Genomic DNA, 72,089 nt, shown 5'->3' with positions numbered 1-72,089 from the left:
CTTGAGCACCTACATATGCATTGAGACTTTGGGATCATACTCCGATCTTTATGGACATGCATTGATGTACTCTTGGTTCACAGGATGCTTATGAGCTGAGTCTCATATTTGGATCTTTCTCTTTGAGCAGACACCTATTTGTGTCAGGTTTTGGCAGTTACAGGAACACTTTGCCTAGAGTGTCTGGGGGTGTGCCTTTCACTAGCAGATGTTATTTTGACATGCTTCGGTGTTGAGCTCATGTTCTTTTCACTGTCATTGGCCTTGCTTATGTCCGTTTCATGCCGGCTTTGGACCTAGCATTGTTTGCTTGACATTGGATCCTATTTTGGGACAGTTTGCTCTCTAGACTGCATACCTACAATTTATTACAGCAAGCAGTTATTGGTGGACTGAGGTGTACTTTTCATGCTAAAATATCCTGATTTGGTGTACCGCACCTAGTACTAAGTGGGCAGCAACTTTTGGCACACTTTGCTTGCCCTTTGGACCCCGTTTTGGTCATTTTTGGGCAGTTTTTGCAGTAAAACAGCAAGCAGTTTTGGACTGTTTGGGCATTTCCAGTCTGCATAATGGCGTCATCTTCGCATGATAGTGCCATCTTTAACATTAAAAAGTTGGATGGTACCAACTACTCTTATTGGAAGAGTCAAATTTGGCAGGTCTTGGTGCAGAAATCTCAGATTAAGCCACTTCGGTTGAGTGGGGAGCAGCCTGAAACTATGGACAATGACGACTGGCTTGAACTTGATGAGCTATGCAAGTCCACGATTGTATTGTCTCTCACTGAACAGGTACATTATAATGTATTTGAGGAAGCACAGAGTGCATGGGATCTATGGAATAAGATCAAGAATCTTTATGATAAGAAAAGTCCGGCGAGTCAGATGTACTGGTTGAAGCAACTTATGGATCTGCGCATGAAGGATAATGCGACTATGTCTGCTCACTTGAGCCAGTTCCATGCTATACTGAAGAATCTGACTTCGCAGGATATCACCTTTGGAGAGGAAGTAACTCCTCTTTTCTTGCTTGGGACTCTGAATGAGTCATGGGATGTATTCCGCACTGCTCTTTGTGCCTCTAGTGCTACTCTAAAATTGGCAGATGTTGAGAGTGCTCTTCTTCAAGAAGAGGTGAATCGCAAAAACTTGGATGCCTCTCGTGGTAGTCATGCTTTGACAGTTAGAGGCAGGAATGATAGGAATGATCGTGGTAATAACCGTGGTCGTGACTCGCAGAAGGGTCAGTCTAAATCTCGTGGCAAGTCGCGTAGTAAGTCGCGTGGGTGCAATGCAAATGTCACTTGTCATCATTGTGGGAAAAAGGGCCATATTAGACCACAGTGTCATGAGTTGCGCAATGAGAAGCGCAAGGATAAGGGGAAAGATAAAGTGCAGGAGAAGTCCTTTGATCGCAGCATAGTACCTGCGAAGTCCAGCGTCAAGATTGAGGAAATTAATGTCACGCAGACTGAGGAGTCCGATGGTGGTGATGAGTTTATACTTGCAGCTAGTTCTTCTGATGCTTCACACTTGACTGAGACATCTAGTATGTATGCACAGTGCTGGTTATTGGATTCCGGAGCATCCTTCCATGTGACGCCTTACCGTGAGTGGTTCCACTCTTACCACACTATATCTGGTTCAGTCAGACTTGGAGACGACAGGTCTCTTGACATTGTGGGCATGGGTGATATTCAGTTGCAGTTTTCCACTGGCAGTTCATTTTTGCTTAGGGATGTACGTCATGTACCTGCGCTTATGCGCAGTCTTATGTCTGCAGGACAGCTGGATGATGCAGGATTTCATGTATGTTTTGGGGATTCTGCCTGGAAGATTACTCGTGGCAGACTTGTGCTTGCTAGAGGCGCCAAGGCTGGCAACCTCTATCCTCTTGTTGTATCTGGGTCCTCAGTTGACCATGTTTTGGCAGTGGGTTCTATCCCACATGTATCACTTTGGCATGCTCGGTTAGGGCACATGTCTTTGAAGGGAATGAAAATGTTATCTGGTTTGCAATATCTTCCGCCTTTGGATTATGCATGTTTTGACTCGTGTGATCATTGTCTTTATGGTAAGCAGAATAGGTCTACGCATAAGAAATCGGGTAGGCCATGCATGAGTGAGCCCTTGGCATTGGTGCATTCCGATGTTTGTGGGCCTATGCCTTGCATGTCTATGGGTGGCGCGAAGTACTTTGTTACCTTCATTGATGATTTTTCTAGGAAAGTGTGGGCTTATCCCATAAAGCAAAAGTTCGATGTCTTGGCAGTCTTTCAGCGTTGGCTTGCTCTTGTTGAGAACCAAACTGGGTATAATGCCTTAGGACTGACAATGGGGGAGAATATGTCTCGCATGCTTTTGAGCAGTTTTGTGATGACAGGGGTATTAAGCGTCAGTTGACCGCCCCTTACATCCCACCCCAGAATGGTTTGGCTGAGCGCATGAACAGGACTATTCAGGAGCATGTGCGCTCTACGCTTAGCCATGCAGGTCTACCCCAGAGTTTTTGGGCTGAGGCTGTTAGTACGGCAATGCATGTCATAAACCGATCGCCTTCCAGTGGATTGGATTTCCAGGTTGCAAAGGAAGTTTGGGCTGGTAAGCCACCCTCTTATGCGCATCTCTGTGTGTTTGGATGTGAGGCATTCTGCCATGTGCCCAAGGACAAGAGGAGTAAATTGGATCCAAAGAGCATTAAATGCATATTCCTTGGCTATGGTGAGTCAGGAGAGATGGGCTATCGCCGATGGGATCCGCAGGCGCGAAAAATAGTACGCAGCCATGATGTCGTCTTCCATGAAGACAAGATGCACAAGCAGCCTGAGAAGGTGGTTGAGATCCGCAGAGTGATCTTTCAGGAGGAGCCTAGAGCTCCAGCACAGCCAGTAGTACAGCCTGCAGCAGTTCCTCCACAGGGCCAGGGTGTTGGACAGGCAGTTAGACAGGCAGCAGAGCCTGCGGTGAGACGGTCTGCTAGAGACAGACGTCCACCTGACAGATTTCAGCCCTCTATGCATTATGTTTTGGTTACAGATGCAGGAGAGCCTTTCACTTATGATGAGGCTATGCGCAGGGGTGACAGTCACTCCTGGGAGAGGGCTATGCAGTCTGAGATAGACTCCCTGCATAAGAATGAGACTTGGGATTTGGTTGCCTTGCTTAAGGGCAAGAAGGCTTTGCCATGCAAGTGGGTGTACAAGCTGAAAAGTACCCCTAGACACCCCAAGCCGGCATACAAGGCTAGATTGGTAGCAAAGGGTTTTAAGCAGGAACATGGTGTGGACTTTGATGAGGTCTTCTCTCCTGTGGTTAAGATGACCACCCTGCGCTTAGTCTTGGCTTTGGTTGCACAGCTTGACTTAGATCTATATCAGATGGATGTCAAGACGGCTTTTCTACATGGGGACTTGCATGATGAGATCTATATGGATCAGCCTAAGGGCTTTGCAGAACCTGGCAGGGAGCACCTAGTGTGCAAGTTGAAGAAGAGCTTGTATGGCTTGAAGCAGGCACCTAGGGAATGGTATCATAAGTTTGATGCCTTTATGCAGTCACAGGGCTACAGCAGGAGTGCTATGGATCAGTGTCTTTACACGAAGAAAGCCCGTGATGGCAGTTTGCTTATCTTGGTACTCTATGTTGATGATATGCTTATAGCAGGGGAAGCTCATGATGAGCTAGATGCTCTTATATCTCAGCTGAAGAAGAGCTTTGAGATGAAGGATTTGGGATAGGCCTCACATATACTTGGGATGCGCATTAAGCGCGATAGGCATCAGGGGCTTTTGTATCTCTCACAGTGGGAGTACATTCATAAAGTCCTTGAGCGCTTCCACATGCAGGACGTAAAGCCTATTGGCTGTCCATTACCTTCTTATGTGAAGGTATCACAGGCCGATTGTCCGCAGACAGATGAGCAGAGGGCCGAGATGGCCAAGATCCCTTATGCTTCAGCCGTGGGCAGTTTGATGTATGCCATGATAGCCACTCGTCCAGATATTGCGCATGCAGTTGGTGTTGTGGCACGCTATATGGCTACACCTGGCAGCAGACATTGGGATGCCGTGAAGGGTATCATGAGGTACCTGAAGGGCACAGCAGATATGTGTATTTGCTATGGCAGCCAGGATACAGGGGTCGTGGGGTACACTGACTCCGATTATGCAGGACATGCGGATAGTAGGAAGTCCACTTCTGGCTATGTATTCACCTATGCTGGAGGGGCTGTCTCTTGGATGTCCAGGGTTCAAAAGTGTACGGCTTTGTCTACCACTGAGGCCGAGTATGTTGCAGCCACTGAGGCTTGCAAGGAGGCCATATGGCTAGGCCGTCTAGTTGCTGACCTTGGGATTGATGTTATACCTACACTGCATTCGGATTCTATGAGTGCCATTCAGTTGGCTAAGAATCTGGTCTTCCATGCGAAGACAAAACACATTGAGGTGAGGTATCACTTCATACGTGGTGTTGTGGAGGACAAGTCTGTTGACCTTGTCAAGATCTCCACTGACGAGAATCCTGCAGATCTGCTCACGAAAAGCCTCACTACTGAGCGCTTTGCCTTCCTTAGGAGATTGATGGGCATAGGATGAGATGTTGCCTTTCCTCATCCCTTGTACCTATGTACATTTGTACTGTCTTTTCTTTTTTCTTTTCTCTCTCACTAGGACAGATTCGCCTTTAAGTGGGAGGTTGTTGGGGGTAAAGGCGCCTCTGCCGTGCCGCCCCGTGTATTACTACACTGACAGTACACGCCACTGCACTCTGCAGGTGGCGGGCGCCCATCACGTCACTTTATTCTTTATTCTTTTAGTGACAGTTTGAATAAAGGAAGGCCCGGTCACACATTGTGACTGTTGGAGTTCCCATTTCTTGTCTCTCTCTTTCTTGCTCTTGCTCTCCCGCCATAGCTCGCGTGCAAGCTTCGATCCTTCTCACATTTCATAAGGCAGCTATTAAAACAGAAAAAAGATTAAAAGTGAAGTGCTTGAGATTAGATGGAGGGGGAGAGTACCTCTCTAATGAGTTTATTGGCTTCTTGAGGACTCATGGGATAAAGAGGAAATTTACTTGCAAGTATATCCCACATCAAAATGGGGTTGCAGAAAGAAAAAATAGGCATATTGCAGAAGTCACATAGGCATTAATGGTTGAAAAGAATATGCCCAAACATTTTTGGCCTGAGGCTATCCATACTGATGTCTACATTATGAACAGAACTCCCACACAGCTGCAGTTCATGGGATGACTCCTAAAGAGTGCTTTACTGGCAAGAAGCACGATATATCGCACTTGAAGTTATTTGGATGTGTTGCATATGTTCATGTGCCAAATGAGCTACGAAAGAAGCTTGATCCAAAGGCTGAAAAATGTATTTTTATTGGATACTCTTTAGAGCAGAAAGGATATCGATGTTATAACCCTATCATAGGTGAGTTCAAAGTGAGCATGGATGTTATCTTCAATGAGATGGGTAGCTGGTATGCACTTGCTGGTGATGTATTAGATGATGATAATGATCATGACAGTTATATGCAGAAAGAAAAACAAGAATCACAGAGTCTTAGTGGCCTAGAAACATCATGTGGTACTATACCTACAATGAGCCCTTGGTCTGGGAGACTAAGGAGTAGCCCCACATCTTCAGGTGGATCTATAAGTATTGCAGGGAAGGACAAAGAAAAGAAGACAGTGCTAGATGGTAATGATGCATCTACCAATCATTTGGGATTTGACGGAGATTTCAATGGTTCAGAGAGTTTGGATGATGAGCTTGGTATTCCTTCAGTCAGGACACCAGGTGTACAGAGAGCTCATAGTAATGTAAAGGCTCCATTAAGTGATCCGATGGTACACAGATCTATCAGGGTCAGATACCCTATTAAAAGATTTAGTTTTGAAGGTTATGCATCTCACCATTATGATTATATGGTGAAACTAGTTGAGGATGTTGAGCCCACTTGTTTTTAGGATGCTATTGGTCATGCTCTTTGGGATGCAACAATGGATGAGGAGATGGCTGTATTAGAAGCCAATACGACTTGGGATTTGGTACCCTTACCTAAGGGTAAAAAAGATATCGGTTGTAAGTGGGTTTACAAAGTCAAGAATAATGCAGATGGGTCAGTTAGTAGGTATAACGTTAGGCTGGTTGCAAAAGGCTATGCTCAAACATATGGCATAGATTATGAAGAGACATTCAATCCAGTTGCTAGGATGGCATTTGTTAGGTGTGTGATTGCCTTGGCAGCAGCCAAAGGTTGGAGTTTGCAGCAAATGGATGTTAAGAATTCCTTCTTGCATGGTGAATTGCAAGAAGAAGTGTATATGGAGCAGCGAGCATGTTATGAGGATTTAGAGCATCCCACATATGTGTGCAAGTTAAAGAATGTGCTCTATGGGTTGAAGCAAGCACCTAGAGCATGGTCTGACAAGATTCGCGAGTATCTTGTCAATATTGGATTTTGTATTTCCAATGCTCATCACTCACTTTATGTGAGAAAGGGAGACGCAGGTTTGGTCATCATAGTCATCTATGTGGACGACTTGATTATTGCAGGTGACAGTGACAATGGGATTGCTGAAGTTAAGGACTTCTTGAAGAACAAGTTTGAGATGAAAGACTTGGGTGAGCTGAGATAATTTCTTGGTATTGAGGTGATCAGATGTGATGATGGTATATGGCTATCCCAAAGGCAATATGGCTTGGATATGTTATCCAAGTATGGTATGACACCATGTAAGCCTCTTTCAATACCATTGGAGCAAAATGTGAAGTTGAGTGCTGATGTTGTGGATGAGATAGAAGACCCTACTATGTTTAGGAGGATAGTAGGGAGTTTGATTTACATGACTATCACAAGGCCAGACTTGAGCTATGTTGTTGGCCTTGTTAGTCAGTTTATGCAGATGCCTAGAAAGCCTCATTTGGATACAGTTAGACGTATATTGAGCTATGTGAAGTCCACTTTACATTATGGACCTTTTTATGAGGCAGGTAAGGATGTATAGGTATTTGGATACACAAATGCAAATTGGGTTGACAGAAGATCTACAAGTGGATTCATGTTTTCCCTTGGTAGTGCAGTAGTTACATGGAGTAGAAAAAAGCAATCTATAGTTGCTTTATCAAGTACAGAGGCTGAGTATAGAGATATTGCTATGGCAGCATGTGAGGTGGTATGGCTGCAAAAGTTATTAGGTGATTTGGACGTGTAGGAAGATGGTCCAGTTGTCATTCATTGTGACAACATGAGTAGCATACAACTAGCTAGGAATCCAGTGTTCCATGCTAGGACAAAACACATTGAGGTGCCCTACCACTTTGTGAGAGAGAAGGTACTTGTAGGAGATATTGACTTGGTATATGTCAGCACACAGGATCAAATAGCTGATATTTTCACAAAGGCATTGGGTGCTGAGAAGCTTCGAAAGTTCCAAAGCTTACTTGGAGTTGCAGAGATAGAATTGAGCTTGAGGGGAAGTGTTGAGATGGCAAGCTCAACACGTGCGGACATTGATGATGGACCACCTAGCTAGATGAGTCCGCACCGCACGTCTACACTTAGCATGTTGGTGGTCATTATGATACTCACATGGCCACTGACTTATCACTTATTATATTTGGTTTGTTACACCTACCTATAGCTGGCAAAGATATAATGCCAGTCAATTAGTGTAGTCGGTTATGCACTGTTTGACTTAGAAGGCCACTTTCCTTCATGTTGTATCTTATCTATACTTTGTGTACATTGTATAGTGTGTGGAAGAAGAAGAAAAAACCAGCAAGTAAATGTTTTGGCCTCCATCTATCTTCTTGTGTTCTTGAGTGAGCTTCCTCTTGTGTATACAGTGTGTGTTTGGCGCAACAGCTCAAGCAAATCCCCCCATCACACGATTCTTGACAAATGCAAGACAAAGTACCTAGATGGTATAGAACTATTTATTATGCAAGTTGGAGATTGAGTGTTGCTGAAAAGAATTATTTAGTAACTGAAAGAGAAGCACTCGGTATGCTGTATTTAGTTCAAAAATTCAGACATTATTTGCTTCGAAATCAAGTCATATTTCATGTGGACCATCAAGCACTCTTGTTCCTGATAAAAAAACCTCCGTTAGAAAGATTGGCTAGATGGATGTTTCTATTGCAAGAATTTGATTTCAAAGTTATTCATACTCTTGGGAAAGAGCATGCTATAGCTGATTACATAATCATGTCTTGCTATATGTATGTATTGACCATTGTTGTCACAATATTTTCTTCCACAAAATTATCATCATTGGTGATCATAGATGACTATGCCATCTTAACATTATTTTACCTTTCTCTATTCTCTAAGTCCCATGGGCTATTAATCTTGTAGGTGGCTCCATGGGCACTTTTCCATAGTGACCCAAACTCAAGAATGGTATTACATATGGGACAAAGGATGAAATACTTTGCCACATTACTAGCCAAAGATCCTAACCTAAACCATTGAAGATTGATAGATTATCTTTTGGATTATGGGGATTCATTAGACTAACTATCATGCTAATGATACATATACTTTAATTATTCCTAATTTAAAATCCATCACTTTAAGGTGGCTCCCAAGTAGAAAGTTAAAAAGACCATGTCCCTTATAGTCAAGGTGAAAACAAACGAGAGGGAAGAGAGGTAAAGCACTCAAGAGCATGCATAGAAAAAAGAAATGGAGGCTTGAGAACACAAAGAGATAGGGCTAAAATCTCATTCTTCTTCTTTCTTCTTCTTCCACACAAAAGGAACTAAGTCTAGAACATTGTCGGAGCATTTGGGGTTGAAGGTCTACCGCAAGGGTAAGACATAGTAAGGTGAAGGGATATTCAAGGCAAGGAGTAGACAGAAGAGAAGTGTTGAGATGACAAGCTCAACACATGCGGACATTGATGAGCGGACCACCTGGTTAGATGGGTCCACACGTCTACACTTAGCACATCGGTGGTCATTATGAGTCTCACATGGCCACTCACTCATTACTTATTATATTCAGGTTGTTACACATATTTACAGCTGGCATAGTTATAGCGTCAGTCGACTAGTGTAGTCGGTTATGCATTTTTTGACTTAGTAGGCCACTTTCCTTTATGTTGTATCTTATCTATACTTTGTGTACATTGTAAAGTGTGTGGAAGAAGAAGAAGAAATCAGTAAGAAAACGTTTTGGCCTCCATCTCTCTTCTTGTCTCTTGAGTGAGCTTCTCCTTGTGCATTCTGTGTGTGTTCGGCGCAGCATCTTGAGCAACTCCTCCCACCACGCGATTCTTGACATGGTATCAGAGCCACACCACTGAGAGAGGCTGATTTCGAAGGCTGAAGCAAAGGAGAAGAAGCAAGGTTCGAGCAAGCAAGCCACGGGTAAGAAGCTCTCCCATCCTTCCACTCTTTCTCTTGGATAGTGCATGTGGAGGCACCAGAAGCAGGGCAAAGCAAAAATCTCAGATCGCAGTGAGATTTGGTGTGCGCGAAGAGCACTGTGTATTCTGCAGATAAGCCCTTTAGGCCTTTCCCGCAGTTATTTTGGGCATTTGAGGCCATTTCAGGGCCCGTTTTAGAGCCGCAAGGTTGCGGACAACGGTTTCAGGGTACACTGTGACTTCGACTGTATTGACCGAAAGTGGGTGGGTAGGTTACAGATTTCAAATCTGTAAGTTCAAAGGTATTTATCAGTGAGTAAACACAAGGTTTATCTACAAACAGGTTGCAGATTGCATGTATTGTTGAGCAGACAATGAAAAAGGCTATCTGGTGTATTGATGTGCACTACAGGTCGAGGGTTGCAGAAGATTTGCTTGCTGTTGGTATTAATTTTGTGATGATGGCAAAGAACAATGGAAGCCCCATCATTGAGAAGCTCAACAAGAACAACTACCCTTCATGGAAGTTCTGTGTCACGAACTTCCTTATTGGAAAAGGCCTCTACGAGTTTGTTTCAGGTGAAGAAAAGGAGCCGGAGGTGAATGATCCTCCAACGGCAGAAGAGACAAAGGCACGGAAGGAATGGAATGCAAAAGACAAGAAGGTCATGTATTGGCTGTCAGCAATAATTGACAATAATAAGCTGGGACATATCAGAAGTGCAGAGAATTCATATGGAGCTTGGACCATACTTGAAAGTATGTTTTCTATAAATACAAAGGCACGAAAGATTCAACTCAAGCAAGAGTTGAATACATTAAAGAAAGGGAAGATGTCTATCGATGAGTATTCACTAAAGGTAAGAAGTATTGCAGATGCATTGGCAACGATTGATGCAATGCCCGATGATGATGATTTTGTGTCATCTACGTTGGGTGGACTTAACAATGAAAAGGCTTGGAAGTCTTTTGTAACTTCCGTATATGTCAGAAAGCCATTTCCAGATTTCGATGAGTTGGTCTCCCTTATGATCACTGAAGAGATCAACATGCAGAGTGAGACATCTAAAAGAAGTGGTGAACATGTCCAAGCTTTCTACTCGAGTTCAGGAAGGGGACGTGGCAGGTTCTCTTCAAGAGGCCATGGTACAGGCCGTGGTAGTGACAATTAGCAAAACAGATTGAATCAGCAATTTGGCGATATGTAGGTTTCAGGAGGTCGTGGTAACTTTAGAGGCAGGGGGAGCTTTAGAGGAAGAGGTGGATGGCAGAACAGAGGTTCTAACAACTCTGGTATTGTGTGTCACTACTGTGGCAAAACATGTCATATTGGAGCCCAATGTTATGCTAAGAAAGATGATATTCGAAGTGGTAAGTTGCAGCAAGGAAACTATGCATCGTCTTCACGACAGAATGAAGACAAAAATGAACGTTTGTTTGTTATGCAGCATATGCTGAATGCTGTTACAGGAAAGGGAACATAAAAGATGTTTGGTATGTTGATTCAGGTGCATCCAATCGTATGACCAGCCATGTAGAATGGTTTGGAGAGATGCAGGATTTGAAGAATGCAGGTTATGTGCAAACGGATGATGATTCATGCCACCCAACTTCACACATTGGAAAAGTTCCCTTGTCCTTGCATGATGGTAAGACAAAGAGTCTTTCAGAAGTATTACATGTGCCATCTATTACAAATAACTTGGTGTCAGTTGGTCAAATGGTAGAGCAAGGACTGCAAGTCAGATTTAATGCAAAGGGTTGCTTTGTAGAAGACTTCAATGACAAGTGCAGGTTGGTAACAAAGGGAAGTAGAGTTGGACGTATGTTTACTCTGGATGCTGGAATTCCTTCTATGAATGCTGCTATGTATGCTAAAGGAAAAGGTGTTGTTGCAAATATTGAAATTTGGCACAAACGCATTGGACATGCAAATGTACAAAGGCTGAAATTAATGCAGTCTAAAGGGTTGGTTACAGGGTTGCCTATATTTAGAGTTGCAAAATTTCATAAGGTATGCGAAGCATGTCAGTTTGGTAAGCAGGCAAGACAACCCTTTTCACATGATAGAGATGTAAGCAAAAATATCCTTGATGTTGTGCATACAGACATTTGGGGGCCTACACAAAATGTATCTCTTGGAGGCAGTTCATACTTTGTCACATTCATTGATGATTGTTCTAGAAAGCGGTATATTTTATGAAGGAAAAGAGTGAAGCGTTTGAGCACTTTAGAACTTTCAAGGCTGCAGTTGAAAGAGAAACAGGCTTGAAAGTAAAGTGCTTGAGGTCAGATGGAGGGGGAGAGTATCTCTCAAATGAGTTCAGTGATTTTTTGGGGTCTCATGGGATAAAGAGACTGTTCACATGTAGGTATACCCCACAGCAAAATAGGGTTGCAGAAAGGAAAAACAGGCATATTGCAGAAGTTGCACGTGCCTTGGCTGAAAAGAATATGCCTAAGCGTTTTTGGTCTGAGGCTGTTCATAGTGCTCTTTATATTATGAACAGAACTCCCACAGCTGCAGTTCATGGTATGACACCCGAAGAATGTTTTACAGGTAAGAAGCCTGATGTTTCACACTTGAAAGTGTTTAGTTGCATTGCGTATGTTCATGTGCCAGATGAGTTGCGAAAGAAATTGGATCCAAAGGCTGCAAAGTGTGTCTTTATTGGATACTCTTTAGAGCAGAAAGGGTATCGCTGTTATAACCCTGTCACATGTAAGTTCAGAGTGAGCAGGGATGTCATCTTTGATGAAATGAGCAGTTGGTATGCATCTAGTGGTGATGCATTGGATGATGATGATGATCATGACACTCATGTGCAAGCTGAAAAGCAAGAATCACAGACTCTTAGTAGACTAGAGACATCATCTGGTAGTCCTTGGTCTGGGAGACTAAGGAGTAGCCCTACATCTTCAGGTGCATCTAGTAGCACTATAGGTAAAGACAAATGAAAAAGTAAAGTGTCAGAAGGCATTGATGCAGTTCTTGATGGAGACTTCAGTGGCTCAGAGAGCCTGGATGATGAGCTTGGCATTCCTTCAGTGAGGACTCTAGGTATGCAGAGAGCACGTGTTAATGCAAAGACTTCATTGAGTGATCCAGTGGTACGCAGGTCTAGCAGGGTGAGATGCCCTGTTAAAAGATTTGGTTTTGAAGGTTATGCAGCTCACCATTATGCATATATGGTGAAACTAGTTGAGGATATTGAGCCCACATGTTTTGAGGAGGCTGCTGGTCATGCTCATTGGGATGAAGCAATGGATGAGGAGATGGCTGCATTAGAGGCCAATAAGACTTGGGATCTAGTATCATTGCCGAAGGGTAAGAAAGCCATTGGATGTAAGTGGGTTTACAAGATTAAGCACAATGCATATGGTTCTATTAGTAGGTACAAAGCTAGGCTGGTTGCAAAAGGCTATGCCCAGACATATGGCATAGATTATGATGAAACCTTCAGTCCAGTTGCTAGGATGGCAACTGTCAGACGTGTGATTGCTTTGGTAGCAGCTAAAGGTTGGAGGTTGCAGAAAATGGATGTGAAGAATGCCTTCTTGCATGGTGATTTGCAGGAAGAAGTGTATATGGACCAACAGGTTATGAACATTTAGAGCATCCCACGTATGTGTGCAGGTTGAAGAAGGCGCTCTATGGGCTCAAGCAAGCACCTAGAGCATGGTCTGACAAGATCAGAGAGTATCTTGTCAATATTGGCTTTTATGTTTCTGATGCTAATCACTCACTTTATGTGAGAAAGGGAGATGCAGGTTTGGTCATCATAGTCGTCTATGTGGATGACTTGATTATTACAGGTGATAGTGATAGTGGGATTGCTGAAGTCAAGGATTCTTTGAAGAAGAAGTTTGAGATGAAGGATTTAGGTGAGCTAAGATACTTCCTTGGCATTGATGTGATCAGATGTGATGTTGGTATATGGCTGTCCCAAAGACAGTATGGCTTGGATATGTTGTCCAAGTATGGTATGACAACATGCAAACCACTTTCAGTTCCGTTGGAACAGAATGTAAAGTTGAGTGCTGATGTTGGGGATGAGATAGAAGACCTTACTATGTTCAGGAGGATAGTGGGGAGTTTGATCTACATGACCATTACAAGGCCAAACTTGAGCTATGTTGTTGGTCTTGTGCGTCAGTTTATGCAAGTACCTAGAAAGCCACACTTGGATGCAGTCAGACGCATATTGAGATATGTGAAGTCCACATTACATTATGGACTTTTCTATGAGGCAAGTACAGATGTACAGGTGTTTGGATACACAGATGCAGATTGGGCTGGTAGTATGTTTGATAGAAGATCTACCAGCGAATACATGTTCTCTCTTGGTAGTGCAGCAGTTGCTTGGAGCAGCAAAAAGCAATCTACAGTTGCTTTGTCGAGTATAGAGGCTGAGTATATAGGTGCTGTTGTTGCAGCATGTGAGGTAGTATGGCTGCAAAAGTTATTGGCTGATTTGGATGTGCAGGTGGAAGGTCCAGTTGTCATTTATTGTGACAACATGAGCACTATACAGTTGGCTAGGAACCCTGTGTTCCATGCCAGGACAAAACATATTGAGGTACACTACCACTTTGTGAGAGAGAAGGTACTAGCAGGTGAGATTGACTTGGTGTATGTCAGCACATAGGATCAGATAGCTGACATCTTCACGAAGGCATTGGGTACAGAGAAGCTTCAAAAGTTTCGAAGCTTACTTGGAGTTATAGAGATGCAGTTGAGCTTGTGGGGGAGTGTTGAGATGACAAGCTCAACACATGCGGACATTGATGACGGACCGCCTGGTTAGATGGGTCCACACGTCTACACTTAGCACGTCGGTGGTCATTATGAGTCTCACATGGCCACTCACTCATTACTTATTATATTCAAGTTGTTACACCTATTTACAGCTGGCATAGTTATAGCACCAGTCGACTAGTGTAGTCAGTTATGCATTGTTTGACTTAGTAGGCCACTTTCCTTTTATGTTGTATCTTATCTATACTTTGTGTACATTGAAATGTGTGTGGAAGAAGAAGAAGAAAGCAGTAAGAAAACGTTTTGGCCTCCATCTCTCTTCTTGTCTCTTGAGTGAGCTTCTCCTTGTGCATTCTGTGTATGTTCGGCGCAGCATCTTGAGCAACTCCCCCCACCACGCGATTCTTGACAAGAAGGAGTTCAAAGAAATAGAAGATGTAGAAGAATACTCACACATGTGAAGCCTCTCAACTTATTTCTACATTATGAGAAGATAAATCTCTTGTAGACAAAAATGTGCATAAAACAATACCTTCCTCTATGCTACTTAGACCACCAATCTGATGCTTCCCTTGGCTTTGAAAGGGGGGTAAAGTACCGAGACACCTATCCAGAATTCTGCCTGATCACTCCTTCTTCATCTCCCAATTCAGAGTGTTGTTCACTGCTTGAAAACTGCGATTGCGCATCGCATGATTTTACCAATCCTTTTTTTTACATAGAATCTGGCTTCCAAAATGGCTGAAAGCTACATGCTTTCTTTTACATGTCATCCTATTTGTAACGTGCCCGCTCCTCAAATTGCAGGACACGTCTTAGCAATCCATCGAGAGATATATCTAGAAGATGTCTCCTGGCACTCCCAAGGAATGACATGGGGTTTGCCAACTAGGGTCTCTCAAGTCTGGCCCACAACAGAACTAATCCGGCCATTCCCACTAGGATCGACCTCAAGTCCGGGCTCCTAGTAAACATTGTCTAAGGTCATGGACCGACTTTTTCTTAACATTTCCTGTTAACATCTCCTTTGAGGAAAGCTCTCTGCTAACCGAGACCACTCTTCCAAAGGATAGACCCATTGGTCACATCCACCACGCTTCCCTCGAGGGTTGTTTTAGTTATCTAATTACCTACCACGTTATGCTTGACACATAAAAGCAGCTTCCTTAATTAACCCATTAGTCACAGGTTCCTTTACGTAATTTAGGCCACAGACATGAAGATAGGTAACAAGATCAAACACTTCCTTAACTTATCTTCGAATTAATGTGTGTCTCCTACCCATAGAGGAGAATTAAGTGCTCCTTTCTGCCTCTGCAAAAAAATCATTCCGTCTTTCGACAATTAAACCTGAAGGTTTATCCTTCCAAGATTTCGCCTTGTAACTAGTATCAAGGCCTCAAGATCCCATCTGAGTCACGTAGAACACTTGTGTAAGGCCCGAAGGCATTGGGATTTACGGCCAGAGCCCCCACCGGTACCCAAGCGTCCTCCTACGCCAAGTAATTTCCACGAAGAGACCTCTCACGGTGGGTTCGGTCCACATTCCTGGCGCGGATTCACAACCCCCTCGGTTAGGGTTTGGTAGTTCGTGGGGGGTAGCTAGCGCCATCCTTCCTTAATTATTCCTTTAGGAAATCAATCACAGCTGAGGCACCCAGCTTCAAACAATTACTAGGGAAAACATTCATTTTGTTTCCATGGCAATTAGTCATCTCAGACCCGGCCATGCAATCATCAAACACACCCCATTTGGGTTAACATTCAAAACCACATTAACAAACAGTTAAATGCACAACCTCTTGCTTCAAGGCATTGCAATCCCATTCCATGCACAGTCAGAATTTTGACCGGATGTATCAAACAATTGCTTACGGGATTCACAATCTTTACAAACCACCAAGCATAACTTGGGTCAACAATCCATTTAGGGTTATGTCACCAGCTTCAACTACGCTAGGAGCATATTCATTTGCGATAATCCACAGCAAGATCGATAAAACAATTCGCAGGCAATTATACTTATTCCTAATGCACTGGATCTCATGAAGGTCTAGGTTTCTATCCATCGGAGTCTATCATTTCATGTGTTTCTTTTAGTCATGATCACAAAGCATGATTTCTAAATGACTATTCATGCACTGAATTGGTTTAAAAGCTATTATTTTATGCGAAATAATGCGAAAACCTTTTCATTTTATGTGTGTAAAAGCTATCATTTCATGCCTAAAATCTTGTGCAAATTCCAAACTCTACCGTTTCGCACATGCAACTTAGCTCTTAGAGTAAACAAAACCCTATGCACGACATCAATCCTTTCATCCCTTCCCTGAGAAATAATTCCTAAATTAATTTTTAATGCTTAGAACCTAGGCTTGATTCGTGTGTGCTGCGTTGGTCATTCTGCTCACCCCTGCAGCATTAACGATGGCTTGGGCGCCTACGTTTCCCGTGACTTTCTTCTTGGGAGCCATTCACCTTGCGGTGGGCAGTCCGGACCTTGATGGTTTCGAGTTGACAGGTTTGGTTGGGAAAGACCACTGGACGGGATCCGTTGCTGAGAGAATGGTTTGGCTGACTGGTGGCGGTTACTCTCTCTTCTTCTTCTTCTTTTTCTCCTCTCCTCCTTTCTTTCTCCCTCTCGACTTCTTCTACTCTCCTACTCTCTTCTTCTTCTTTCTTACTCTCCTACTCTCTTTCCCTCTCCTTCTCTTCTTCTCCTTTCCTCTACTTTCTCTCTCTCCTTCTCCCTCTTTTCCTTCTCTCTTATTTCTCTACTCTCTCTCCTTCTCCCTCTTTTCCTTCTCTCTTATCTCTCTACTTTCTCTCTCTTCTCCTCTCTTCTTCTTCCTTCTCTCTCCCTCTTCTTCTCCTTCTACTTCTCTTCTCTCTCCCTCTTCCCCTTCTTCTTCTCCTTCTCTTATCCTTCTCTCCCTTCTCCTCTCTTCTCCCTCCTCACTTCTTCTCTCTTCTCTCCTTCTCTCTCTCTCCCTCTTCTTCTCCTTCTCCACCTTCTCTCACTCCCTCTTCTTCTCCTTCTACTTCTCTTCTCTCTCCCTCTTCCCCTCCTTCTTCTCCTTCTCTTCTCCTTCTCCTCTCTTCTCCCTCCTCACTTCTTCTCTCTTCTCTCCTTCTCTCTCTCCCTCTTCCTCTCCTTCTTCACCCTCTCTCACTCCCTCTTCTTCTCCTTCTACTTCTCTTCTCTCTCACTCTTCCCATCCTTCTTCTTCTCCTTCTCTTCTCCTTATCTTCCTTCTCCTCTCTTCTCCCTCCTCACTTCTTCTCTCTTCTCTCCTTCTCTCTCTCCCTCTTCTTCTCCTTCTACTTCTCTTCTCTCTCTCTCTTCCCCTTCTTCTTCTCCTTCTCTTCTCCCTCTCTCCCTTCTCCTCTTTTCTCCCTCCTCACCTTCCTTCTCGCTGAAAAGGGGCTACTTGATCGAATTAAAAAAGGGGGTGTAATTCGCCAACAGGGGGGGTTTCAACGACGGCCACAGGGGGGTGTTTCCCTGCCGAGGCTCCGGTGGGCGTAGCCACTACTGTCGCCAGTGGGGGTGTTCTATAGTAGGGGGGAGAGCTCGTACGTCAGCGGGGGGGGGGGGGGGGGGGGGGGAGTCTAGTACGTTAGCAGGGGGTTTTTCTCTGACGAGGAGGAGGGTGGGCTTTTAAAGGGGGTGGGGGCGCATCTGAACACCGCCACACGTGGGCGGCATGCCCCTCCCCTTCTTCCACATCACTCCTCTCCCTCTCTCCCCGACATACTATCAGGGGGGAGGGAAATGAAAATTTTTTTTTAAAAAAAGAAAAAAGGGGGGTGAGTTCCCATGGAGAGGGCACGGGGTCACGGGGGGGAGGGAGGGGGGAGAAGAAATGTTACATCCTCTCCCTCTTAGAGGAATCAAGATGTCCTCATCTTGAGAGAAACTGGGGGAGACAAGCACAATTGGGGCTTATAGCCTGTGGGTTAAGGCCCACCACACTTCCACTACACTACTTTGATTACTCAAATTCTTAAAATGACAACTTGTCACAACTCATAGAATGCAATAGGATTTATTCCAAGTACAAGACTTATTACCTCAAGTATATCTTCCTAGGATATCAAGTCATCCTCAAAGGTTACAATAGGCTCCAGGCCTTCATCATCATGTGATTCATAATATGAGCCAAAAGCAGAGTTTAGACAGCTTCGTTTGATCTCACGTTCCTGATTCTCAGGGTCCAACTAAGGACAATCTACTTGGATGTGTCCTAGTTCATTGCAGTGGAAACATCGGCGGTTGGGGCATCTCTTACGGATGTGTCCTATCTCTCCGCACTTGTGGCACCCCTTGTCTTGATCCGGTGAGTCATCTTCATCATAGTTGCCTGATTTAAGTTCTTGGACGATTGGATTCGCTCGGAGTAATGCGTCTTGCAAGTCCGTTGGGCGCATTGATTCCAATCGAGTGTTTATGTGAAATGATACTTTGCCACATCCAAGAAAATACAAGAAAACTAACAAGAAATGCTTCCAAGAAATGCTAGAAACAAACCATAGCTTGCCATTCATATTCAATGAGAAGGAGAAGTACAAATTTTGAAGCCATGGCTGCTTGTTGAGAATACTATGATGATAGCTGCTGCAAGGTACACACCCTTTGCAATGGTGGGAAGGAAGAAACCTTCTAGCTCCAAGAAGTGGAGTTTCAAGAAATGAATTGAAAAAGATATGTTACATTGGCACTCTCTTGTCTTTTATACTCTAGCCTAAAATAGACTAATTGGCCTAATTAAAGTAGCATGAAATTTGCTTTATTACAATCAAAAGGTCCCCACATTTGGCCATACTCCACTATTTATAGCTAACCCTAATTAATGTGTCTAGCTTCTAAGCCTAGGTTAAATTTGCTTTATTACAAGCCATACCGGCCTAAAGAAGCTTTGTCCTCAAAGATTGAGAAAATGGGAAAGAATACAATGGATGAAATAGTAGATCAAAGCATATGTGGCTGAAAAGATCCCATGATCGATGAAGCTCCACAAGAAATCTATAATGAATTTCGTGCATGCTGGCATAACGGGGCTGCCATAGTAAAATAGGCATAACTTTTGATAGACACATCCAAATTGGACAAATGATATGTCATATCGAAGTATATGATGTAGGCTACCCTCTCCAAGAAAAAATCCATGATTTTGACAAAGATAAATCATTTAATTCCATGACAGGAATTTAATACAGCAAGCTGTATTCTGCAGGAAAATCCATCTTCTTCAGCCTTTCTCCCATATAAACCATGAAGAAACCATGAGAACAAAGTATCATTAAGTTTTCTATGGAGGATGCCTTGCTGCAAATGACTTTCTCTTAGTATAAGACCACCCGGGTCATATGGAATACCGAGATAATAACCATCAAGAGAAGTAGGATTGTCATGAACCATAAATGTCAAACCACACGGGTCAAAAGGAAAGAGAGAATCATCTCCATCATGACTACCCAGATCATAGGGAAAAGATACCTCATCATCATCATAAGGCATGTCTTCATTGATACTCTCATCAAAAGTATATGCATCCCAAACATTCTTCTCATGTACATCTCCATATGCATTCCAATCAACATCTTCTTCTATTGGCTATAGCATACCAAAGTTGTCAATGGGCTGATAGAACCCATCATGTGTTTCCTCAATATCTTCATGTGATGCCTCAATATCTTCATGACATATATGATCAACATAATCCTCTTCAACATCATCATGAAATATATGTAAACCTTGAGTTTGCTCTTCTTGTTGTACACTAATGTACTCTTGATCAACTTTGTCATGTGTATCCTCTTGCTCTTCATCTTCATCTTCATCTTCATCTCTTCATCTTCATCTTCAGCTTTGTCTTCAGCTTCATCTTCATCTTCATTTTCATTTTGATCTTTGTCTTTATCTTCAGCTTTATTTTCAACTTTGTCTTCATCTTCAACTCCATAAAACTCTTGTTGTTGAACTTGGTAATCCCCTTCTTCATATTCACTTGAATCCTCCAAAACAATGGCTGTAGCAAAATGTTTGTTTCTGCAGTAGTTGTCATGACTAGGAGTCCATCGTTCTTTACATTTATAGCATATGAATTGCCGACACATTTCCTTCAACTCTTGGTGAGGTATAAGCCTTTGTTGAATGCCATAGGGAGTAGGAAATTCTAGGATAGCCGATACTTTAACATGCTTTGCCCTGCATACCTTTATGTGACCACAAATATCCTTCTCACCACATTTATAACAAAACCCTTTTGAAGTGATATCCTCAAACATGTGACTTGACACATAGGTGCCATGTACATTGTTGAATGAGAAAGGATGGATGGGTTCTTCTTCTTCAAAATGATTATCCATAATGTATGCTGGCTGACCTTGTACTTTGCATAGTGTATTCCATAGGCATCATTTGCTCCCATATTTTCCTCATTTGCATAAGGTTGATGCTGCCCATTAGTCTCACGAAAATAACCATGAATATGATCATATGAATGCTGCCCCATATGGTAATTCCCTGCATACTCTTGCTGACCATAAGGAGAATACCTATGAGATCTATCATCATAAGAACAATGCCCTTCATGCACTTGATGTCTATAGGAATGTTGATGATTAGGTTGTTGCCTTTGATTGAGCATAGGTCTCACACTTACATGTCTGTACCCCCTGTTATACATGATGTCCATAGTGACTCTGATACCAATTGAAATGATACTTTCAAATGGTGAGTCAAATACAACTCGCTAAGCACTTAGTTGCATTTGAAGTTGTTGATGGACAGTTGATGCCTTTGCAGACATCTCCACTGCCTTCCTATACAAAACATTATTAGGTTCCACATCAAAAACCTGTTGAAAACATTCTTCTGCCCTTGTGAAGTGCTCTTTGGCCTTTCGTGTCTTTGTTAATAGAAATCCCTATGAGGTATAGGCATTCCATAGAAACCAAAGTGTTGTTGAAGGTTCTTGGATTAATGCTCTAGGCCTCCTCAAGTTTAGAGATAGCATCTTCCACTAGCTTGATGGATTCTAAACAATGCAGGATGCATTCACAAAGAATCTTAAAGGAAGAAATTCAAAGAAGGATTGAGTTGGAGGTTGAGAATGCTGTCTCGCAACAATCCTTGGCAACGTTGCCACTCTTGTAGTAGAATCATAGAGATCTGGTGGATTTGAAGGAGAGAATACAGAAAGGCAAGCTCTCCTTAGGTAATGCAAGGGAAGTGGGCAGGTATAATGGGGTTGAGTTCAGTGATGATGGGGATACAGATGATGATGCTTCCATTATGCCTTCTGATGTTACAAATGAGAGCTATGAGCATCCAAGGACTAGGCTGCCATCTCCCAAGCCTTTGTCAAGAGGCTTTAGCTTATGGAGTGTTCTTCAAAGGAAATTGGATGCACAACAAATAGCAGGTGCTATCATCTTCATATGCGAGTGTGTTCCAGAAAGTTCTCCACAGTCAAAACTAGATGCACCAAGTCTTGGAGTAGATGATAGGATTCTGCACATTCTTATTCCTAACTAGATCCTTAATTTGGTCGCAGTTCTTATTGCAAACATGGTTGTTGCTTGTAGACTTGCACTGGCTTCCTCTACTGCTCTTTCATGAGCCTCTATGTGCGAATCTTTCCCTGGCTTTTGCTTCTCTTTTGCAAGCCTCTGTTATAGCTCTTTCAATAGCATCTCTCTCTCGTGCCTCTGCAGCTACTCATTCTTGTGCTTCGGCTGTGATTCTCTCAACAGCTGCCAGTGGATCTTTCCCTAGCTTCTGCTGCTCTTTCACAAGCCTCTACTATAGCTTCTGCCCTAATAACTTCGTCTTCGGCCAGTCAGGCACCGGTAACAACTGGGCCAAGGGTCATTACACGGAAGGAGCGGAGCTCATCGACTCCGTTCTTGATGTTGTGAATAGGGAGGTTGAGAACTGTGACTGGCTTCAAGGTTTCGGGGTTTGCCATTCTCTGGGAGGGGGCACTGGCTCAGGTATGGGTACTCTCCTTATCTCTAAGATTAGGGAGGAGTATCCACACAGGATGATGATGACCTTCTTGATCTTCCCCTCTTCTAAGGTTTCAGACACAGTTTTCGATCCATACAACCCCACATTATCTGTGCATCAGCTCGTAGAGAATGCCGACGAGTGTATGGTTCTTGACAACAAAGCTCTATATGACATATGCTTTAGAACTTTGAAACTAGTGACGCCTACCTTCGGTGACCTGAATCATCTCATATCAGCTGCTATGAGTGGTGTGACTTGTTGTTTGCGCTTCCCTGGTTAGCTTAACTCTGATCTGCAAAAGCTTGCTGTGAATCTGATTCCATTTCCATGCTTGCACTTCTTCATGGTCGGATTTGCTCCCTTGACCTCTCCTACTTCACCAAACATGGTCCATTTGAACAATAGAGCTCATCTATGAACAAGGATATGGCACATCTTAGAAGAGGCACATTTCATGCTGCTATCCTGAACGTGATGAAGAGAGTAATAGGAAGGCTAATAGAGCCAAATCTCTATTCTATAGGTTGCTCAAGAGGTCAAGAACCAAGTGATGGAGTCCATTGTCGTTGGAAGAGCCATGGTTGGGAGATTTAAGCAAGATATTGTGGTTCATATTCTTTGCCATGGACAGGCAAATTGAGATCAGGAGAATCTCCTCAAAACAATGCAGATCGTGGTATGCAGGTTTCACGAAAAGGAAAAGAGAAGGTAGATCAGCCCATGTTTGATGTGAATGGAGGTCACTCTTATGTGGATGGTGAATCCAGTGGCTCAGAACAGAGCATTGATGATGAGTTGGGTATTTCTTCTATTGTTACACCTGGAGTAAGGAAGACCAAGGATGTTTTGAGAGCACCTGGGAGTGAACCTACTTTGTGCAGGTCTACCAGAGCTAGGTATCCTGTGGATAGGCTGAAATATGATGGATTTACAGCCATTCACTATGCATATATGGTCAAAGTGATACAGGAACCAGAACCCACTTCTTTTGAGCAAGCCATGGGAAAAGAAAAATGGGAGAAAGCCATGGATGAAGAAATGGATGCCTTGGAAGCAAATGCTACATGGGAGTTGGTATCTTTGCCTAAAGGTAAAAATGCAATTGGCTGTAAGTGGGTTTATAGGGTGAAGCACAATGCAGATGGTTCTGTGAACAGATACAAGGCAAGATTAGTTCAGTTTGTCAGCCAAAGCAGGTCTAGTTATTGAGGAGGGTGAAAATGGGCCTACAGATAAGCCCTCAGACTTGGCAAATGCCGATTTGTTCACAGAAGATGTTGCACCTACAAAGAAGAAGATGACGAGGGGAGAATCAACATCCTTCCCTTCTATGTCAGGCCTTGCAGCTTTGGCTTTTGAGCTTCCTCATAAGCTGAATTGAAAATTTGCACATTTTCAACACTCCCAAATTTAATACAAAAGAGCTCCTCTTTTAGCTCCCTGTTTGCAAAATCTGATGCATGCTAGATCCATGTTTTATCGCTGCCTTGATGCTCCTAAAGTTTCACATTTGGGACAACCGTGTGATTTGCATAGATCTTTAGTGTCTTGTTTTTCCACATGATAAGAAGAATCTTGCATATTTCCTTGTGCTTTAAAAGGCACGCCTGTCATTCAGGGATGAAGAAAAGCCCAATCATTAACAAAATGCATGGAATGGCACTAGCAACTGCAAGCATCTGCCATTCAATGGCCTCATGTGATTCAAACAAGAGAAAATCCAGTTTGATTGGCACTGAGCCATCCTGCTTTCTTGGCCTCATGTGATTCAGACGAGGGAAACGCTTGCTTGATTGGCATAGATTGATTGGCAGTGAGTCATCCATTGAGCTAATGTGCTGATGTCGCATTCTTTGCTATTGATCCAAATTCATTCTAGGTGCCCCCTATTGTGTTTGAGCCTGCAAACACATCATCAACTGACACAGTTCGCACATGGTGGAGTTGTGTGGGAGGCAGCGATTGGGCATCTGATGGAGACTGGGAGCTAGGCAATGCCGTAGATGTTGTAGAATGTGAATTGAGCTTGTCCACATCGATGTACATAGAAAACAAGTCGTCACTTGCTTCATTTGAGAGGTTGGAGTTTCCAGCATGCCAGACTCACGACCAAAGGTTATATCATCGGGAAATTGTAAGAGGGGATTTCAGATTGAGCCCACCAGAATCAAGTCTGGTATTGAATCATCCAACTCAGATATTTCAAGTCCAAATGCATCTGCAAGACATTGAGTAGCAACCAATACTGCTTCGGGATCAACATCAGGAGCAAGTTCCATTGTGTTGAGAAAATGTAGAAAAGAATGCATGACTCGTCTCGTGAGAGGGGAATCACTCCGCAAGTGATGCATGCCTTCTTGTGGCTCATTTGAAGCCAACGGATGCTCCTTTAACCCTGCGTGATCAGAGGGTTGAGAAGCTTTTGGCCTTGGTGAGAGCCTCATAATTTGCCCAGATTTGGTACAGAACTCCACATCATAACCATCTCCATCCTCTTCTGTGATTCCTTGTATTATCATGAACCAATGGCCATAGACCTTATGCTTCCATATCGATTGGGTTTCTTGACCTCTTCCAATAGCTGATGTATGGTAAGGCTTAGCGTGTGGCCAAGCCCTTTGATGAATTTGTTAGAGCGAGTGACAGATTGATGCTGAGTACACACCAGCCAACATATGATTGGATGCAATTGTGTAGGCTTGGAATCCCAGTGTGCTATCCTACATGTATCACAAGAAGCATCCCTGTAGTCAACCTCGGACTAGCTCATTTGACATGTTGACAATGACAGTGTTAGACATGGGACTGCATGATAGGTGTTTTGATGCTAATTGATCTATGGATGTGGTATGGTTATGCCTCAGAGATTATATCATAATTGCAAAGGATATTGACACATTGACTTTTTTTTGGCAATGACACTTATGGTGGCACTCATATGCTCATGCTAACATTGAGATGTTGATGAACTTGTCTATGTTGGCAATTATGTACCCCTATTTTGTAGTGATGCTTATGTGGTCATGAGATGATCATATTTGACAAGGTTATGCTATTATTGGCAATGTATTTGGCTATGGTGGCAATGGTTTGGATCATATTAGCAATGACTTTCAATCTACAATGATTTATAGGACAACTTCCAACTCATAAAGGGGTTAAAAATGTTGTTGTAGACTTCCACAGGTGTTTAGAAAGGCACTGGTGGGTTGAAGAAGTATTTGCAGATTCCCCAGGGTGCTCATAGGTCTCCCAAAGGTCCTCATTTAGTTTGGTAAGTGGTTAGACCCTACAGGGTATTGACTGTTCAAAATAGGCCTCTCACAGTTGAAAACAGGGTGTTGGACTGCACAGTTCAGCCATGCATTTCTTATTACAGAATTTTCTATATAAGACTTGTTATTACATACTTATGCTCTTTGTGTAGAGGGGATTGATACCTTCAACTGGAGCTTGAAAGATCCCTGATCAGAGCTCCCATTGGAGAGTTGCAACCACTTTTGTGTGTAGTGGTCTTGCAAGACAGGCTGCAGTCCCCTTCAGTACAACCGCAGAAAGTTGTTCACGGTCAATTCTTAATACTTTCTGTCATAAAATTTTTTGCATTGGCTCATAGAGGGTACCCTCACCTCTATTGTGAACCAGAAAGTTCCCCGATCAGAGCTCCCTTGCTCGAGATATTGCAGTTTTTGTGAAGGGGGGTCCGGTGGATTGCACCTAGTATGGCAGGCCACAAGGGTAAAGCAAAGGCTCAAGAGGACTTCCAGCGTAAAATAAGGGACTCCCGTACCTCAATGAATGATCCTATATCAACCAAAGAGGATTGTGAAGACATGTTTGAAGAGGGTGCCCCTGAGATGGACCACTTCTCTATGCTCAACCATACTCTATGCCAACATGAGACCCGTCATGCCGACCGGCATCGAGAGTTAGAACAACGCCATAGGGAGATGGAAACCCGCCAAGATCAACGTCATTCCAAGATGATGGCCAAGATGGAATTACTCATCGAGTGCATGGGCTCCCTCATCCCCTCCATCGCACCCTCCTCAGCTCAGCCCAAGGAGCATGTCCCTCCCTGTGAGGCCAACTCCCCTCCTACCTTGGAGACCGGGCGTAACCCACAAGGTTTTGGTGGCACCCATGCCCTTCCCCATAGCACCTATGAGCTGGGTGAGCCCCCTATGCGACATGATGAACCCATTCTCCCATCACCCATGACGAATCCTTCTAGCCCATCCTTGGGACAGCAGCTCCCCCATAGTGGAAGCTATATGCAAGGCAAAAATGCAAATTTTGGGCAGCATAGTATGCAGGGTGCACATGGGCAACATGCACATGGTAGTTTTGGGCAACAAGGACCCAATGTTCAGTTTGGTTTGCATGTATTGCATGGGCAGCATGGAAATTTTGGGCAGCAAGGCCCCAATGAAGGTGCACATGGGGCAGCATGGGAATTTTGGGCAGCAATGCCCTAATAATCAGTTTGGTCCACATATAATGCATGGGCAGCATGGAACCCATGGACATTTTGGTCAGCAAGGCATGTATGGGCATTCTCATGGACATTATGAGTACCATGACTATTGGCATGGGTTTGATGTGCAAAGGCAAGTGCATGCGCCTACTTATGGTCAACATGCATATGATGAGTGTGAATATTTTGAACAGCATGCATCTGATGACTATATATGTTCTTATGAACTACCTTCTGGTCACATACAAGGACAACCATCTAGATAGCATTATGTACATGGACAACATCATGCAAATGTTTATGAGTATGTACATGGGGAGCAACATCATTATCAGCAATGGAGTGCTCGATATCATCAGCCACTTGATTATTACTATAAGCAACATGTGCATCCTTATGAGCCACATGATACTTCTCAAGAACGATGCCATGATGAGAGCATATCACTACCGCAGGCTCATGTGCAGATGCCCTATCAAACCCAAGGCCCTTAACTTTGAATGCCCAGTAATAGCCACGCATGTGAAACTCATGGACATGAAATGCCTAGGGATTGATGCATTGAATGTTGTATTGATTACAGCCTCATCTATTCAAGTTCGATTTGACCAATGAGTTTATGGACAAGTCAATGCATGTTACCGTATGGGTTGGTAAGGATTTTGTGCCACCATCAGTGCTTCATGATGACACCATGAATTACATCTATGGTACAGCGGATGTATTGGATCACAATTATCCTTTTGACCCCATGGTGACCCATGCTTGTATGGATGACCCTTGTGCTCTTGATGCTTATTATGCAGGTTATCCATTTGATCCCAGAGAATGGAATGCTCTTGGAAAATCCCTATGCTAATCAGCATTTCACCAGTGCAGTTCTTTCCCTACTTCAAGGATGCAATTTTGATTGAGCAGTATCTAAATTTGCCCCAGTCTGAAATGCCGACAACTTACAGACAGCATACTATTTCAGAACAGTTTTTACCCTACATTAGTGACAGTCAAGTGTCACCTATATGGCTTGAAAGTATGCTTCATGAGCTTCATTTTGACATGTCACACACCTCAATCAAAGCTGCCCATAGGAAGTTATGACCAGTTTTCTCCAACAGGCCTGTTTTGGACAGCATGTTGTCCACTGTTTGTCAGCCCCTAATTGTCAAGAATTGGAGGCCAAACTCATATGCTATCAACTTGCACATGTCATATACATCATATACACAATTCTACATCCCAATTCCACATGATATTGTACTTCACCATACCCATATTCTCCTTTGTAATGTTGACCAGAGTAGTGCTCTGCAACCCCTCCCCCCCCCTTTTTCGTTGTGAGCCATAGGTCCTCTTTTTGTTTTTTAGGGAAAAAACCTTTGGGATTGGGATGGAATGTAAAAGAGTGGGGATAGACGGGTAGGACACAAATTAGCATAGTAATACCCAGTTATACTGATAGGGTATATAAGGTGTTGAGAGACCCAATTAGGGCATCGGTTATCAATAATCAAGTCTCTCTTTTCTCCTTCCTCCTAGCTTTCATGGCTTCCTTCCTCTTTCTCTCTCTTTTCCTGTCTTTCTCTCTCTTCTACTAGTCCTTCTCTCTCTTCTTCTCTCATCTTCTTCCTCTTTCTCTCTCCTCTCTACAGTCTCTCGCTTCTCTCCTTCTCTGTCCTAGGTCTCCTTCATTACACTTTTTTGACCCTCTTTTTAACATTGATTGTTGCAAAAACTTCAGCCACTGTATCAACATCAACAGCCCTAAAAACAGCCCTGAAATACCTTCATTTCTAGCCATCAAACCATATGTCTTCAGTTCTTTTCAACCCATCCTACATATTTCTTTTCAGCCTTGCACATGGTTGAAATATTCATGCTATTCATTCCTACAATCCAGACACAAACACAATTTTCCCCTTTCTTGGAGGCATAATTATCTTTTTACAAGCACTGCCATAGCCTCCACTTATAATGGTGCTATCTAAAAACCCTTAAACTCTCGTGCATTAGGTGTAGCATGGGATTATCTTGTAGCCTATCTTGATTGCAGGGATGATTTACACAAACAATAAGAAACTATATTGCCTTTGTATTGTCTTTACTATGAACCCAAGCATATGAAGAACCATCATCCAAGGCTTTTGTTTCCAGCCTTGATTTTGAGATATAGGGGTGCCCCAAAATCACTGAATAACTACATGAATATTGCACAAAAAAATGTTATTCATCTCTAACATCTCCAATAGTCATGAGTACATTTGGACAAGGCACATAAAGATCTTATGATGAATTGTTTGCTACTCACATGTGTCATAGCATTGATTTCAAAACCATGATCCAAAAGAGAGCTATGCAAGGCGTCTCTCTTTCTCCCACTTTAACAATTGTCTCTATTGTATCACAAACCCAATGCGTTCATGATTAATAATGGCTGCTTGGGATAAAATAAGCATCATCTTCTTCATGTACTTGTTGATGGACATCTCCATTATACATAGCCTCCTCTCTATTCTTACTGCTACCCATAAGACAAATTTTAGCCACAAGCTTTCTGTCTACACTCCCATTTAACCCATTTTCAACATCAACTTGCTCCAAATCAGCATTACATGCATCATCATATTCCTTCTGAAGTTGTTTCTCTATGTCTTTGTTAACCTACATCAATGCTTGCAAAACTTCACCATCAAACTATCTTTTTCATTTCAGTATATCAATGATTGCATCATGAAATTTACGCTTCACAATTCCAAGAACTTTGCCAAGTGTGAATTCCACTTTACTACCAAGTATGCAATCTTCCAAGACCTTTTCAAGGTTTGTGGCAATCTCAAGATCCGATTCTAACTTGTAACCCATCTGATTGCCCCTTTTCTTTCCTTCTTGTTTCTTCTCTTGAGATGCATCCTCCAAAACATGCTCAGGTATGGCTTTTTCAGCCTCTTTTTGCTACTCCATTTTGCTTCATGTTATGTGTTTAGATGGGCCTGAAGAGAAAGGACCAATAGTGTCCTCATCTCTTATTCTCTTTTCTTCCAAAGAGCTTCTTGATTATGAACCTTATCCAAATAAGCATAGGCTAAAAATCAATCCACTCATGTTATGCATTTAGATGGGTCTAAAGAAGAAGGACCAGTAGTGTCCTCATCTTTACTTCTCTTTTCTTCCACAAGAGCTTCTTGATTATGAACCTCAACCAAATAAGCATAGGCTGAAAATGAATCCACTAGTGCACTCCATCCTATTCTCCCTTGTATACACTGACTTGCATCAGCCAATTCAAACTTTTCTGTTTTGCCTTTTTCCATGCAATCTAATGCTTGCATCTAAATGTGATATTTTGCTTCAATCATGCCTCCTTTACAAGCTTCATCATTCCTTTCAATTCTCAACCCATATGTGGCTACATTTATGGCAACAAATGCTGTCGTGGCATCCACATCTTCCAATCTCTTATGCATGCCACCATTTCTAAAATTTGGCTCTATTGGAAGACTAGTTTTAATTTCATGTATTTTGCTATCTTTCCAAAAGATTGACCTTTTTGCTTCCGCTTCATGGTAGATTGTATAGTCTCTCTTTTCATGCTATAAAATGTCACACCAAATGCATCTCCTCTTGTATCATTCTCTATACGGCCTTTGGGCTGTTGCCTGAGCCTTCTCTTCTACCTTAGCATCCAATTTTGCAACCTTTGCATATATTTTTGTCAAATTCAGCCTCAAATCACACATACCTTTGATTAATTCATCCACAACATCACCTTTAAGAGCGGCACGAACATGTATAGCTGATTTTTTTGCCATAGCTACATGCACCTTGGCTACAATTTTAGCCCCCTTCTAAGCACTAGCAGGTGTGGTGCTTGTACCCCAATTTCATCCACTCTCTCTTTACCAATATATGCACTGCTTCAGTTACATTAGCCCAATCAGATTTTAGTCATGTTTTAAAAGAGGTATCTTCTAAACGATCAGTCAAATCAATTTTTTAACTCTCCAATGATTATTGCTCATTGGCATCCAAGTGCGCATAGCAAATTTCAAATTCATGGAGCAAAGTTGTAGTAGCCAACCCCTTATTGGGATTTTCAATCCAATCTCTAAATGTCTTTTTAGTTACCAATCCTACATCTTCCAAGAAAAACTTTTCTCTCAAAGCTTTCTTAAAAGTTTCCCAACCAGCATCTCTTTTATATAACTCATCAATTCAATCGTGGAATGCAGGCATGGCCAAACAGGAGAAATACCGACTCCATGCATACTACGATACCCCATGAAACAAAATCTTTTATTCATACAACTAGATGAAGGCCGAAACATTTTGACCTTTAAACTGCTTCAATTCTTCTCCCACTGCCTGCAATACATTCATAGCTAAGGAATCAATTCTTTCTATTTCTTGTCGAGTTTGCATCTGCTATTGTAACAACAACTACTACTGTTGTTGTTGCTACAACAAAGCAATCATCTGTTGTAAAGCATCACCACCACTTGAATCAATAGAATCCCCCATTTTTACACACCTCTACTGTCGAGTTTCATGTCGGGTTCACCATTGTTGGAGGGGTTTTTGTCAAAAGCTCATATCCACCAGGGATCAAAGATAGAAGGAAGTAGAGGATAGGAGATGGAAGAGAAGAAAAAGAATAGACAAGAGGTAAACACGATAAAGACAAAGCAAAATGAATCAAATCACTATGTATTGATAGAATCTAAAATTCCTTGTTTGGCACTACTTAGAAGCAATCTCCAAGCATTAGATCTTCTAGAGCTCCCTCATAGACCAAAAATGTGCATCAAAATAATAGCTTCCTCTTTGTTGCTCCAAACCCAAATCTAATGCTTCCATTGCCTCCGAAAGGTGGTAAAATACCAAGACAGCTATAATTCTGCTAGATCACTCCATCTCCTAGTTTGAAGTGTTGTTCACTACCTAAAAACTGCAATCGCACATTGCATAATTTTGCCAATCCTTCTTTTTACATAAAGTCCTCCCAAAATGTCTAAAAGCTACATGCTTTCTTTTACATGTCATCCTATTCTAGAAGTTTTCTACAATTTTTGGATTTTTACAAGAGATAATATCTAAAATATCAAAAATTGGCTGAACTTATCCAAAAATCTAGTATTTTTTAACCATCCAAACTACAGACACTAACATTAATGATTAATATGGCATTGGCTCTTTAGATCAATAAGAAAGCCACACTCTAGAGTTTTTTACACTATGACTGTGTAGCGGCATGACAACATGATAAAAGACTGATATGAAACTAGTAAAATGTATATACATGCAGTTACTAAGTGTAAACCTACTAGGAAAGAAGAGATGGCATAATAAATGTGCCATTACCAAGGGTAAACTATGTGGGTATAGTATAGTTGTAGAATCAATGGTGTATCCTCATGTTGATCACCTAATACACTAGTGAATAATATCATGATGCATCACCAAGGCACTTAGTGGATGTTAGCTCATGTAGAGTTCAACATCTCAACACTTCACCTCAAGCTTAGCATGAGCTCATGAACTCCAAGCATAATCCTAAAGCGTTAAAGCTTCTAAGATCCTAAGGCCCTAGTGAAAATGTTAGGGGCTTGATGTTGAGTGGTGATATAAACCAAGTCAATATTACCTATTAGAACCCGCTCATGAATGAAATAATAATAAATCTATATGTGTTTAGTCTGTACATGATACACTAGATTCCTAGCCCATTGAATGCTACTAAATTTATCACAATAGATGATAAATTTCTTATCCACACGTATCCTCAAATCACCAAGTAGCTTGGTAACCAAGCAACCTCACATGCTACAATTGTAGCACCTTTGTACTCTACCTCTATATTAGACAAGGCAAAACTATTGATTTTTTCTTCTACTCCAAGTAGCAACAACACACCCAAAGAAAAACATAAAACCATTAGTAGATCTCCTATCTAAAATACTACTAGCCTAATCTCCATGTATATAACCATGCAACTCTAATGGTACACTTGCACCATAAAATAAGGCATAGTCCAATGTAGACTTTGCATAGCACAATGTGTACCGCATTGTATCCAAATGTGGATTTTGTGGAAGTTGGATAAGCTGACTCTCCAAACCAAATGTGTAGTTTAGGTCTAGCCTAGTGATTATCAAATAGATAAGGCTACTCACAATCTTCTGATACATAGTGGCATTCCCAATCAAGTTGCCCTCATGTGCACTAAGCTTAGCATTAACATCCAAAGGTATAGAAATAGGCTTACAATCATCCATACCACACTTATTCACTATGACAATCATATATCCTTGGGAGTATTGATTATCTCTATGCTAAGAAAGTAGTGCAAATCTCCTAAATCCTTCATCCTATATTCAACCTTGAGAAGACTCTTCACATTGTCAATATCTATCATCATAGTATCATCCACAATTATCAAAACATCCATATATATAGTAATGACCACAATACTTGCATCACTCTCACATACATTCCTAGTAATCAAGATTCAAAAACAACCATTTATCAGTGGGTCCCGACAAACACACTACTTACTATTGGGATCTAAAATGGGCCCAACACTAGCTCTAGGGCTCTAACTAGATCTTTATGCTCACCAAACCACCCTCAAAGCCTTGCATCTAGGAGCACCTAGAGGCTATACATTGATTTAGGTAAATCATGTATTTGTATCGATTTGTAGTCCAATGATTTTACCTATTTTAAATCCAATAGAGAGAATATCCAAACATACATGTGATCAACACCTCTATTCACATACACAAAGAGCTTTCCCCAGTAGGTAGAGTGATGTGGCTCCTATGGCTCTCCTACACCCCAGGGATTGGCCCCAGGATGCACCATCTCCAACATGAAACACAAGTGTAATAGATTCCTCTCATAGTATAATCTGTAATGATCCAGAAGACTATATATATTTGTCACTTAATGAGTTTTCCAAGATATTGTATTACCCTACAATAAAGGGGATCTTAAACTCTCAATGTTAGTCATCACCTAGACATACAATCGCAATGCATCCAGGAATTTATCTTCTAATACCATATTTAGATTACATATGCAAAGTATAAGACATTTTGTATTCAAAAAAATTAACTAAAAACTAGCCAACATGAAGTGCACAAATAATCATTTCATGATTTCTTTCTACTAGCGTCATGTTGTGTTGCTTAAGGAACAACTTCAGCCTAACCCATGCTACTCAACTCCTTAAAACTCATATAAACCATGGCCTATAAGCTAAGATGTGCAAATAAATCAGAAACTTAATCAAATATATTTTAGTTTCAGCCCCACACCCCTTGTTATTTTATGTTTTGCTTGCTTGCACAAATGTAGAGAGATTTTATGCTAATTTTCTATAGAAACAAGCTCTAAACATACACTTTAATATATAAATGGTGGTAAACCAAGGAAAACCCTCATGCTTTACCTTCATTATGTTAGAATATCAAGCTCATTTATGTGTGTTGACCGACATGAGCTGGACACAGCTAGTCTAGCCATAGTAGTTAGGTACATTAAATAAGTCGGTGCCACTACTGGTGTGAATGGTCTTATGACCTTAGGTTGTACTTTCAATATATAGTGTTGAATGAATAATGATGTGAGTGAGAGGAAGCATGCTACTTCACTCTGTCTGACATCTATCTGCCTCTATGAATTTGAACATGGTATCAGAGCCATGAATCGGCAAAGACTGGGTGCCTGGGAGTGTGGCATTGGACTTGTAGGAGCTGAAGTCAGAGGAAAGGTCATTCTTCTTCAAACAGGCTGAAGCCATTGAACAATGGAAGGTATGCAGTGTATGGTTGTATGCTCAATGATCAAAGGCATTATCAAAGGCTTGTTTGTAGCCTTGAGAGGGATGTGTTGAGCACCTTGGAGTGCTTCATTATCATGATTAACAAGATCGTGAGCTGTGCTGCCCCCCTGCCAGTCTGCACTATTGCGCCAGGTCTAGATTTAGGTCCTCCAGCTTCCAAACGAGGCATTAAACATCTTATGCATGCTCTATGAAGTGTATGCTGACCCTGGGGTGTGATCTTGAAGGTCTGACATGTCAATGGAAGCTTGGGTGATGAGGCATGGACTGTTATGCAGGTATACAGGTCTGAAACTAAATATACACTGCTGAATACAGTGATTTACATCACTGTTTTGATCCTGAAGAGCATTTGAGGCTCCCTAATATGCTGGGAGGATTGCACTGCAGACAACACAAGTCAAGAAGTCATATGTACTTGATGTGAAGTACTTGAGCTGAATTTTCTCATTAAAATATTCAGATCTGAGAACTGTTTCACTGCTGAAAACTGTCATATACTGTCAATGACAAGCATTGGATACTACTGATGCAATACATGTCATTTTTAGAGCTCTATCACCTATGAGAGCTATCATATACATGCTGGATGTATGGAGGCTTGAAACATGAAATGAGCATCATTGAAAACTAAATTCTGGAGCTGAAGTAAATGCAGACATATTGTCTTGGTCAAGTACAAATGGTTCATGAAGTTTTATGCTTTGGTCAGTGAAAACAGGTTGCCTATGTATACCCAGATGCGCATGTATTGACCTTGTCATTACGAAGTAAATGTATGACATGATTGGAAGATAGTTTGGGGCTGATTGGAACTTGATATACTGAACTTTGGTTGACTGCAACCTGCAACTGAATTTGTTGACACTTGTATGTGCTGGTTATGCACTGTTCTGTGACTCTATGCTCATGTCATGACTGCCAAGTGTACTAGCAGCTATCTGGGAGGTTTTGGGACATGTGTGACATGAGTACCACTCAGTTTTGGACTTGAAAGTACTACTGATTATTTACAGTTTACAGTTTTTAGACTGCATGTATTTACCTTGGCAGTGAGTTTACCAAAGCTCAAGCTGAAGCAAACACATAGCTTATGTATTGACAGTGATATCTACAGTTGAGACCACTTGTTTGTGGGTTGTTTTGGGGTGCCAGTAGGCTGAAATACCCTGTTTTTTTTCTGCAATTTAGTGTAGAAAACTGTCATAAACAGTTCCGGGCTGAAGTCAGACAAGTTGTCTTATTGGCTTGCAGGTAGTCAGGCAGTGTCTATAAAATGGCAAATGCTGATAGAACGGACAACATAACCCAGATTGTGGGGGAGAAGCTTGATAGCAATAATTATGCCATCTGGAAGTTTCGAATGGAGAACTTCCTAATTGGGAAAGGATACTGGGACTTAGTGAGACAGGTGTTGAGGCTGAACCTGAACTTCCAGAAAGGAATCCTACAGCTGATCAAAGACGAGCGCATGGAGCTTAGACGGAAAGAGCTCGCACAGTTTTACATTGGCTGTCATTATGTATCTCGGATGCTATGGTGATGCAGATCATGAATTGTAAGAGCCCAGCAGATGCATGGAACATATTGGTCAAATACTATGGCACAACCACAAGTGCCAGGAAGGTACAGTTGAAGCAGAAATTCAACAACATGGACCGGAAGAGCAGATCCATACAGGATTATGTCATGGAGGTTAAGACCATAGCAGATCAGTTGGCATCTGTTGGTTCACAGGTTGAAGATGAAGATATGGTTGCAATGACCTTAAATGGATTGGGTCCTGAATACAAGTCTTTTGACACTTCAGTGTCTGTGCGGGCTGAAGTGCCTGACTTTAATGAGCTGGTTGCATTATTGATTCATGAAGAAGTGAAGCTTGGCTTAGCTACAGGGTTAAGCGGTTCAAAGAATAAGGATGCAGTTTTTTACTCGAATCAGCGCGACCGTGGCAGGGGTTATGGATCTGGCAGAGGAGGCCAGCAGAATGCATCCTATGGCACTCAAAATTAGAAGTCATCAAATGCAAGAGGTCGTGGAAATTTTCGAGGCAGGGGGGGATCTAACTCCCGTGGTAGAGGCTCATGGTAGCAACAACGTCAGTCAGATAATCCAAACAAAGACAAGGATTGTCATTACTGTGGCAAGTATGGGCATATTGCAAACGAGTGCTGGAAGAAGCAGGGGAATCAGAAGGGTAAACAACATGGACACTATGCTACATCCAGTCAGGCAAATGACTCTAGTGATAGACTGTTTGCCATGCAATATGTCAAAGATAAGGCTATTGAAAAATCATCTGATGATGCAGTGTGGTACATTGACTCAGGGGCATCGAATCACATGACCCCTCATGGTGATTGGTTCACTGATATGGTGACTGAAAAGCATGGCTATGTATGCACAGGTGATGACACGTAGCATAGCATTGAGCATAAAGGCAAAGTGCCTCTGGTGGTTCATGATGGTAGGAAGAAAAATCTGCATGATGTCTTGCATGTCCCTTCAATCATGAAGAACTTATTGTCTGTTGGTCAGATGACGGAGCAGAACTTGTAGGTTAGATTCAATAAGCATGGTTGCTTTATTGAAGAGTTTGGCAATGGCTGCAAGTTGATAGCTCGTGGTCACAGGAAAAGCAGAATGTTTACTCTTGATGCTTCTTTGCCAGAGCTGAATTCAGCTATGTTTGCTCATGGTTCTGGCACTGTTAGGGATTTGGAAATCTGGCACAAGAGAGTGGGGCATGTCAATTTGCAAAGGCTACAAACTATGCAGAAGAAACAGCTGGTTACAGGTTTACCCAAATTCCGATATTCAGATATTGGTCATGTATGCGAGGCTTGCCAGTTTGCTAAAGCAGTCTCGATTGCCGTTTGTCAGGCATGTAAGGCAGAGTACACGTCCTTTGCAGTTAGTGCACTCTGATGTTTGGGGGCCTTCTAGATATTATGTATCTTTCATTGAAACACCATATTAGGGAATATGGGAATTTTCCATAAGTTTGGGACATGTGGTCAAATCTTTAGATTTGTCATAACTTGAACATCATAACTCCAAAAGGAGCACTCTATAGCTCAATAGATTCCATTTTTCAAGCTCTTTCCAATGATAGGTCACATCATATAGTTTTGAGAAACTTATAGGTATGTTATCCAGGTGCCACCTTTTTAGTTTTCAAAAAATGAAAATTGGGAGATTCCCAAACTCACTAATATTGTGTTTTGACGACTACAGTCGCTATACCTGGCTTTTCATATTGAAAACAAAAGATGAGGTCTTTGTTGTTTTTCAGCAGTTCAAAGCACAGGTTGAGAAGGAATTTGAATGCTACATCTCTTGTTTGAGATCCGACAGTGGTGGGGAGTATGTATCAAATGAATTTGCTGATTTCTTAGCTGAAAATGGCATTCGTAAGCAGCTAACCTGCAGCTACACTCCGCAGTAGAATGGAGTAGCTGAAAGAAAGAACAGGGTTCTGATGGAGGCTGCTAGGGCCATGATGAATGAAAAACATATGCCACTTTATTATTGGGCAGAGGCTGTTACGACAACTGTATACATTCTGAATAGGCCTCCCACTGCAAGTATTCATGATATGACGCCGTTTGAGAGGTTGTATGGCTACAAGCCTGATATAGGTCATATGAAAGTCTTTGGCTGTCTTGCTTATGTGCATATTCCAGATGAGAAAAGGAAAAAGCTGGATCCAAAAGCGCATAAGTGTTTTTTCATTGGGTATTCGCAGGAGAAAAAGGCATATAAATGCTATGACCCCTCTACCAGGGAGACTTTGGTGAGCAAGGATGTCATCTTTGATGAGATGGGCTCTTGGTATGTCTCACCAGTGGCAGTGCCATCCGATATGCCTTCCATTCATGTCTCTACAGTTGATTTGCAGCAGAGCACTGCTATGATAGGACCTAGCAGTCAGACAGTATCCCCATGGACAGGGAGATTGAGGAGCTCAACATCCACTGACACCAGTATGTCAGTGAGGGGGAGACATGATATCTTGGACAGCAAAGGAAAAGAAAAAGCTACTGAGGATGCATCTGGTATGATGACACCTGGCAGAATGACTTCTAGCTATGAGTCTGCTGATACTCTGGACAGCGAACTTGGTATTCCGACTGTCTATACGCCTGGCACAAGGCAGAGCATGTATATTCCGCCTCATGAAAGAGGGGAATCGAGTAGTGCACCACAGCTTAGACGATCACAGAGGGTCAGATACCCTGTTGACAGGTTGACATATAGTGGCTACTTTGCAAAGCATTATGCTTACATGACAAAAGTAATGGAGATTAAAGAACTAGGTACATATGCTGAAGTTGTGAAAGATGAGAACTGGTGCACATCCATGGATACAGAAATGCATGCTTTGGCTGAAAATAAGACATGGGATTTGGTACCTTTGCCTGAAGGGAAAAAAACCATTGGCTGTAAATGGATCTATAAGATCAAATGCAAATCTGAGGCAGTGTGGAAAGGTATAAGGCAAGGCTGGTCGCAAAGGGATATGCCCAACAGTATGGGCTTGACTATGATGAAACATTCAGCCCTATTGCCAAGATGGCAACTATCCGTACTGTGATTGCTTTGGCTGCTGCTAAAGGCTGGAAATTGTAGCAGATGGATGTGAAAAATGCCTTCCTCAATGGTGACTTAGCAGAGGATGTTTACATGGATCAGCTGGAAGAGTATGTTCACCCTGATTTTCAGCATTATGTGTGCAGGCTGAAAAAGGCACTGTATGGGCTGAAGCAGGCTCCGAGAGCCTGGCATGCTAGGATCAGCAGCTACTTGCAGAGTCTTGGTTTTGCTGTTGGCAGGGCTGATCACAGCCTCTTAACAAAGAAGACTGACAGTGGCTTGGTAGTGCTGGTCATATATGTTGATGACTTGATAATTACTGGAGATGATGACATGGGAATTCAGCATGCAATGAAGATGCTGAAATCTGAATTTGACATGAAAGATCTAGGAGATCTGAGGTATTTCTTGGGTATTGAGGTTGTACCAACTGAAAATGGTTTATGGCTGATGCAGAAGCACTATGCCATGGAAATGCTTAAGAAGTATGGCATGGCTAAATGCAAACCGTTGGATACACCTCTTGATTAGAATGTCAAGCTGGACATGAACACTGGGGCTAAAGTAGAGGATGTAACTATGTACAGGCAGTTGGTTGGCAGCTTGATTTACTTGACCATCACTAGGCCTGACTTGAGCTATGCTGTAGGGGTGATAAGCCAGTTTATGCAGAAGCCAAGGAAGCCGCACTTGGATGCAGTTAGACGCATCATGAGGTATGTTAAGTCCACTGTAGACTATGGGCTATTCTATGTCAGAGATAAGCCCTTGACATTGATTGGATAACATATGCGGATTGGGCAGGTTGCTCATATGACTGCAGATCTACAAGTGGATATGCATTTGGATTTGGTAGCGGCATGATTAGTTGGAGCAGCAAGAAGCAACCTACGGTTGCTTTATCGAGTACTGAGGCAGAGTACAGGGGTGCTACATTGGCAGCATGCGAGATTTCATGGCTGCTCAAGCTTATGGCTGATTTGGACATACAGGTAGATGCTCCAGTGAAGCTACTATGTGATAATCTGAGTAGTGTACACCTGGCTATGAATCCAGTTTATCATGCCAGGACGAAACACATAGAGGTACACTACCATTTCATCAGAGAGATGGTTCTCGCAGGACGCGTTGATCTTATGCATGTAAAGACAGATGAACAGGTGGCGGATATCTTTACCAAGTCCTTAGGTAAAGATAAGTTCTGTGGTTTTAGACAGCTGCTTGGAGTTCAGATGCTGTCTTGAGCTTGAGGGGGAGTGTTATAATATCAAGCTCATTTATGTGTATTGACCGACATGAGCTGGACACAGCTAGTCTAGCCATAGTAGTTAGGTACATTAAATAAGGCAGTGCCACTACTGCTGTGAATGGTCTTATGACCTTAGGTTGTACTTTCAATATACAGTGTTGAATGAATAATGATGTGAGTGAGAGGAAGCATGCTGCTTCACTCTGTCTGACATCTATCTGCCTCTATGAATTTGAACACATTACACAAGCACAAATATTGTCCTGTTTTTGTTGTAATTTTTAATGCATAAAACTTAATTTTTTCTAAATTTCTCCCTTAAATTGATTATTTTTCATAAATTTCCATACTTATTTCAACATAAATTATTGATTTTTTTGATTTTTTTGATTTGTATGACTTATGTGAGGTGTAATCCATCAATATACTCATTTTCATACCATATGAATATCATTTGTTTTCCAAAATCCTAGAGCAACACCGTTTTTCATTAAATCCCATATTTCAAATTGTGATTTTATTATTTTTAATAAGCATGAAGGAAAATTACTAAGTTTTCTAAAATTTCAAATAACAAAAAATATACACTACAAGGATATGAGGGTATAGCGACGGCCATTTGCGACGAGAAATAGCGGTGTCACTATTTGCGTCGTAAATGCGACGCTAATAGCAACACAAATAGTGACGGTACTCAGACGAAAAAAATGTGGGCCGAAACCAAGCGCGTTATTTTGCACGCATTCACGAAAGAGAGAGCGAAAGGGAGAGCGAGAGGGAGAGCGAACATCTTGCATTTGAGAGGGAGAGAAAGAGAGAAAGAGAGAGAAAGAAGGCTTCTCACTGCCGCCGCCGCCGCCGTTCGCGAAGAAGAGGAGGAGGTGTATGGAGGGCGAAGAGGAGCCACTGTCATGAAAAGAGGAGCCGCCAAACCCTTCTTCGAGCCTTTACGGTGAGTCCATTGTCCATTCTTGCTTTGCTTTTGTGTTTTCTCTCTCTCTTTTACTTGTTTTTGGTATAATTCGTATGTATTGAGAGAGGGAGAGGAAATGAGAGAGAAAGAGAGGGAAAGGGAGAGGAAAGGAGAGAGAAAGAGAGGGAGAGGGAGGAAATGGAAGAGGGAGGGAGAGGGAGAGGGAGGGAGAGAGAAAGAGAGGGAGAGGGAGGGGGAGGGAGAGGGAGAGAGGGAAACATTAAACATAATAGGGAAAGAGAGAAAGAGAGGGAGAGGGAGAGGGAGGAAGACATTAAACATAATAGGGAAATGGGAGAGGGAGAGGGAGAGGGAGAGGGAGGAGAGGGAAACATTAAACATTATAGGGAAAGAGAGAAAGAGAGGGAGAGGGAGAGGGAGGCAGAGAGAAAGAGAGGGGGAGGGAGAGGAAATGAGAGAGAAAGAGGAAGAGAGAAAAAACATTAAACATAATAGGGAAAGGCAGAAAGAGAGGGAGAGGGAGAGGGAGAGGGAGGGAGAGGAAAGAGAGGGAAACATTCAAGATAATAGGGAAAGAGAGAGGGAGAGGAAGAGAGAAAAAACATTAAACATAATAGTGAAAGAGAGAAGGGAGGGAGAGGAAATGAGAGAGGGAGAGGAAGGAAAAAACATTAAATATACTAGGGAAAGAGAGAAAGAGAGGGTGAGGGTGAGGGAGGGAGAACAAATGAGGGAGGGAGAGGAAATGAGAGAGGGAGAGTAGAGAGAAAAAGAAATGAGAGAGGGGGAGGAGAGAGAAAAAGAGAGAAAAAACATTAAACATAATAGGGAAAGAGAGAAAGAGAGGGAGAGGAAATGAGAGAGGAAGAGGAAGAGAGAAAAGGAAATGAGAGAGGGAGAGGAGAGAGAAAAAGCATTAAACATAATAGGGAAAGAGAGAAACAGAGGGTGAGGGTGAGGGAGGAAATGAGAGAGGGAGAGGGAACAAAATGAGAGAATGAGAGGAGAAAGAAAAAGAGAGAAAAACATTAAACATAATAGGGAAAGAGAGAAAGAGAGGGTGAGGGTGAGAGAGAGAGAAGAAATGAGAGAGGGAGAGGAGAGAGAAAAAAATGAGAGAAGAAGAGGAGAGAGAAAAAGAGAGAAAAGACATTAAACATAATAGGGAAAGAGGGAGAGGGTGAGGGTGAGGGTGAGGGTGAGGGAGGGAGAGGAAGAGAGAAAAAGAAATGAGAGAACAAGGTACCAATTGATCGTATCCAGGAATGTACCATACCTCACTTTCTTTCCCCTAGACCCAATGCCTAGCCTACAGCTTGGACAACCTCACTCACTCAACGTTGGTCACGATCCTCTAGAAAGCAAGTGCCATGCATCCAGGAGATATTGTCTGATACCTTTAAATTTCATGCTTCATGCAAATTGTGAATGTCCATGTGCTCAAACAATTAAGAAAATCAGCATTGGTGCACATGTGGAAAATATTTCTTTCAATGATTTTGACTATTGCTCGTATGCAGCATTGCATGAACCTAGCACCGAGAAACCCTCGTGCTACTAGGTTCTTAATTTTAAATTATCGACCAACCTAAATGGTATGCATAAAAACCAGCAAGCTTTTCATCATTTCATTCAGCATTTAAACAGCTTTCATACACTCTACCCCCTCACCCGTTTAGGTTGTGCATCGTTGATCGGTTTAGGGTTCATTTTTCACATTTTTATTATATAAAAAGTCATAAAAACTCACTAAAACATAAAGGTAGGGCTGAACTAAGGCTAAACCTCATACTTCAAACCCCCCATACATCCACAAATATGAATCTTATTTTTTCTTAATTTTTGGCACTCAAAATCCATTTTTTTCCTTTTTTTTTTATTTTTCCTTTTTTTCTTGTATTTTTGCAATATTAAATGACTGAAAATCCAAAATGAGTTATGGGCTGTAGCCTTTAGGTTCATTTGTAGCAAAATCACAAGTTTAGTTGGTGTGTCTTATTATATTTTCCATTGATATCTCAAAAACATCCAATTTCTCCATATTTTGTGTATTTTACGAGTTTTAAACTACTAATTTCATCCACAACACTTATGATTTTCTGATTTTATGAGCATAAACTGATCAAACTCATAGCAAGAAACATCATAATGCATAATCATCCCATGGGAACAAATATTCATGAAGCAAATTGCACAAAACATCAATTTCCTTTGTAAAAATGAGATTACCGTTCTTTGCGGGTTGCGGGTTTTTATTTGCCATATCTCGGGACTGATTTCCAGCCACCATTAATGCTCATGACAATGCACAATCAGCAATCTTCCTTCCTCTTGCACCACGGAGCAATCCGGTCTTCATTGGACAAGCATCTGTCATCCATTCTTCTTCTTCTTCTTCACCACATGAATCTGCCTTTAGGGGAGAGAGAGGGAGGAGAGAGAAAGACTGAAATCAGAATTCTTCACAGAGATTGTCAATGGAGGAGCGAAGCACGACGATAGAGTCAGCATCTAGGAGGGATTCAAGCCCCATAATCGATTAGCGGAGTTATTCACAGCTAGCCATCACCCTCTCCATGCCATGAAGTGCAAATTTCGGGCGCCATCTTCCTCCACGTTTTTTCATCCCTCATTCTCTCTCCACGTTTTTTGCTTCCAAACTCAAAAGGCATGCTCAATTTTGGCCTCCCAAGTGTCCACCTTTTCATATCTTGACCATTTTGTGGCCATTTCCCCATCCGGACTCCGAATTGAGCTCTAAAAAATCATGGGCATCCGGCTCGGCATCCCGCATTGACCGGTAACTCTTGTCGACCTGCATGACAGTCTGAAAATTTATGAAAAATCAACAAGTGTCGCTCGGGCGCTTTTAAAGTACTTTGGCGCTTAAAATCGTCCTAGATCGAGCCGCCACCTTCGACGTTGAATATTTTTCCCTTGATATTCGTAATTTTTAGCTATTTTTAAGCACTTCTCGGAACCAAAATTCCACTCTCAGTATTTAAGGTGTAAGAGCCCCAGATTAGGGCAACCAGTTATTTAACAAGATCATACTCTTCACCTTCATCTCCAACTTCCTTGGCTTCCTCCTTCCTTCTTTCCTCTTTTCTCTCTTTCTCTCTCTTCTTCTAGTCCTCTTTCCTCTTCTTCTTGTTCTCTTTCTCTCTCCTCTCAGCTTCTTTCATTACAAGAAAAACATCTTTTAGTACCACAAAATATCTAAGCACACCATTATCCACATTAAACTCGGACATCTTCTAACACAACTCATCAAAATAAGAAACCTCTTCAAGACATCCATCCAAAATACAAGACTTCATCTCTTCTATTCCACAAACACAACGATCAACCATTTCCATAGTATCATCACAAACAAGGCAAAATCTTGCAAGAAACTTCAACAAAATCAGGTAACACATTAGAGTCAAAATACTCATGCAATCTCACAATCTTTTTGACACTATTTACCCTGAGTTTTAGATTTCTCTTCCCTCAATTTTGCAATTCTTTCCATAGCCTTACTCAAATTTCTTTTCAATCCTCATCAATGTTACTCTCAGGATCCTCAAAACCCCAATCAAAGTCACCACAAATATCATCAAAACCTTTAGGAGAACTCAAAGAAACCACAAGACTTTCAAATGAAAATTTTGCTTCATCATTGTTGCCTAGATCAATCATACAATAATCCATACAACTATCAAGAAGCGTGAGATCAAGTCCACTCAAAACAACATCAACAACACCGCCAATAGAAGCGTCTCCCATCTCTCAAACACCTAGATCTTTCATTGGGAAATTACCGACTCTCTTGTTTCTCCCCATCTCTCTCAAGATGAACTAAGTTAACTGCAATAAATGACACCTCCCGATCAGAATAGCTTTCTAAACTCTCATCCTCACTATCATCTTCCTCATCAAAGCTATCACTCTCTTCATTGTCATCCTCATTCACGAGTTCTTTTTTCAAAGACGTATCAAATTTTTTTGGTACTCCCCTTCGGTCATAAATTGTTATGATTCCTTTCCCCAAATCTTGTATTGCTTTTGCTTTCCTAAGCCAAGGTCTACCCAATATAAGCAGAAAAGCTCCCAACCCTGTTGGCATAACATGGCAATCAATTTTCATTGACACACCAGAAACCTTCACTTCCAAATTCTAAATTATATTTAAGCACCTAACTCTAGCATGATTAGCAAGCCTGATTCAAAACTTTGATCCTTCAACAATTCAAAGTCCAAACTGTTCTACACAAGCCTAAATAATCACACTAATTTGTACTCCTCCATCAATATATGCTACACCTATGCTCTGCTGTTTATGCCAAGCATCATTAATAGGAGAAATATTAGGCTACTCTTCTACACTCAAAACTCTCATTGTTCCTTTCTTTTTTTCCTTTAACTTTGGATTCACTAATTGCTTCCACTATCCTCTCATCTTAGGGCACAATTCCATCAACTGAGTAAAAGATATATCAGCTTTCTTACCCATCATATCCCTTTTAAGGTCATAGTCACTCTCTCCTTCCCCCAATGGAATATCAGCAACATGATAATGTTTTCTAGGCGGTCTCGATTTATTTCTTCTCTCTTCTCTCCTCTCTTTGTTTTTCTTCCTCTTTCCTCACTAGCCTTACTAGTTTCAAGTTCATCTCTCTTAGTATCTCTCCTTTTTATTGCAGGTATTACATCAACAATTTCCTTTTCCTCATTTTGATTTTCTAAAACAATACAGTAAATGTCACTTTTTCCTTTCTATTATTCAGTCAACCTTAGAACTTGAGATGTAGATTCATTTTTTATTTCTATCCCAAAATCATTTTGTCTATTAGGCAAGTTTTGTCGATAAAGGATCCCCTTTTACTCTAGGTGGATAAGGACAATTTGTGCTCACATGACCTATCTCACCACATGAAAAACAAGTCACCATTGGTCTTCTAAAATATCCTCTCCCATTTCCTCCTCTTCCACTTTCAATGTTTTCCTAACTTGTTTATCCTATTGGTCCTCCACTTCCTCTTCCCCAAGGTCTTCCTCTCAAAGCTCCTAATCTCATGTTTTACATTTGACTTGACAACTAATCTTCAACCTCTCGTGCTAATTGAGCATTTTGTATCATTAGAAGCTAAAAATTTTGTCCATCCCCTTGCCAATTTTGGGCTCTATTTTCATTGTTCGGTGTTCTAAATGATTCTCTATTTCTAATTTTCTCAATTTTTCTCTCTTTTTCTATGGCAATTATTATAGCTTCCTCAAAAGTACTCGATTCCTTAATTTCCAATTCTGTTCTCACCTCTCCTTGCAATTTTTCAACAAAATGTTTTATTTTTAACATTTCAGGGGCTCTCTCTCCTCGGCCTAGGGATGCATTCCAACAATCTCAAAGTATAGTGTCCTCTAGGGAAAAAAATTCAATGGTTTGGTCTTCTTTTCTCTGACAGGTTCCTATTTTTCTCCAAAGGTCCTGGGAAGTTTCAGTTTCCTTAAAACGATCAAGAAATGCCTACTTGGTTGCTTGATATTCCATAGAAACAAGAGGATTTCTCAATCTGAGAATTTTCTCATAATCCTCAAACCAATTATGAACTTCATCCAACAATTGAAATTTCAGAATTTGAAGTTTTAGGGTTGAATCACTTATTCACTAGATAATACATCCAAGCTCCAATTTTTTGAGGAATCGCTGAGGATCCTCTCCTTTTTTCCCATTAAATTCATGGAATGAATAGGCCATCGAAAAATAGTCTCAAACAAGAAATCAACCCACAAATCACACACAAAGTCAATTTTTTTGGCACTCCTCAATGGGGGCAGCAAACAAGATATGTTAAGCGAGTGATGATTAAAAACAAGTCTCACTCACTACCCAATAACGAAACATTAAGAAGTGCCAAATAGGCTAATTGACTTTCTTGATGAACGACACAAACACAAGAATTTAAAGTTTTATGAACACCACACAATCCACACGCAAACCAACAATGCCTCCTGTAGTTTTTTAAAAAACACTATAGAAACACTCAAGGTAGAGTAATCAACAAACATCAAAATCAAACGCTTGATTCCATCAAGTATCTCAATGCAATGGCAATGGAATTCCAACTATTTCAGACAATCAATTTGTTGTTCCAAGAGTACCTCTCAACTGCATTGAAGCAATCTCACCAATATAAATGGACACCTGAAAAAATGCAATTACTACCCAACCACATACATTTGATATTGCTGCTACATTAACTTTTCCCCATGTCTTCTCTATGAAGCATATGACCTTCCTTTAATCTTTTTCATCCTACATTATCATCAAGACTCCAATTCCCTAAGTATTGTTGACTTTTCCATGGTATTAGTGGTAAGCTAGCCCCCCAAGTTCAATAAAACTAGGTTCCTTGATATCGTTTTCCCATGCTAATTCTCAAGAAATCCGAAACCTCCTCACCCTTTAGCCTTCAAAAAACTTTTTGCGTTCTTCAAATATATATGCCTTGTCACAATGCAATGTGTCCTAGCAAGAATATGCTATTGAAATATGTACGCCATGCTCAACCATTCATGATTTGAGAAGATATGCAAATTGGATCTATGTGATGTAAACAAACAAGCGATGCTTCACACAAAAAAATGGATGCATTAGAAATTAGAGTGCCTAGCCTATCTATATGTGCTCGTGTGTCATGAAAAATGCAAAATGCAGTTCCCTGATTAGAATTAATCCTTAACCTCTCCTCTCAACACTTAGAGAAAAAATCATTGAACTCCGCTCCTCCCACCCAGAATCTTAGTGTCGCTCAAAAAAACGATGGTCCTCAAGATGTTGACCAAGAAAACAACCGATCTCACAACTCATGATGTTCTTCACGACCGTCAAACTTACCCAACCACCTTTCCCACTCAACCAGAGGTTCCTAACTTGCTGATGAAAATCCTAACTCTTGTGCATGCAAGAAACAATGTGTGCTCATTGAAAGGTGCTCTCTAGGTGTGCATGCAACTAAGATTTACTACATATAGCTGCAACGAGTCTCATGTCGTGCTAGTGCTCAAAAATGGTGCAAAATGTGCATAAACCCAACCCATGTCATGGAAGTATTTGATAAGAATAGGAGACGACCCCTAAGTGTAATGTATTAGACAAGTGCAATGTGAAGTGCTCATGAATCCATAATCCTTGTGATGTGCAAGAGTCTCAACAATAAGAAAAAATGCATGTTCCATTATGTTTGGCAGTTACTAGCAAACTCTAGCTCCAACCTGTCCAAAAAAATACCAAACTCGACCAAGGCTATCAAGTTTCCACACTAAAAAAATAAACAAAATGACAAAAACAAATCCTACGCTAGACAACCATAGAAAATCCAACTACAAAATGACAAAACTAAGCTAACAAAAATCAAACCTATCTACACTTTTGTAGGGGTTTCAGTTTTTGCAAAAACTCTTGACATCATGTGTCATGTGCCTCATCCTATTAGTCATTATCATGATGCCATGTTCACAATTATCATGATGCCCCAAGGATGATGACATTCATCCTCATCATTGCTTGTGTTGTGGTATATCTATCATGGTTTGTGACATCGCCACCAAAGTTGGTTGTCTTCATCAATACCCTTCTTCTTCCCAACCACAAACAAGCTCCTTGAGGTGCATGCTTGTATTCGTCAATACTCTTCTTCTTCACCACCATTGTCAATATCCTTCTTCTTCCCACCATCCACAAATCAGCTCCTCGAGATGCATGTTTATGGTTGAGAAGAACGGCCTAAGGAAGTACTAGTTTCAATTGAAGGGCTTGACTCATGGTATGTGGGCCATGGCATGATGTTGATTGCATGATGATGGCAAGGTATACTCATCATGTTGATGATGGCTTATGTATGACCATGGTGCTAGATATTCATGTAGTCACACAATCATACCTTGGACCATAGAGACAAATCAAAAGCATGGCATTACAATATTGATAGCATACCAAATCTTAATGATCTTCCTTGTGTGATGGCCCCTCGGATCCATATGCGTCATTGTAATAGGTTGTTCTCCCATAGACCCTATTGATAGTAACCCCTCCAGTAGTTGATTTCAGGCCTCAAGTCTCACAACACACGGTTGACAAGATGATTAATAAAGTCTTTTTATAGATCTCTACTCACACTTGAGGGATCACAATTTATGAGTTTGCCTTGAACTACATGCTACATGTAATGATTGTACTACTAAATGATGATACTTGAATTTTTCATATTAGCTATGTCCCACATTGGCATTGTAGAAACATGTATCATGCAACTCAATGTGAACTCATAAATCATGATGATGAAGAGGGTGGCGATTGTCAACTCTAATTGTTAGTAAATATCTATACTTTGAGCAACTATATGCTTGTCATTCATGGCATCATTGATATTATACAGACAAAAGATAACAATTGTCCACACACACACACACACACACACACACACACACACACACACACACACACACACACACACACACACACACACACACACACACACACACACACACACACACACACACACACACACACACACACACACACACACACACACACACACACACACACACACACACACACACACACACACACACACATAGAGAGAGAGAGCTGGAGCATAGGAATAGAACCATCTTGATGGCAATGGATTGCTTTACTTACATTCGATCACTTTTGATTTGGATCAATCAGCTGGTCATGAGTTCATGTTACATCATTTTAAGTTAAGATTTATTGGTTCTATGTGAAGATGTATGCACCATTTCAAAGTTGAAAGTTTCATTAGATTTATGGACCATATCAAAGAACCATGGTTCAAATCATTGGTAAGTCACATTGTGATATTTATGATGGGCCCATTTACATGTGATATTTTGATCCTAGAGAAGTGTCTTCATCTACATTAGCAAGTGGATTGGGAATAGCATCTTATTTTTCACTAGTCATGTTGTCAGGATCGATGCATGTCTTGTTGGGCATGGAGGGACACATTTTATTTAGCCCAATGTATCATGTAGTGCAATGAATTGTGTATTGTATTGTAACGTTTATTGTATTCTCATTGTCATGATCTATGCATGTGTTGTTGGGTGTAGAGGGATACATTGCATTTCACTTGACGTATAATTTACTACAATTTATGCTTTTGTAGTTGTATGCCACAATATTTTAAAATGTTGATAGCATTGAGAGAGCAATTATAGTGTTGTGTGGCACAAAAGAGAGCTTCCACCAACTCTTCATAAATTATGGCTTTCCTAATAACATCAAAAAATTGTTTGTCATCTACACACTCTTAAGAAACTTTTTTTCATCTGCACACTATCAATGTTTATGTAGCTAATTTAATAGTTGAAATTTTGTTTTCATTCTCTTGTGCCCAATTATGCATTATAGTTTTAGATTTTCTTTCACCAATCAAACAAAGATAATTGAGAGTCTATGATCCATGTGTTGGTCTTGCATCTGATTCAATAAACAGGCAAGGAGGTAGGCTGATTAGGTTGAGTTGCTAATTGAGGTAGATTGTAGGTAAGTTTCTATGTCCTCATATGTTTGAGATGGCAAGCTCAACACCTGTAAACATTGATGATGGATTGCTGATGGGACCTTTGCTTTTCAGCTAGTTGCCACCCCTAGGAAGACAAGGCATCGGCACTGGGTCTTGTCTCGTCCCCAGGAACCTACCTAGCCTTCGCAAGGCAATGAACAACTGCTCAAAGATTTTTCTTTATTTTCTATTGTATTGTTTTGGGGTTAGAACCCCTTTTTACACACCTCCATATATTCATATAATTTCTTTTAGATATTTAGGGTTTTTCCTTTTGGGTATTTTTAGTAGGCTTCTCTAACTGCCTCACACTAACAGGACCTCCTAGATCAGTTGCCTAGCAGGACAGCAAAACAGGGTCACTAGAACTCCCATCAAAAATAGATCTTTCAGTGCCTAACAATGCCTTTGTAGGAGGCAATGACTACTCAGACCTTTCACAGACATACCGACCTAAACCTGGGACTTCATGCCTTGATTGCCGGTCCCCAATCAAATAAGAAGATAGCACCCTCACATATGTATCATTATTTTCTTAAGGCAAAAAAACTTGGAAAGGGGACGAAACCACTTGGAATGGCCACAAGAAGCTCCTTCGGCAGCAAAGGCTCTCCCTCCAGAAACTTCATGAACCTATATGATATAATCACTAAAAGAAAAAACCATTAAACGTACCTGCACCAAACAGACATAGGGCCCTCTTGGCCTAAAGGAATAGCACATTTTTAGTGCAAACTAGCTGGCCCTCTTGGCCTAAAGAAATCAAACATTAAACCCTTAAAACAACTGACCCTCTTGGCCTAAAGTAATCAATCAAACCAGCTCATATAGATCCCTCCTTGGAAGAAGGCACATATACAAAAATACTCTCTATTCTAAGGGGAAAAATAGGGCTCTCAGCCCTAAACTAAATGCATCAAGTTGTGACCCATACCTCCTGCATATAGAGCAAGAGGCACACGCATAACATCTCGTCTGACCAAACTATGGGTCTAGGATAATAGTAGTAGACGGGTCTCAACTACTCTTCGCATTACCCATATCAACCATCACTTGCCATATAACGCATGGTCTGATAACATCCCCCACAAACGACCAGGTCATGTCTCATTATCAAGAGCAACATCCAGACTAGGACCACAATTGAAGAAGAGGTCCTCTTTATAAGCAAAATTCGCTAGCGAATCTGCAAACTAATTCCCAGAATGTGGAATCAGTAGAAGAGATACGCTCTCAAATTCATCAAGTAGGGTTATAGCAGTCCGATGATACATACGAAGGATAGGATTTCGGACTATATATGTCTCATTGAGTTGATTTAAGATCAGTTGGGAATCCCTTTTTACTAACTGTCAAGATTGTGGGAGAGAAGGAAGGAGTCTCACTTGTAGCTTTCTTGCTTGCACAATGGGGGAATACACACAAAGGTGGAGGGTGAAAACAGTTTTCCTCTTCTTAGTTGTGTAAGCCAAAAAGAACTCTAGTACAAGGAAATAGAAGAACCCTATATATGGGTCTCAAACCAAACTCAACTAACTAAGGTGGCATACTAACTGAGCCACAAACTAGAGTAGATAAGGATAGCTATCATGTAGCTATTATTCATGGGCGGTGTACCAACCCATCTGCAACTGATAAGTCGGTGACATAAATGCACAACGGTCACCCTGGCATATCACGAGTGGAGCTCGATATCTCAACACTCCCCCTCGAGCTCAATCCCAATTCTTGCACACCAAGCAGGTCTCTGAACTTGCGCAGCTTCTCTGCACCCAATGCCTTCGTAAATATGTCAGCTACCTGATCCTCTGTGCTGACATAAACTAGATCAATAAGACCTAGTAAAACCCTCTCCCGCACATAGTGATAATGCACCTCAATGTGCTTTGTTCTAGCATGATAGACTGGGTTATTTGCCAAGTGTATACTACTCATGTTGTCACAATAAATGACAACTAGCCCATCTGTAGGTTGATGCATATCATAAAGTAGCTTATGCAACGAAGCTACCTCACATGCAGCCATTGCTGCACCCCTGTACTCGGCCTCTGTGCTTGACAAGGCAACTGTAGGTTGTTTCTTGCTGCTCCAAGTGACTGCAGCACTCCCAAAAGAGAACACATATCCACTGGTAGATCGTCTATCAGAAATACTACCAGCCCAATCAGCATCAGTATATCCATGCCGCTGTATCTGAACCCCAGTCTCATAAAATAGTCCATACTGCAATGTGGACTTTACATACCTGAGTATGCGTCTAGCCGCATCCAAATGTGGTTTCCTTGGAACCTCCATAAACTGACTTACCAATCCAACAACATAGCTCAAATCTGGCCTGGTAATAGTCATATAAATCAAGCTTCCTACTATGCGTCTGTACATAGTAGGGTCTTCCAGAAGCTCACCTACATCTGCGCTCAGCTTCACATTCTGCTCCAAAGGAATTGAAATAGGCTTACAGCCTGTCATCCCATATTTGGACAGCATGTCCAATCCATACTGCCTCTGCAAGAGCTGTATCCCACTTGGTGATCTAATCACCTCAATGCCCAAGAAATAACGCAGCTCTCCCAAATCCTTCATCTCAAACTTCTGCTTCAATAGCATTTTCACATGAAGGATATCTTCATCACTGTCACCTGTCATAATCAAATCATCAACATAAATGACAAGTAGCATAATACCTTTCTCTGTTTTTCTCACATAAAGTGAGAAATCTGCCTTGGAAATCTGAAAGCCAATAGTGACAAGATACTGTCATATCTTGTCAGACCATGCTCTAGGTGCTTGCTTCAAGCCATACAAGGCTTTCTTCAACCTGCAAACAAACTCAGGATGAACAGCATGCACATAACCTAGTGGCGGCTCCATATAGACCTCTTCTTGCAAATCACCATGCAAGAAGGCATTCTTTACATCCATCTGATGTAAAGACCATCCCTTTGATGCAGCCATAGCAATGACTGCTCTTACGGTTGCCATCCTTGCAACCGGACTGAATGTTTCTTCATAGTCAATGCCATATGTTTGTGCATACCCCTTGACTACTAATCTTGCCTTGTATCTGTTCACTGAACCATCTGCATTGTGCTTCACCTTACAAACCCACTTACAGCCAATTGCATTCTTACCTTTAGGCAAAGGTACCAATTCCCATGTAGCATTTGCTTCCAAGGCATCTATTTCTTCATCCATGGCTTTCTCCCATTTTTCTTTTTCCATGGCTTGCTCAAAAGAAGTGGGTTCTGGTTCCTATATCACTTTGACCATATATGCATAGCGAATGGCTGTAAATCCATCATATTTCAGCCTATCCACAGGATACCTAGCCTCGTAGACCTGCGCAAAATAGGTTCACTCCCAGGTGCTCTCAAAACATCCCTGATCTTCCTTACTCCAGGTGTAACAATAGAAGGAATACCCAACTCATCATCAATGCTCTATTCTGAGCCACTGGATTCACCATCCACATAAGAGTGACCTGCATTCACATCAAACATGGGCTGATCAACCTTCTCTTTTCCTTTTCGTGATACCTGCATACCACTATCTACATTGCTTTGAGAGGATTCTCCTGACCTCAATTTGCATGTCCATGGCGAAGAATGTGAACCATTGCTAGAGGACGCTCCAGGTCCACTAATATTTTGTGACTACTACTGTGAATTCTGTGGAGCATTACCGTTTTGTGCATCTACATCATCAATCACATTTACTGGTTTATACCAGCTACTCATCTCATCAAAAACAACATCTCTGCTCACTGTAAACTTACGAGTAGAAGGGTTATAGCATCTATACCCTTTTTGCTGCAGAGAGTAACCAATAAAGATGCACTTCTCAGCTTTTGGATCCAACGGATCTCAACTCATCTGGCACATGTACATAGGCAATGCAACCAAAAATTTTCAAATGAGAAATATCTGGTTTCCTACCAGTATACCTCTCCTCTAGAGTCATCCCATGTATTGCTGCAGTGGGAGTCCTGTTCATTATGTAGATTGTGTAGCAACTGCCTCAGCCCAATAAAAATCTAGTAGGTCTTTTTCATTGAGCATGGCACGAGATACCTCTCCAATATGCCTATTTTTCCTTTCTGCAATTCCATTTTGTTGTGGGGTATGACTGCATGAATATTGCTGCTTTAGGCCATGCTCTTGCATGAACCTTGCAAACTCATTTGAGAGGTACTCTCCCCCTCCATCTGACCTTAGGCATTTTATTTGCAGGCCTGTTTCTTTTTCAACCATAGCTTTAAGAGTTTTGAAATGCCCAAAAACTTCACTTTTCTTTTTCATAAAATACACCCAAACTTTTCTGCTATAGTCATCAATAAAAGTGACAAAATAATGACAACCTCCAAGAGATGCAGCTTTAGTAGTCCACACATCAGAGTGGATTAATTCCAATGGCTTCTGACTCTCTTGAACGTGTCTAGGAAATGGTTTCCTTACCTGTTTTCCAAACTGACAGGCTTCACATACCTTATGCATTTCTGCAACCTTGAATTTAGGCAATCCTGCAACAATATTTTGGGCCTGCATTGATTTAAGACGCTGTACATTAACATGACCAATGCGTTTATGCCAGATATCAATATCTGCAACTACACCGGTCCCATGTGCAAACATTGCTGCACTCAATTCAGACATGTCTAATCCAACGTAAACATTCTTCCCTTCTTCTTTCCTTTTGCTATCAAGTGACCTTTATTTTTCATATCCTCAACAAAGCATCCATGAGGATTAAATCTAACCTACAAGCCCTGCTCAACCATTTGACCAACAGAAACCAGATTCTTGGTGATATTCGGGACATGAAATACATCGGACAGGTATTTCTTTTTCCCATCCTGCATAGACAAAGGAATTTTTCCAATCTGCACAATAGGATGTGCAGTATCATCACCAGTCTCCACAAATCCTGGTTTTTCCATTTTCCTTGCATCCTCCATCCATTCTACATGACCTGTCATGTGGTTTGATGCACCTAAGTCAACATACCATACATCATTGCTTTCTTCTGTACTTGTCACAGAATTGTTCATGTGCTGCACCATAAACAAATGCTCATTTCTGTCATCACCCTGTCTACTAGAAGATGTATAATTCCCTTGTTGTAGTTTTCCATTCATGATATCATTCTGCTTTTTATAGCAGTCTTTAGCCATATGACCCATTTTACCACAGTAGTAGCATTCAACATTACTGTTTGCATTTTGGCCTCTTTGCCATCCACCACGACCTCTTTGGCTCCCCCTGCCTCTAGAGTTACCACGTCCTCCTCCATAGGACTGGTTTTCTTGAGTTTGCTGCATATTCTGATTTCTACCACGGCCTCCAAATCGGCCTCCTCTACCTCTGCCTCTACCTCTTCCAGCATTTGAGTAGAAGACAGTTTCTTTTGAAGTTCCTCCTGAAGAAGATGCACCACCATTTCTCTGCTCCTCAAAAATTAGAAGAGCAATCAACTCCTCAAAATCAGGAAATCTTTCACGAACTGAAATGGATGTCCAAAACTGTGCATAATCCTTTCCTAGACCATTCAAGGTCACAGAAACTAAATCATCATCTTCCACTGGCGACCCAATGGAAGCAAGTGCATGTGCAATCTTCTTCACCTTCATGTGGTAGTCATTGATGCTCATATTTTCTCTTTGCACATTGTGCAACTCTTGCTTGAGCTGCATTTTCCTGGCTTGCGTATTTGTGCTATACATTTTTGACAAAGTATCCCATGCCTCCTTTGGCGTACTTGCATCTTGAATATGCACAATCATAGAGTCTGAAATACTGATAGACAGCCAGTACATAACTTTCCTGGCTCTCTCATGCCATGCTTTAAATGCCTGCATTTGCTATTGATTGAGAACATCAAGAAGAACTGGTTCTTCTTCATTTCCTGCAACAAATTCCCAATATCCTTTTCCCATAAGGAAATTCGTCATTCTAAACTTCCATGCTTGGAAGTTGTTCTTGTCAAGCTTTTTAGTGACAATCTGTGAAAGAGAATCGGACGCCATTACAGAACATTGCAAAAAATTCTGTCACTGCAAAGAACACAGCTTCAGCCTCACAAGGGCAAATCTGCAAAACTGGCGAAAGTGGTATTTGACCACACAGTCACTTCCTAGTGACGATTTTGCATCAACAGGCAACAAGGATGATTCTGTAACTCCCAATGTCTCTGCACACAGGCATACGATGCAATTTCTACAGTAACTTTTCACTGACCTGTAGAACAGTGGCTGCACAGCATAAAACTAGGCCTTTTCCTGAGTGCGTGCAGAAAACTTCCGCCTCCAAAACAGGCCCCGAAAGGGCCTCAAATAAAAAAAACAGGGTCGCCAAGGGCTAAAGCCCTTTCCCGCAACATACACTGCCCTCTTGCTTCACCGTGAAGGGCGTCTCAACCTGAGACAATGCACTTTTGCAATTTCCGGCTGTGCTATCTGTAGAGATCTGCTTCCAAAACAGAAAATGAAAGCAACACTGCTCCTCTTACCAGAATACCGCGAGCTTGGCTTGCTTTCTTGAGCTCCTTACCACGAACAAGGCTCTAATACCATGTCAAGATTGTGGGAGAGAAGGAAGGAGTCTCACTTGTAGCTTTCTTGCTTGCACAATGGGGGAATACACACAAAGGTGGAGGCTGAAAACAGTTTTCCTCTTCTTAGTTGTGTAAGCCAAAAAGAACTCTAGTACAAGGAAATAGAAGAACCCTATATATGGGTCTCAAACCAAACTCAACTAACTAAGGTGGCATACTAAGTGAGCCATGAACTAGAGTAGATAAGGATAGCTATCATGTAGCTATTATTCATGGGCGGTGTACCAACCACATCTGCAACTGATAAGTCGGTGACATAAATGCACAACGGTCACCCTGGCATATCACGAGTGGAGCTCGATATCTCAACACTAACAACTATCGAATACTACCTTTCTTGGCAATATTCAGTCCCATAATCAAGGCTTTATACTCTGCCATGTTGTTAGTGAATCCTACCCCAAGATAAGCATCTAATTTCATTGTAACTCTACATTGGGGATCTCAGATAACTACTCCAACACTCCCTTTTTTATTAGGGCCCCTGGACGCCCCATCAAAATATAATGTGTACGTCCACAATGGCTTTACACATCTAGCCATCCAAAACTCCCCTATTCGTAATTATGATAGTCAAAATTCAACATATTGAGAGGATGAACTGACGGCTCCATCCCAACTTCATCATTAAAGACTTCAGGGATGCTCGTCAAAATCTGCAAACAGTGATGACAAAAGACCATAATCTCCAAACGAATGTCCCATCGTCTTGCTCCGTCACTTTATAGCCTTTACTCCACCAGATGAGCTTTCCCTGATGATATCGCTGCTCTAAGTATGGGTGCTCCAAACAAGGGATCAATCAACCCATCAACCTCTATCATTGTTTCCTTGCAAATGTCTGATCAATTGCGCATAGACCTACAAGGCACTTATGTCATTAGCGCTGTCAGAAATAATAAGGTTTAATCTTATTAAGATTAGCCTTATTCTTAAACTCCACACCCTCAAGATCTGCCAATAATGCTATGGATTTATTCTTCCTAATCTTGATAATTCTATAAGGACCGTCCCATTTGGGCTTCAACTTTCTTGGAAATAATTCTCTACGTGTATCATAGTACAACACTAGTTGTCCTTTCTTAAAAGTGTATTTCTTTGCTTTTAGGTCATGGAGCTACTTCATCCGGCGCTTGGTCACCTCCTAATGTAGCAAGCTTTGCAATTTAATCTCATCGAGGTGTGCCAAAGTTGTAAAGCACTCTAAGAGGGCATCCCCATCACCCAAAGAATGATTTATCGTGAATCTTATCATCGGCAACTCAATCTCTAGAGGTAGTACACACTCCTCTCCATATACTCACTTGAATGGGGTGTGACCAGTAGCTCGTTTGAATGTCATATTGTATGCCCACACTGCCACATACAACTTTTTGTCCCGATCTCGTTTCTTTTCTGATACTACCTTAGACAAAATGCCCACAAGGTGCTTGTTGGTACTCTCGACCTACCCATTAGCTTGTGGGTTAGAGGGGGTTGTTTTATTATGCTTGATGTGCCAAGCCTGAGTTGGGCTTTTTATCACTTTGTTCAAAAAATGTGTCTCCCAGTCTGATACTATTTCTTTTGGTGGACCAAATCAGCATACTATTTGCTCTAATAGGAAACTGGCAGTTTTCATTGCATCGCCTTTTCGTGTTGCACGTGCTTCCAACCACTTAGTAAAATAATCAGTTGCTACAATAATATATCTTTTCTGTGCAGTGGACGATGAAGCAATAGGGCCCCCACTTCTCAAATGGAAGGATTGCCATAATAGGAGAAAGTGATCGCTTCCTATTCTCTCGACTATCATGTTGTTGGTAGATGTCGCTCTTTTAACGTACTCGAATGCATCCTGGAAGATCGCTGGCCACCAATATCCTGCCCTCAAGGCTTTTTGTGTAGTTAGCCGCCCAGCAAAATGACCTCTATAAGCAGAGTCATGGCATTCTTCTAAGATGAAAGGGACCTTATCAGGCATTATGCATCGGCGGTAGATATCGTCTACCCCTTGCCGATACAATGTGCCTGCAATTATTGTGAATTTTAAAGTATGTTGCTTAATCTTTCGCTTTTCTGACTTTGATAGACCAACTCCAATCTCCCCCTTCGATAAATAATGTGTTATCACCACATACCAGGAGGGAATAGATGCCGTGTCAATCTTGAACAATGAGCCCAGTCACTGCCTTCAGCTAGAGCTTCCTTTGGCTCCCCAAAGTCCACAAGGCACTCTACGATACCCTGCAACCTGGGTGGCTTGCTCTTAACCTCATAGTCAAACTCCTACAAAGTGATTAACCACTTTGCCAAATGGTCGGGTGGTTGTAGCTTATTCATCAACAATTGTAGCCCTTCCGCCTTCGTATAAAGGACAACCTTCTCATAAAGGATGTAGTGCCTAAACTTTTTAGTCGCAAAGACCATCGCAAGGCACAACTTCTCCATATAAGTATAATTAATTTCAGATACACCCAACTTTCGACTAGCAAAAGCAATCGGGTGATACCACTTCGCTTTCCACATATGTGCTAAACAGCAACAACTAATGCTATGCATGGTAGCTGCTAAAAAGATATAAAAAATTTCGCCCCTCTTTGGTGCTTTCAGCACATGTGCTCTTACGAGTTCTTGCTTTATATCCTCAAAAGCCATCTTACAAGGGTCACTCCACATAAACGAATAGTTGAAGGATAACAAATTTGTCAATGGCAACGTTCTTTCTGCCAATGCGTTTATGAACTGTCGATAATATCCAACTAATGACAAAAAGCTGTGGACTTCTTTGGGGGTGCGTGGCGGACTCATGGTGACTATAGCTTTGATTTTTTTAGGATCTATCACAATCCCTACCAAGCTAACTACATGGTCCAGTAGGAGCCCATAAGGTACACCAAAAACTCACTTCCTCAGATTGAGAGCTATGAAAATTTGTCTGCATCAATTTCATAAAATAATCAACTGCCTTTCTCGCACAGTGGCTGCCCCTAAATCGTCAATAAATACCTTCAGCTCCTCAAGGAAATGTCACCAAAGGTCTTATCGGTAGTTCGTTGCCAAGAACCAGGCGCATTGCATAGACCAAATTCCATCACATGATACGCAAAGGTCCCGAAGACTGTTATGAACATCGTTTTAGGCTTATCCTCTTCTGCAATCTCCATCTGATTATAGCATGCAAAATAGTCCATGAATGAATATATCTCCCTACCTGCCAATTGATCCAAAATCTGGTCGATAAAGGGCAGTGGGTAATAATCCTTAACTGTTTTCTTATTCAACTCTCAAAAGTCCACACATAGCCGGATTTGATTATTTTTCTTCTTTCTGATCACAACTGGTGAACACAATTCAGTGTGTTGCACACGGAAGATCAAACCCGCTTTTCGTAATTTGTGTAACTCCTCGAACAGCCCATCCTACAACTCAAATGGCATACGCCTGACTTTCTATTGCACAGGACAGCTTCTTTCCTTCAACGAAATTGTATGGACAGCGAGGCTGGGAGGAATGCCCCTAAGTTTATCGTAACTTCAAGCAAAAATATTGCAAAACTCTTGGATCGGAGTGACATAATCCTCCCGTTCCTCCACACTAAGCATGGACCCTAGCTTTATTGGCCGGTCACATTGGCTAGCGTACCAAGGTCTAGCTCGATAACATCGGTGTCCCTTATTCTATCTTGAGCTTCTAATGGCTCATTCAACGTTACTTGATAGACATCTTCTATGGTCGATCCCTCTTCGGATTTGTCAGTTGACGATGTCTCACTTGCAGACACATCTTCCATTATCTCTAACTTTGTAGAAGACAAGGGAGCTCGCTCACTTTGAGGTGATTCAGGATATGCGTCGACTACCACACATCTAGCACCTGTGCCAAATATCAATCTACCATCGGATATATCTACTTGACAGTGTGCTTGCAAAATCCAAGATCGACCAAGCAGTACTTGGTAACTCAGATGCCCTACAAATCAGATTACCCTAAAGTCCAACAAGCATTCTACATTGGCAACTATCACATGGACTTTATAATACAACCCTCTGATTGTCTCAGACTATCGTCAACTATTCTAAGGATTGTGGAGGCATCTTTTTGAATCGCAAGACCCAACCTCTCCATCAATTCATAACTCACAATATTAACTGAGGATCCTATGTTGACGATAGCATTATCCACTAGAATCCCATCAACATAGGCTGCAACCCTTGGGCAATGCTTTTCGGCATGTTCAAACCAGTCACCCCCTACCCACGCTATTCCCAAGCGTTCTCCAATATAACCCATAGGCAATATCTTTTTAAATTCTTTGCGTACTCCTGGTGATAGCTTGATTAGCTGCAAGAGATTCACGCTTGGTCTAACATCGCAAAGGGAGGTAGCTAAATCAAATTCATGATAATTCACTGAAGCTCGCTTCTCACACCAAACCATCCGCTCTTTAAGACATTGCACCAGCTTTATTGCCTCTTTTTCAACTCTCATCTTCTTTCTCGACACCTCTTTATCTCTCTTGGCGTCAGCCTTACTCTCTACGAGCTTCAGAGGTCCCCCTTTCTTGTCAGGATTTAGAACTTGGGTTCCATTATCATCCTGCCTAGGGTTTCTGTCGACAGGTTTTACATTATCTTTGTCACCTCCTCTTGTTACGATACATAGGCTAGAAGCTTCAGTGCCATTAACCTGCATAGCCTCGATGAGGCTCACCCCACTACTGCCACCTAGTAGTTCTTTGACGGTAGCCTTACACTTTGGAGTATTTGTTTTAGCCCATCATCCTGCTGAAAATTGTTTTCTTGTGCACGATGATTAACAAGCCCTGGTTGCCGACTGCCTTGCTGGAGGGAACTGACCTTGCTCCAATAGGTGGCTACTAAATGGCCAAACTTCTCGCAAATGTCGCACTTGACATATGGGCAATTACATGCATAATGTTGCCACCACACCATTTGCACCTGAATCTAGAGGGTGCACCCTCTTCGGGGCATCGACTCCCTATTAGATTTTGTTAATTCTTTAAGAAATTAACGTCAACGGCTATTTGCCGATATTGTTCAGAGATCATATTCATGTAGTCCTTCATCATGTCCTTGACTTTGCTAAGGAAATTTGATGAACTCAGCTCATAGCTCTGATCATCTACCCGTCGGTCCCTTGGCTACACAATTTGATTAGGCATTGGTTGCATTGGTTGTGTTGACCAACAGGAACAATGTTAGGGTATGCTGCTTGGCCTCCCACGTTTGGAGGCATCTGACTAGCCATCGACATAGTCACACTAGGTGGAGCTGCCAATAAAGGCACATTCGGCACCACATTCCCTCTCCCGTTAGGATTGGCCATCCCTATCCCTTGGCTTCCACTGCCATTGATCAATTGTAAATTATTTCCCGATGCTAGACTCATATTGGGACTGATTCGAGAAGCATAGGCCGCTTGCAGATGGGACTCTATTTCTTGCGCTCGTCTAATGGCAGTGTCTATATCCGCCAAGGTGGCACTACTCAGCTGGACCTGGATGTTAAAATCAAGGCCATGCAAGAAGTATTGCAACTGGGCAGCAGGTGGGATAGGGATAGAGGCATCCAATTTACGGAAAACCTCTTTGATCTTCTTGGCATACACGCACACGCAGCCAATATTAGCCACCCCTCTCGGGGGCAAACTCCCTTTGGAAGGCTTCATAAAATAAGTCCACGGTGGTTATGGTTCTGACCTCAAGGTCGTGATACCATATAGCTGCCCTTCCCTTCAAGGTCATGGTGAAGAACATCATTAGATGTCTTTCCTTTTGGATGCGGCAGTTAAACATCAGCTTTTGGAACTCCCTTATATGAAGCTCCACACCCTCTTCCACTAACCCATTAAAAATGGGTAGGGGGAAACCTAAGGCTGGAAAATCTGTCGTTCCCACAGGAATTGCGATAGGTTACGCCATGGCAATGATCGGATTTGCTAATCGAACTCGGACAGGCAAAGCTATCACACCACTCGAAGTGGGCAGATTAATTGGGAGGAGGGGAGTACTAGAACTTCGACCTCCTGGCGGACTTTGATTCAGGCTAAGGTTACTAAGACCTCACCCTTGAATAGGTTCAAGACTACTCCTTTTAGGAAAATAACGCCTATTGATTTCGGCCCTCCGTCTAGCCCTCTCAGCTCTCTCCTATTTTTGGAGTTCGGCTTGACGGATCTCTTCAAAGGACATCCACTAACAAGTAGGTCCCAAGAGACTCTAGATTAGGAAACCACCACTTTGAGGCGGCTCCTGAAAAATGCACCATTGATGGGACCAAAAATGGACCGGTACTGGCTATGGCACTTATCGAACCTCATGCATATAGTAGACACCTCCACCACCACCCGGCCTCGTGGGCCAAGAGCGTGTGTAATAACTAAATGCACACTAGATACATCTAATATTGCGTTTTGTAGCTAAATAAGAGTCCAACGGCACCTTCCCCAAAACCCCTCAAAGGGGTATCCCACACATATTGGCAATAAGTGCCACGTATCACAGACATAGGAGGCACCCCTCCGGCTGATTGACGTGACCCCACTGCAGCTCTCCTACATCTTGGGGATTGGCCCCTCGATGTGCTGCTTTTACATATAAACACATTCACACAAGACTCCTCTATTTGTCAGTGAGATCCAAGAGATACCATGTTTCCTCACTAATAATCTCCCCCAAGAAACCAACAGCTAACCTACGACAAGGGGAATCTCACCCTTTCAAGTGTGGGTCAACTATAATTCAAATAATTGCTATGCATTTCCAAGAGTTGATACCACATGTATGATCAATGTAATAGTGGATGTCTCATCATGCACAAACAGTTATGTTTCGAAATTAGTCTATGTGCTAGTACACAAACAGTCTTTCCATGAATTCCAACTAATATGTATATGCTTCATTGCAAGAATCTAGCACCAAGGCAAACCTTATGCTACTAGATCCCTAATTTCCAAATAGGTCATTTCCTAAATGCTATGCATAGAAAAAACAATCAAAATTTGTATTGTTTCAGCCCTCAAACTGTTGCACAAAATCCAACTTCCCCTCACAGTTTAAGTTTTGCTTCATTGCAGTGTATGTAGGTTGTCTTGTCATGGTTTAGTGTCTAAAAAGCAATAAATCACACACTGTGACAAAAAAATAGGGCAAACTGAGGCCAAACCTCATGTTTTGACCTACCATACATCCACAACTACTTATTATATTTTTTCGTATTTTTCTAAGGCATATTCCTATTTTTCCTCTTATTTTCTCCCATTTTTCTCTATTTTTCCAATTAAAAATTTGATATACTTTCAAAGTTGTGGCTCTTGATTCTTAGAACACAAAAATGTAGATTTTATTAGCATTTATTCCATGTGTATTAGTTTATCTCACCCGAAAACACCAAAAACTCCATTTTCCTCATAAAAACCGTGTTTTACAGATTTCTAAAAATTATTTCCAGTAATTTGACTTTTTTTTTCTGATTTTTTCATCATGAAAGCATAGAACAAATAGTAAATAGCATGTCTACCAATTTTCACTCCATAAGAACAACATTGGCTCAATCAAATATCAAAAACAAGCAATTTTCCTTTGTAAAATAGAATTACCGATTTTTTCCTTCTTTGCGGGTTTTAAAATTTGATGCGGGTCTGCAAATCAGCCCTCATTCAAGGCTCAGCCCACCTCTGAACAGCGGACTCTAGCCCTCCATTGATCCGGAAGTGATTCAGTACCATGCCGGAGAAGCATCCTTCAACCAGTTCTCTTCTTCTTCATGGGCATGAACTGCCCCTTAAGGGGAGAGAGAGGGAGGAGAGAGAAATACTAAAAAATGAGATTTTAAAATCCTCCTTTAAAATGGGCAAGCTTGTAGCCATCCTTTCCTCTCCCTGCCCCGATCGAGAATCTCCCTCTCTCTCTCCAAACGGGTTTGAATCAGAGAGGCATCGAGCAAAAATGAGGAGGTGCATTGACACTTCCCTTTGTTCGACGATTTTTGCATTAGTTTCAAGGCTTTTATTAAGCCTAAGGTTTAAAACATTAAAATAACCGGTTCATCTTTTTATATTCACACTGTCTCACAAGTGGATTTTTCAATTTTGAAGGCCCAAACGAACTCCAATTTGCAATCCGATTGGATAGGCGACTTCGTGACGTCGCACTCCATCAACTAGTCTCTCCCATGCACTTTACGGCTTCGCGATCTAGTAGTTGCTTTACAATACCAAACCTTGTGGGGATTAAATGGAGGGTCAAACGACCTCCAATTGACAAACCGAGACGTGTTGGATTCCTTATGTCGAAATGCATCTAGGAAAACTCTAGCTTGTCTATCCGCCACCGTTTGATTTTTCATGAAAATTATTTCTTTAACGCCTCTTTTTGGCTCCAAAACGAGCTTCAACACTTCAAGAAAGGGTCCAAATCGGGTCATAAAATCTAGCTCTCAATTGCCTAGTTAGATAAGTCTACACATCCATACTTATCATGTCGGCAGTCATTATGATCCTCACATAGCCACTAACTTACACCTACCTATAGCTGGCATAGTTATAGTGCCAATCAATTAGTATAGTCAGTTGTGCATTGTTTGACTTAGTAGTCCACTTTTCTTTATGTTGTATCTTATCTATACTATATGTACATTGTATTGTGTGTAAAAGGTGAAGAAGAAACCACCAATGTACATTGTATTGTGTGTAAAAGGTGAAGAAGAAACCAGCAAGAAATTTTTCGGCCTCCATTTCTCTTCTTGTATTCTTGAGTGAGCTTCCTCTTGTGTGTATGGTGTGTGTTTGGCACAACAACTCAAGCAAGTCCCCCTCTCTCCTCTTCCAATTCAATTAGTATTTCATGTGCCGATTTTCCCCCATGCACTACCCTCGTCTTTTGATCATATTTGTCTGGATTTCTTTTGGGAATTTTCTAGGGTCAAATCCGAAGTTATCTATGTTGGTTCCCAAAGAAGCAGACATGGTCTTTGACTCTTCTTGTTGGACTAGAGTTTCAATGAGGGTGATTGTGCTAGATAACTAGATGGTAATTCTTGAGGAAGACACTTTCTACGTCTCTTAGATTTTGTCAAAGGATCCATGTGTTGTCACTTATTTAGGATCAAACTAATTCTCACCTTTGTAACCTTCGTCGGCTATAGTAAGATGTGTTGATGGTTAGGTCATCTTCTTAAGGTATTTCCCATGGTGGGTCTGTTGTTTCAAATTTGTTTCCCTTCCTAATCTTTGGTCATCAATTTTTTCAGTGATAGATGTTTAATTGCCTTTTTTTCCCAAACTCTTCGTTTTCTTCTTCCTTCTTGTTTTAGTTTCATTGTGTTGGGACAAAATCACTCTTGTGTTTCTCCTTCTCAATTTTACATCTTTAGGTTTTTTTTTCTCCTTTTTAAGCAACAAATTTTCAATTTATTAAATAGCCTTTTGTGCCCCTCCTTGAGCCGTGCTAGTGTTGCTAGGACCCTCAACTTAACTCATGCTCTCATAACTAGGTTGTGCCTTCAGTTACTCTCTAGCATGGCAACCTTTCTCTTTCTAGGTAGTTACAACAATTTTCCCCTCTACTCATGCCACCCCTTTGACACCTGGTTATTCCTGAAAAAGAATCTAACATGTCATCTTGTCAATTTTATATGTATTTCTTTAAATATTAAAAAAATTGTTTATTTCTCCTCTCTTTCTCTTCCATTCGAATGCCTATTGCACTTGAACAATTATGCTCAAATGCAAACTTCCCCTTCTGTCTAGAAGGAAATCTTCTCTTCTTTCACATTTGACTCTCCACTTTACTGCATTCTTCCTTGGGATCTCTCAACTAGCATTTACGTGGGGGGGTAAGGCCTTGCTCAAAGTAAGCAATGCCACCAATGTCCTAAACCTTAGCTAGCACAGCCCCTCCTTAGGGGCACCAATGTCCTCAACCTCACCTAATACAACCCCTAAGAGGGGAATAAAAACTTTCTTAATAAATTATTCCAAGCACAATCAAATTCCCAAGAACTCATGAGCAAGATACCTTCACCCTATTTGCTTATATCTATGAAAGATTGGATATAGATATCCTTGGTGAGAGTACAACCAAAGCTATTAAGTCTCATCCATGCTCATGTGAAGAATTTGAATTCATATTTGATAGCCACCCCATGATTACTAAAGAGTTTATTGCAATGGAAATTTCATGGGAAAAATATCTCAAGTGATGCTTAATCACCTCTTTTAAACACAACTGTGACAAGACAACACCAGTGGACCTAGAGGATCTTGATCACTTAATAAAATCCAAATCCATCTTCTTGAAAAAATGGTTTTCTCATCGCACATTATGGAAAAGAATCAATTATCAGATCACGACTAATATTGACTGCACTATATCAAGTCAAGTGAATACGACCCCACCTATGTTACCCCTACATCATTTTGAGTGATTGTTTTGGCTTAGAGTCAACCACTAGAGGAGAACATAATGCTCCACCCGTATCTGGACTACATTTTAAGTGAGGAAGAGCTTCACATAACTAGCATAATAGGTCCACATGACTTTGTAACCAATGCATTGACCTATATCACTTGTGCTGGCATATGCCCATATGACATAGATCATTACATGGTACTTGAATATAACCCTTGCTTTTATGATTGATTGCTACAAAGATAGTTTTGTATCATCCTACTTTGTATATAAATAAGTGCTTAAGCACATGATATCTAAAAATGCACACCAATGAGTCAACAACTCCATAGTGCACCCTCCACAATCCTAGGAAGAATTGCATTCATTCAAGCGAGGGAAGGAACTCACTAAATCCTCATAATTTCATCAAGTCTAACACCTAATACTCAATAGGTTTCAAGCTCCAAATCAATCTCAAATACCAAATCTTTTGCTTTGTAGGGGAATTTTTTTGTATTGATAAAATCATTTGATTTGATGGTGTTGTATTTAGGTCTATTGAAACAACAAAAGTACAAGAGGTAGCTATTCAAGAGAAATTTAGCAAGTCCCAACTACCCTTCATGGAGGAGAAGTAATCAAAATTTAATTGCAAGATGGAGATTTAAAAGTACCTGCATCTCATACATTGACAAATCCAAAATCTCACTGGCCAAGAAGATCCAAAAGCAAAGAAGCTAGTGGACAGATGTGCGGTGCAATGGATTGTGACAAATGCATAGAATTTCTTACATCCTATGATCCTAACAAACACATTGGAGTAGTCACAAGTTCAAGTTCTAGTGAAAAGATTTAGTGTCCTCTTTTAAGTGTTTTATGGTAGACTTCTCAAATTGTCCAGACTATACCTTCATCACCACTTATTACTACCTACAACTGCGCTCTCACTCTACTGAACCAAAATAGAGCTATACAAGAAGAAGGTATATATGCACTCTTCTTCGATGTGGATGCAAGAATCTATAGACATGCCACAATGAGACTTATGATTTGAGCAACCATGCTACCAAACTATTGCCTAGAGTTGCTCAAAGACTATTGCCTTGAAGAGCTATATGATGAGCAAAGCCTACATTGAGCGATCATTGAAGCTACTCCCTATGACAACCCAATGGAAGGAGAAAAATAAAAATAAAATATTGCCTTGAAGAACTATTGCCTTGAAGAGCTATATGATGAGCAGAGCCTACATTGAGCAATCATTGAAGCTACTCCCTATGACAACCCAAGAGAAGGAGAAAAATAAAAATGAAATGAAAATATGTTTCAAATTTAAAAAGAAATAAAAGAGACAAAAGGCCTTGGTTGACATCTTTTGCTTCTAATCCCCTGGTCAATCCCCCATATCACAATCTCAAGGCACATCAAGGGTAAGACATCTCAGCTTTGCTTGGTAGACTTATTACCCTAAGCATTACACTACACCTTCCACCAATTGGGTCCTCAAGTGTGGGATAACACTCTAGGCTTTCTTGGAGTTGACCTATCTTCTAGTTGCACTCACACTCACACAAACTATCATGGCATAATAAGATAGGCACACCTCTAGGGAGTACACATTTCTATGATTGTAGGTTCATGCCATAAAGACCCCCAATGATATCGATGATCTCACACACTTCTACTACCTTTTCCCCTTCTAGTATGAGCTCATTCCCTAAAGCACATTCTCATCTCATGATGTAGCAAAGATAAATTAGACCTCCACCAATCTCCATTATCACTTCCCATATTACCCCAATGGCATCATCCCTTGCACGATGCTAGGAAGCGAGGTGTAAAGTATCATGGGAGTTCCAAGAAGGGGTGTAATGTTAACCACATTGTCAAAGGATGATTAGGTCAACCACAAATTTGCAAAATCTCACTATCGCTAAAAAAAATGATGGTCCTCAAGATCTTCACCAAGTAAATAACCCATCTCACAACTAGTGGTAGGATCAGGAGCATAGCTAGATGGAAGTAGGAAACCAATTAGCTCCAAGCAAGATTCCTTGTGTAAGTTCAAGACTCAAGAGAGACACCCAAAAGCATATATCCTTGTCTTGTGGTTTAGCTATCTATAAATCTTCAATCTCATTATATAAAATATTCAATCTCAATAGCAATTGAATTCAAGTCACTATACTTAAGAAAATGGTTATTGCCAAAGCTTATTTGGTAAAATTCCTTCCTTTCGGCTTCTCGTGCAATGGTGGTGGTACAAGTTAGGTAGCTATGGTGAAATAGAAGGAGATGTAGAATCGAATGAGAGTTGGCAAGAATAGTTTGGAGTTATAAGATGCTCTTATAAGCCCTTTCTTTTTCCAACAGAGTAGTTAACTCTCTTGCTATTGCAGCCCATCATCCCAAGGCATCTCTTTTACATGGCTTGAATAGTCTTCATGGTGGCGACTTGCAGGCCTTCACTCCTTTTAAAGCACTATTGCAGCTTCCTAATTTGACTTCAACTCTAATCAACTGGCCCAAAGCTAGTTGCTATCTTCCAATCAAATCTTATTCTTTGCAATGATCACTTGAACCTCTTCATGCCTTCTTCTCATCACCTATGAGTGATTAGCACCCCAAAAACATTTGTTGTAGGTAGTATAGATGAGGACAATAGTCGCTTTGTTGAGGCATCTTGCAACTCACATTAGTCATAGGATGGTTCTACTTCTGAGCTTCCTAGACATAGAGAAAGGCACACATGAAAGATCCTAAACTGTAGTGATCAAACATCCCTTCACTAAAGCAGCTGCAATTTTATGTTATCCCAATTGGTGTCCAATGCAATAATCGAGGCCGAATGTCCTTCATTTCAGCTTGAAGATGATAAATGCTTCCAAGGATGAACCATTAAGACGTCAAAGGGCCACAATGACAATTGTGTATGCTTCTTCTACAAATAATACTAAGCCAAAATATGTATCAACAACCATTTCTTTTCCAAGTTGGCGATTATGATGATCACTTTCACATTGTGATGTGATTTCCTCCCTAAAGTCAGAAGTACAACAGCATCATGATGCTTTTCAAGCTGTGGCTTCAACTCTCAACATAATCCCACATGTTCTAGCTCTTTGTCTTCAAGATGATAATTTTCTTTTACTCATCAACTCCCTATCTCGATGCTATCCCTCTTTCTTTGATTTGCCCCTTTGCACCTTCTTGGATTGCCGCTTTCTTTATGTTGCTATCAACGTTATTTTGTCTTTTTAGTTTGACTAGTCAATTCAATCACCCTATGTCAGTGCCTTAAAGCTCAAGCCAACCTCCTCTTTTTCAAGCAATGCTTTTTTTCCTTTCACTTGACTTTCTTCCTATCAATAGGAAATGGAAAGCTCCTTGTAATTATCAATCTCCCTCATCTTGAGAGGTGGGAGAGAAACCCTCCACAAACATGCCCAAAAAGGAATCAAAAAGCCACACTCCACGAAAAGCACCATTGTATGCAATAAAGCACGCTTTGTTTTTCTCCCCTCTCTCGTATAGTGAACATTAAAGGGTATTTGAACCCTTTTATCCAAGGGCTTTGAGATAGAAACACACATTGCACCATAGGCACATTCCTTGCATCCACCTCATCTCATGACACATGAGAAGCATGAATCATGTTCCTTCCCTTCCATTCCATTTAATATCACTCCTCTTGATGAAGCAAAAATCCTCCTCAATTCTAGTGAACGTAAGTCCTTAGTTACATTAGTTACTTGCAATTTTTCCTTCTCAAGACTTTGTATACCACAAGATTTTTGTATTAAAAAAGAGCATTGAGCTGAAAAGAGCATTGAGCATTTATTCTCGCTCAAGTACAATAACAATGCTCCTTAAGCTTGACACAATCAACTTCTCCATCTTTCCCAACTCGAAACTTTAAAAAAACAAACCATAAGAATGAAACTGCCTTATTAAAACTATGTAAGAATCAAACACCTGTTGCCCTAGGTTTTTGAGGTGTGAATGTGCAATATCACAATATTGTTGTTTGCATCCCATATATTGCAAAATACCCCAATAGTAGAAAAGTAGAAGCAATTATAAGTGCTATAATAATTTTTGGAGCATAATAAAAATTTTAAACACTTCAAAATTTGGGGAGGAGGGTGGCATGGCCGCCACCCCTCCCACCTAGGGGGCTGCATGCCCCCCATTACTATCACATCACTCTTTCTCTCTCTCTCCTCGACATGCTGTCAGCAGGGAGAGAGAGGGGGATTA

Source organism: Lygodium microphyllum, chromosome 15 (assembly GCF_053477565.2).
Source record: "Lygodium microphyllum isolate KBCC chromosome 15, Lygodium_microphyllum_v1.1.10, whole genome shotgun sequence".
NCBI classification, from domain to species: domain Eukaryota; kingdom Viridiplantae; phylum Streptophyta; class Polypodiopsida; order Schizaeales; family Lygodiaceae; genus Lygodium; species Lygodium microphyllum.
Note: the sequence above shows the minus strand (reverse complement) of the source record.